General features: G+C 41.4%; 1 protein-coding gene and 1 pseudogene across 1 annotated transcript; both read right to left on the reverse strand.

Moving 5' to 3' along the window:
* Nucleotides 1-9,745: 9,745 nt before the first annotated feature.
* Nucleotides 9,746-11,091, reverse strand: LOC118593299 (annotated as a pseudogene).
* A 7,183-nt stretch (nucleotides 11,092-18,274) lies between these two features.
* Nucleotides 18,275-41,407, reverse strand: Cd48 (CD48 molecule). Its single transcript, XM_036202561.1, has 4 exons — nucleotides 41,267-41,407; nucleotides 25,818-26,120; nucleotides 22,726-22,989; nucleotides 18,275-18,638 (listed from the first exon to the last, which is right to left on the reverse strand). The coding sequence occupies exons 1-4, from the start codon at nucleotides 41,340-41,342 to the stop codon at nucleotides 18,559-18,561; spliced, it is 723 nt and encodes a 240-aa protein (XP_036058454.1). The 5' UTR covers nucleotides 41,343-41,407; the 3' UTR covers nucleotides 18,275-18,558.
* Between the last annotated feature and the right edge of the window lie 30,682 nt (nucleotides 41,408-72,089).

The following is a 72,089-nucleotide window of genomic DNA, read 5'->3' on the forward strand; positions in this document are numbered from 1 at the left end:
TCCACCATGATGAAATGAATCCCCAGGGGAGTCCTTTGTACTCTTGACAGAAGGTTCTCCATGCCAGGACTCTTCATTTTGATTCCTTTCTGATGAAGAGTGTCAGAGAGTGGGTATTTGCAGGTTAAAAGCTCTTAATAGATACTCAGGCTAAAGAATATGTGTGTGTCATGTCACTGATGACCTCCTTGATGGATCAGAGCAGACTGAGTTTATGGGCTAAAACAGGAAAGCTTTAGAAAGGTCAAAAGTGGTTTATTCATAAAGAATGACCTTTGTTTTCTCATCAAAGGGATATCTCTGATTAGAAAAGTTAGCTAGAAAGACTTTATCCAAACCGACTTCCTGACATTTTAGTTGGTAATTAAAAGAATAAATTTATTTATTCATGTGTGCACTAGCCCTGGTGTACATGGTAGTCAGAGAACAACTTGTGGGAGTCCATTCTTGCCTTTTGCCATGCGTGTCCCAGCAATCAAACACAAGTCATTGGACTTGATGTCAAGCCTCTTTACACTCTGGTCTATCTTACAAGGCCCTCAGTTAACAACATTTTAAAACTCGTAGAGGAAATGTTCATTTGTAAGGGCGGCTCCCTCTTTATTGATTACCTCAAAATAGGGCAAGGCATTGACTTAGGTCTGCAGAGCTACTGTCGTCTTTTTGCCTTTCTGTTTTCACTGGGCTGTTCCTTAAGTCATTCTCCATGTATAGGTCTTTGGGATGTAAATTTTCTGTGTCATGCCTTCAGAAGAGCAGATTTAGGATCAAAGGTTGCTTAGCAACACTATAGAGGAAGTAATCAGAACATTAGTCTAACTTTAAAAAACTTGGGTGAATGGTGAATCTAAATGAAAGCTATAAAATCTTGGGTTTTTTTTTTTTTTTGACTACTTGGGGGTAGGATTTGACTTTGTGTATGCTGTAAATTATGTGTACCTGTGTTCATGCTCGTGTATTGTTTGCATGCTACCAAGTTGGCTTATAGATAAATGTTCATGCAAACTGAAACTGTTAAATCATCCAAAATGTTTTTTTAGTTCACATGACTTAGGTAAATCTGTGACAAATAATTTAATTTGTTGGTTGTAATGATATGGTGCTCAGGAGGCCTTGATGGTTTGGTCCAAGGTGCCCTGGTGGGTGAGAGAGATACACCATGCAGACACAGTGGCAGGCTGGGGCGTGGAGTGGTGTAAAGTCACTCACACCATGTAGACACATGTCCACATGGAGAGTTTATTTTGGGGGGAATGGAGGGAAGGAGAAAGGAGGGAGAGAGAGAGAGAGAGAGAGAGAGAGAGAGAGAGAGAGAGAGCGAGCAGAATAGAGGGAATTTGTGGGAATAGAGAGAAAGAGAGGGGGAGGAGGAGGAGTTTTCTCTTAAAGTAGGCTCTACATTAGGATGCAGGGTGGGTCCCCAAGGGCAGGCCAGAATGTCAACATTGTTGAGCCAAAGTAAAAATGTCTCCAGGACTATTAGCATGTATTTTACCCACGTCTCTATTTATGTCTGTGAGATATTTAAGATAAAAGGCCTATCATTTCCTGTATTTCAAATGCAGCTTTCTGAGCCTTCATTAAAATATAAGATTGCTAAGAACTATTTTGTCTTATCAAGAATATGGGTAATTTTATCTAAACTCAGGAATTTCACAACGGTTCTTTCAAATTATAAATTTAAAGGAAAGAAGTAAAAAGGAGCCACCAAGTAGAAGGAAGATAATGAACAGTTACATAGATGAAAACAAAGTTTTGAAGAAGAGGTCTAAATAGGAAGGGAGATACTTTGGGGGTGTGAAAGGAGTTCGCATGATAAGTATTTTTATTAAATTTTTTAAAAAAAATTTGTACATGAGTACTCTTTTGCCACATTTCCACCTCACTTCACCCCTCTCAACTCCTCCCTCATCTCCTCCACCCCCTCTCGAAGTCATCACCTATTCTTTATCGTTGTTGTTACATATGTGTGTGTGTAGCATGTATATTTGTATACACAATATGTATATACAAATACAGCCTGCTGAGTCCATTCAGTATTGCTCATAGTGGCTACACAGTGAGTTCAAAGCCAGCTTGGGGTAAATAGGGAGGCCCTGTATCAAGAATCAATTTTAAAACAAAAATGTTTTATCTGTTTTAACATGTTCTTTTCATTATCACTTAGTAATTCTGGTTAAATAAGTATCTGTTATTTGGGGTTGTTACCTTTTATAATATATACATATACATCTGCAATCAGAGATGCACACATGTGAGGGCTTAATATCCTGTGGATCTGAGCTTTGTCTAAATGCTATCTAGAAACCCATAGAATTAGAAGTGTCTTGTAATGAGTCTTCCTGGTTGAATTGTCTTTGGCTCGCCAGCTCCTGAAACTTCTTAATTAATTATGAAAGATCAGCCTTTAGCTTAGGCTTGTTCCCAACTAGCTCTTATAACTTAAATTAGTCTTTTTAAAAAAAATTTATGTTCTTCCATGTGGCTTTTACCTCTCTCCCATTCTGTACATCTGACTTGTTGCTTGGTCCCTGGTATCTCTCTCCCGTGCCTAGATTCATCGCTGGTTCTTCTCTCTGTCTGGTAGTCATGCCTAACCTCTCCTGCCTAGCCAAGGCTGGTCAGCTTTTTATTAAACCAATCATAGCAACACATCTTTACACAGTGTAAACAAATATCCCATAGCAGTGTACAGGGTTAATGCATGCAAAACAAACAGTGTTGTCTTTTATACAGTGCATATTGTATCTGTACCTTAAATACATAAAGTGATTCTTAAACATCCTTTCACATTTCTGTTACTATAATTGGTACAATTAAGTTTTTTTTGTTTGTTTTTTTAAAGAATCCCACCATTTTGTCAGTCCTGCATATAAAACTTGGTCTGAAAGGGTCTGGGTTCATTTCCCTGGCAGCTCACAACTGTCTATAACTGTAAGATCTGACACACTCACATAAACATGCATGCAGGTGAAACACTAATGCACCTAAAGTTAAAGAAATAAAATAAAATGAAGATAGCCAGACAGTGTTGTTGCATTCCTTTAATCCCAACACTGGAGAGGCAGAGGCAGGTGGATCTCTTTGAGTCTGAGGCCAGCCTGGTCTACAGAGTGAGTTCCAGGACAGCCAGGAAAGTTTCATAGAGAAACCTGTCTTGAAAAACCAAATAAATAAGTAAATGAATGAATGAATGAAAGAAAGAGAGAAAGAAAGAAAGAAAGGAAGAAAGGAAGAAAGAAAGGAAGAAAGAAAGAAAGAAAGAAAGAAAGAAAGGAAGGAAGGAAGGAAGGAAGAATTAAAACCTGGTCTGCGTCTGTTTGCATTAGCTGAATAAGAACTTCCGATTTGTATAAGAAAGCAAGCTTAGCATGAGCCTCAGAGTTAGCCAGCAAGCAGCAAATGCTGGGAATGCCAGATTCCATCACCTGAGTTCAAAGCCAGGAATGCCTACCCAGTTTTTAGGTGGTGCTGTGGACTGAATGCCAGGCTTTGTGCATGCTGGGCAAGTGCTTGTTGTGTGACAATTTCCTCTGGGATTAAAACATTCCATCCGCCAGGGAGACTCCTTAAACAGGAAGGTAAACAACTCAGAATAGCTTCAGGAAGTCCCTGAAACTGAGCAGATTCACTAGGCCCCTCCTTACCAGAGTAAGCAGTAACAGCTGAGAGTCTCTCTCAGAGGAATGGAGCTGAGCAGAAAAAAAAAAAAAAAGAGGACTCAGACAAGCTGACCTAGTTAAGGCTTCACCATGACCAAAAAGCAAGTTGGGGAGGAAAGGGTTTATTTAGCTTACACTTCCAGGTCATAGTCTGTCATTGGAGGAAATCAGAACAGGAACTCAAGCAGGGCTACACCTGGAGGCAGGAGCTGATGCAGAGGCCATAGAGGGAAGTTGCTTACTGGCTTGCTGCCTATGGTTTGCTCAGCCAGCTTTCTTATAGGACCCAGGACCACCAGCCCAGGGATGGCATCACCCACAGTGGCCTTGGCCCTTCCCCATTAATCACTAATTGAGAAAATGCCTTAGAGCTGGATCTCACTGAGGCCTTTCCTCAGCTGAGGCTCCTTCCTCCCTAATGACTCCAGCTCGTATTAAGCTGGCGCACAAAACCAGCCAGTTCACAGGCCAAGCTGCAAAGAAGACTCTTGAGATCAAATCACCTGACTGAAAGAAACAACCTAAATGAGCCGCCTGCAAGAGGTTTAGACCAACTGAGTCACTTGGAAAGGACACTCTCCCACCTGTTGAGCTGCCTGTAGACTGTACAGTGTGCTCCAGGTTCCCAGCTTTGGTGAGCCAGCCCACACGCTGGGGTGGACTTTGGTGATGCGGCTGTCTTTGAGTCATTTCTGCTCCTGTAAAGAACCCCTCCTCCATATTCCCATACGTAGCACCAAGTTGGACTTCGATGGTGTCTGTACTTCAGTCTGGTGTGGGCTCCCTCTCTGGGGTGAGTAGACATGCGTACTGCATCTCTTCAGGGCAAGACAGCACACCATCAGCAGAGCTACACTCCCAGCCTTTCTCCGTCCTGATTGGGAACACGGTGTGACTAGCTGCCTCACTCTGACCATTCCAACGAGGGATGATGCTCTTGCTGCTGTCTTTACCTCACCGTGAAACTCAGAGCCAGAACACACCTTTCCTCGGTCGAATTGCTTGTGCAGGTGTTCTGGCACAGCCACGGGAAGAGCATCTAGCAGGGAGGGCGCCCCTTGCATCATCTTCCTTTTCCTTGAAGACTCCTCCTCACACAGTCCTCTGACCTGCCCATCACCTTTCAGTTTTCAGTCTCTAGTTTCAAAGGAAGGCGCTCTCTGACTTTAAAGTCAGATTCAATCCTTGTTTCCCTGTTCTGAGTCCTCAGTAGCTTGTCTGTGTAGAAGCTGTCAAAGTTGACACGGGCAGCTTTTGCCATGATGGAAATTAAATTAGTAATGTTCCTCATGGGAATCTTCCCCAGCTAGAGCGAAATCTGCCTGAAGACAAGAACTCTCTCTGTGTTACATGTAGACAGAAGTTCAACTTATAGCAGATGCTCAGTAACTACATCCAACCAGGTTTTTGAACAACTAAATTATTGAACTTGGTTGGTTGGGAGTTAATAACAGAGAGCTTTTTGTTTTCCATGCACAGGAGGACCCTGTCACATCTGCGTTCATTGCTTAAGGATGTTTGGGGCAAATCCCTCAGTTTCATGTTTATCATTTCCAGTAATCTAACAGTTCAATGTAAAACTCCCCTGTGCCTCTTCCTGTCACTTCTGTTTAAGCTTGCCTCATGGCCTAATATCTGTAATAGGGAAGAGGGTGTGATTTGGTCTCCCCGCAACCCCTCTCTGTTACCTCATCTTCCTGAAGCTTCTCACATGATGTAGGGCAAGAGGTGAGGACCAGACCATTTTTAGTTATCTGGCTGTAGATGGTAGTCTCAATCTCTCCACATAGTGCTGTTCCACTGTGGCTGCTCCCCATGACAGACATTTACCCTTTGCTCATTCAGAGTGTCTGTGATGAAGGAGCTCCTGTCTGTGATCCTCAACACCCAAGAAGTCCCCTTAATCTTGATTCAGGCCAAACTGGGACTTGTGGCTTCAATGCATAAAAGAATTTCAGAACTAGCCAGTATGAAGCAGAACTGGATGTTTCTCTTTCTTTCTTTCTTTCTTTCTTTCTTTCTTTCTTTCTTTCTTTCTTCCTTTTTTTCTTTTTCTCAAATGCAGTTATGGGTTCCTCAAAGGGACAATCATAGTTAATTGTCTTAGCCTTGGCCACATAGATCACCATGGTGGCTCTCAAGTTATATCACTGAAGGTTGCTAAGAAGTCTTTTCCTCCCTCATTCTCTCTCTCACCTTTTTTATTATTGTTTTTTGAGAAAGAGTTTCTCTGTGTAGCAGCCTTAGCCATCCTGGAACTCACTTTGTAGATCAGGCTGGCCTTGATCTCACAGAGATCCTCCTGCCCCCACCCCCTGAATCCTAGATTAAAGCCATGCACCACCATAACTGGCTCTCCCTCTTTTTAGTAAGTGAGATTATAGGATGGTCTAGATGGGTCTTGGATGGGATTGTAACTGGATAAAGTAAAACCTGGAGGCACTAGAGTTGCATGGCAGGTGGTTGGGGGGATGTCAGGACATGCCCTTTTCTTATAAATGTGGCTTCTTTTGAGATTCCTGGAATGTAGGGTTTTAAAATTCTGGACATGGAGAATGTCCTCAAGTAGTTGTTAATAGGTATGGCCGGGACTCTTGTTTCTCTGCCAGCAAGAGGCTTCAACCTAATTCCTAGGTGAGGTGTTCCTCTCTCTCAGGTCATGATTCTCCCAGGCTTTTTATCCAGCCTCATTGAGCACAGATAAGAGCAATTCAGGGGCTTCTGAAAGAGTAGTGGAATAAAAAGTTTTCTATTGGAAAATAGAAGCTCTTCTCTGGTGTGGAGCTCACTCTGTATGCTGTGAATGCGCTGTTCTGATTAGTTAATAAATCAGAAGTATGAAGTGCTGATTGGCCTGTAGCCAGGCAGGAAGTATAGGCGGGATAAATAGAGAAGAAAATTCTGGGAAGAGGAAGGCTGAGTCAGGAGTTGCCAGCCAGACACACAAAAAAGCAAGATGTAATGATACGGTAAGCCACGAGCCACATGGCAAGGTATAGATTTATAGAAATGGGTTAATTTAAGATGTAAGATCTAGCTAACAAGAAACCTGAGCCAATAGGCCATACAGTTTTAATTACTATAAGCTGTGTGTTTACTTGGGTCTGAGCAGCTATGGGACTGGCAGGTGAGATTTGTCCTGACCACTGGTAGGCTGGGACACAGAAAAATCTTTTAGCCACACTTCTCTACCTTAGTCTCTTCTGGGCTCCTTTTTTCAGCCCCCACTGATGTTATAGTATCTCCTGCTGCTGGTATCTGTCTACCTCATGGCAAAACTGGCAAGACAACCAAAGCCTGGCTATCAGGAAGCAAGGCTAAGTTAGTCTCCCTCTCATGGGTATACCTGGAAGTTCTTAGATGTGCCTTTCATTTGGTATTGTATGAGGAAGATTTTGCCCTGGGGAGGGCGGGGTGAAGTCATGCAGCTCTCTGATTCCAACAAATAATTTCAACCCCAAGAATTCTCTTCTTCTCTCTAGTCCTCTATTTATATTGAGCAGAAATGAGGAGTGATGTCATAGTAGAACCAGTTCAACCACCCCTTTGTAGGTCCTAGAGCTGACTCTGACCCCATTACTTAGTCACTCTCCTTAGAGTTACTTGGTCCTTGGTCCTGGTCCCAGAGAAACAGCATTAAGAACAAACACCAGCTAAGAGAACCAACCAGTGTGTTTTATGTGTTGTCTTTGCCTTAGGGAGCCTCAGCCCAAGCTGGGCTCCAGGTCTCAAAGATCATCAGTCTGGGAGGCACTTGTTGAAAAGACCTCATGTTCTGTTTCACTCAGGGAGGAAAGAAACCAACCATGGCAGCACTAGCATGGGCTGTGTGCAGGCCCTCAAGAGCATCTCCTGAGACTGTGTTATGAACGCTAAATCCCAGAGCCTGTCTCAGAACTACTGATCCATGTTGGGAGAACAGAGATCCTTGTATTTATAGACAAGCACTAGGGAAACCAGGAATATTAAACACACAGGGTTGTCTCTTCAAAGGAAGAGGTGTTTAACCTGTTTTCTGCCCAGAAGGCTGGGAATGGAGGTGGTTAATAGCCTAGCCGACCTCTACACTATCTGTAGGCCCAAGCTACATTTGGCCCCACCAGGTTCCCATAAGCAGGACCAGAGTTAGTTAATAGTCTAGGTGACCTCTGTGTTATCTATATGGCCAGGAGTATGGGAACCCACAGAGGCTATCTAGTGAGAACTTACTCAGGGTCAGAGAATCTGAGCTTGCTTTAGCCAGCAGGGCTGCATAATGAGATGATTTGACCACAGGCATGGCTACCAGGTGTTTGGAAGGCTCTACACTTGGCTGTGCGGTGTGCTTTGATCTTGCAAGCGGGAGGTCTTCTGCCTCTCCCCTTGGCATATTGTAATAAGCCCTTTTGAATAAATGAAGAGGCTGTTGGATATTGACCTAGGCTCTCCTGAAGGAAGCTATCCTGTGTTTCTGTCTTTCTTCTTGTTGGCTAGCCCTCTCTTTCTATCTTTCATTTCTTAATTTCTTTCTCCTCCACCTAAGAACCCTTCAAAAGATGGGAGAAGGTTGGAGCTGGTCTCCCACAGACTCCACACAGGGGCTTCTCCAGGCTCTTGCTAACAGGACCAGAAGTGTCCCCTACTCTATCTGCATGGCTAAGAATACACAAAATTCTCCCCCAAACCCCTAAGATAATACGTGATAATACAGATTATATATAGAACCCATCTCCATGGAAGTAGGGACATGTACTTTATAAAGAGTTTTGATATAATTATGCCTCAATGTGCACATGGGATTGAGTTACACCAGGAAACTTTTTTCCAAGTTGTACTGTATTTAAATATGCCTATACTAAACTGCCTGGTGTCAGACTCTACAAGTTTGAACCAACACAGGCTACGGAGTCAAGTTGAACTGGACTTCTTTCATATCCCATGCAGAATGTTAATCTGCCAGCCATGGCATTTGCTGAGACTCCTACAAATCCAGAGTCTGCATTGTCTGCAAGATCAGCAAGTGATCTCTCAGTGAGTGACAGTTTGAGAAGCATGGGTCTAACCCGAAGGATTTATATTATTTATATAAGCTTGCCACAAGGGAGCCAGCAGAGGGCAGTATTAAAGAGCCTGTTGGAACCTGGTGCGGGGTTTCAGTTCAGTGAGGCTTTTTGGTAAAGATTTGGGGCAAATATTGACCTATCCTCTTTGCATACAGGCCAACTGCTTGAGTTTGCTGAGGGCAAACCTGCTGAATGGCTTGAGTTTTGCTTTGCAGTACTAAGAATGGCATCCAGGACTTCACATCTGCTATGTAAGTGCTCCACCACTAGGCTATCCCTCCAGCCTAATCTACTAAGTGTTTTCTTTTGTTTTTCCAATTACCTTATTTAAACTAATAAAAGGGTCATAATTTTTTCATGCCATATGTACTTGGTTCTTTAGATAATAGTTGTGACAAACAATAGAAAGAATTAAGAACACTGTATTTGGGGTCTGGAGAGATGGCTCAGTAATCAAGAGCACTTGCTGCTCTTGCAGAGGACCCACACTTCATTTTGTAGAATTCACATGGTGGTTCACAACTATCTGTAACTTATAACTCCAGTCCTAGGGGATCTGACAACCTCTTCTGCCCTCTGAGGACACCAGGCATGCATGTGTTGCACATACACATATACCTGTAGGCAAAACATTCATACACATAAAAATTTTTAATTGTTTAAATGCTATACTTCAATGCAGCATTTTTAAATGATCCATACAAAACATCAATATTTTGGGTTGTACATAATTAAAGAAGTACCTCATTTTTTGAAATACTGTTATAGCCAATACATAGAGGCATGCTTACTGTGGCCCCAGGAATGCAATTTAGAAAAGAAAAAGAGTCACACTGGAATGACTCAATTTCTTGAAAATCACTGAGCAAGAAAAGCAACATTGGACTTCCATATCTATTCTATACAGCTTCTATGAACTACCTTGACTTAAATCCAAGAGCAAAGTTAAGAAATCCCACCTCTATTTTTGGTAAACAATTGTGTGGTAAACTCAGATGACTCTTCTCCTGGGTTTTACCTGGAACTGGCCTTTTAGATATTTTATTTAAAAGAGGGCAGGTTCTGCACTTTCATATGGTATCATCAATGTCAGTATTTCTTACCATCATCATCTTTAAAGCAATACAGCATAGGCTAGAGTCCCTGCTAAGGCAACCTCAGATTGCTCCAGTTTATTTTGTGCATCAGTTTTATGGCAGTCTTGTTTATGTTGGTCTCCAGTACCATTCCCCCATTACTATTTCTGCAAGAATACCGTGAACCTTGTGTACATGGAATGCTCAATCCAGTCCACATACATTTTCAAACATTTATGTAATGTCTCTATTAAAGCTTGAATTAGATCTAAAATGCCAAGTATGCTTGCTGAGGAATTCACACAGAAGACAAATACAGTGTTGCATAAAGTCTATAAATCTGTTTGTTGTCAGATCTTCTAATGAATAATCCTCCTTGTAGGAAATTATGAACGTGTCCATTTCCCTTAGACACCAATGGAAAGCCTCCCTGATGGTTGGCTGATAGGTCTCCACAGTAGAATTGGAGAGCTTCGGCTTCCTGTAGTTGTTGAAGATGAGGATGGCTTTGATTTTGGCTGGGCCAGGCTGTCCTTGTAGGCACTTGTGCCTCTAGGGTAGGCACAGAATGCAGGGTGGGAGCCGGTCCCCCTTGAGCCTCACTTGCTGCTTTCCCAGCCATCCCCTCCCAATAGTTTTTGATCATAGAGACACACAAGAGGCAGGGAACACATGAGATTGAGGCTTGGTCTTTGCCCCGAAACTTCTAAAGAAGTTCTTTAACTTCTTAAGAAGTCTTAACACAGGTTGTTGTAGGATAATCTTTTTGTACACTGTTAAGATGTGTTTTTGCCAAGACACCATCTGATTGGTTTAATAAAGAGCTGAATGGTCAATGCTACTCAGGAAAGGATAGGTGAGATTTCCAGGCACCAAGACTCCAGGAATTCACCAACCAAGTTGAACATACAGAATGGAGGAGAGGTTAAAAAAAAAAGCCATTTGTGGCAGAACATAGATGAATAGAAGAAGCAGGTTAATTTAAGTTATAAGAACGAGTTGGGGACAAGCCTAAGTTAAAGGCCAAGCTTTTATAATTAATAAGAAATCTCCATATCATTATTTGTGAGCTGGTGGTCCCAAAAGAAAGTCAAACAATAACAGGTAGTAGATTTCTACTCTAGTTTCATCTCTGTTGCTGTGATAAAACATTCTGACCCAAAGCAACTTAGGGGAGGAAAGGGTTTATTTCATCTTAAAGATTACAGTCCATTGTTGAGAGCAGGGTAGAAACTCAAGGCAAGAAACTAGAGACAGAAACCATGGAGGAGCACCACTTACTGGCTGGCTCACTGTCTCACTCCAGCTCATGCTCAGATAGCTCCTTATATGACCTAGAACTCCTGCCCTAGGAATGATACTGTCACAGTGGGCTGGGCCCTCCTACATCAATTATCAATAAAGACAGCCTCTCACAAACAAGTTCACAGGCCAGCCTGATAAAGACAGTTACTCAGCTGCGATTCTTTTTCAGGTGATTCTTGGCTGTGTCAAGTTGTCAGTTGCTAACAAGGACAATATCCATGTGTCCACAAGGTACATCTTGCATTGGTATGCAAAAGGGGCCTATAAGTATGTCACATGGGGCCTAATGTTCAGAGTAATACTATGCTTGAGTTAATGTTCTGCTGTCACCATCTAAATCCTCAACCATTCCATCTTTCAACTCGTGTTTTTTAAGCCAAACCATTAGAGCAGTGGAGCATGTATATGAGAGGAGGACATATACGGAAGATGTTGCCCTATTCACTGCCCCGGCCAGTGGTTTAGCATCCTTGAAGCCAGCAGAGCTACCAGCTTGAGAACAGGCTGCCATATACCTCTAGATTCTTAAAAATTGGATTTTGGGTTAATGAGTAAGAATGATGTCAAAACTTGAGGGAAAATGATTGGAAATGATAACTCTATTCTGTCACAGTTTATTAATGATGACTAAAAGACAAGCCAAAGGAAGTGAAACACATGTCCAAAACCAAAAATGATATGCTATGTTTTGGAACATCATGAATGTATCTTTGCTTACTAAATTCTGTATAAACCAAGAGGCATTCTGGCTGCTAGTCAGGCTGCAAGAGTCTTCTGACCACCATGGCCTGGCTCACTTCCTTCCCTCACCAACTCCTTACATCCTCTGCTGGAACCTGTCCTGCCCTGGGATGGCTTCCATTAGAGCAGGACAAGCCAAACTGAGATGCGCTTCCTCTCTGTCCTTCTCTCCTAAAACAAAACTGAGAAGTGTCCTGTGGGTGATCCCGCCCCTCACTGCTCTTGCTCCCGCCCATCTTTAGATCCTGCCCTCATCCGGAGCTGGACTCCAACAGTTATTGCAAAACACAGATACATATATGAGCGACAAAATATGAACTGGGTAATTTCAATGATTTCACATATAAATGAAATGTTCTTCTATTTGCATTTAAAACTGACTTTATGATATGCACAGTAAAATTTATGATAGTGATTTAAAATTTAGTGTTTTATTGATAGCAATAAGTGAATGTAAAAATGTCTCAGATGGAAAGAGAAACTGCAGATTAAAAAAACATTTTGTAATTCAGACTTTAAATGATATCTTTTTCCTGCATTTTAAACAAGGAGCTCACATTTTTATGCTTGTGTTATAGCAGAAATTCTGTATCTGGTGCTTATGACCTGGACCATCTAAGATGAGATTTGCCTCATATTTCCAAGTTATCAGAATGGATAGTAGTAATGTGGTTCCTGGAGAGGCATTACCTGCCTCGGCATCCAAGGAGCATGCTCATTTGTGACATAAAGAGACATTTCTTTTCTCATTACTGTTTCCCCAAAGTATACCTTTTCATTCCATTCCTCCTCTCCCATCAGGAAAACTGGGGACGAGAAAAGGGTGCTACTTCCAGAAGGGAGGCTGAGATAGCCCAATTGGAGGAGGCAGTCTGCTGCCTTAAGGAAGCTAGGATAGCCCAATTGGAGGAGGCGGTCTGCTAAGGTCTGAGGTTGGAATGGGACCATAGGCTGAGCTGAGGGAGAAAGAGCAGCTGTCTTAGGGAGCACAGCCAACTTCTGCTACCGGGCAAAGTCCAAACTCTCTTGCATGCATTTATAATGCAGACAAAGTAGCTGCTCTCCAACCATCAGTAGTTCAAACCCAAGACCCTTGCATTATGTCATTCTGCTTCCCAGACTGCCACATCAGTTCCATGTTTTCTGTTGACTAGAAGCAATCACGTGACTATAGCTGATACGAAGGAAAAAGACCAATTTTCTGATGATCAAAGGAGAAAAGCGAACAGTTTGGTGAACAAGTAATATAGACTCTGTCAACAGGATGTGTGGAGAAGGGAAGGGCTTTACTTATTTATTTGTTGGTTCGTTTATTGTTTTGTAGCCAGTAAAAGGAGAGGTGGAGAAGACTGATCTAGGTAAGCAGAAGGTGGTCTATGGTGGGAAGTGTCCTGCAGGAAGACAGCATCCTTTAGTGACCTCTAAGTTCCAGGCCCATGAGGAGATGTAGAGGAGGGGACATAAAAGAATAAATCCTAGGCGTTACTAAAGGGTGAGTCTGGCAACTTCTGTCTGCTTGTAACAGAAGACCGTGCTGAGGATACCAGGTCGGGTTGATGGTTTTACTGTGTCTAATGACACAGCTAGTGTTTGAGTTGCTGCTTCTACAGAGACAAGTGAGGAAAGGAGACCTGAGCACTCACTCAGGTCCCCATGAAAGGCTTGGGGCGGGGGTCGGGTGGGGGCAAAGCCTTGTGACAAAGCTCATGCTCAGTTCTCAGGAAACAAGACTTACTTCTATTCACAGGAGACCTAAAGGGGCTCTGTTCAAAAGGAGGGAGCTTGGAAGAATGGGAACCCCTGGCGTGGCATGGATGTTAGAGGTAACACAGCTGGCCTTTTAGATGCACTTACTCATAGGCATCAAGATCTCTGTATTGTGTGTTTCCTACTTTGTCCAAATGGATGGAACCAGTACTTATGAAACATTTTGGAACAACTGCAAAATTCTGCTTTGAAGATATCAAATATTTATTTACACAGATAAGAAAACATTTGTGGGAACAGGCATATAGTCCCAGCAGTAGAGTACCTGCCTAGCATATACTAAGATCTCACACAGATTAAAATAAATTATCTTTAAAAAAAAAAAACCAAAAGAGCAGAATCCCATCCCCAGCTCTGTCGCAGAACACCTGCTGTGGTCTCCTTTTTCTCTCCAACTCCATCTCTAATGGATCACAAAGAACTTCTCCAAACTTCCCTCCCCCAATTCATCCCATTATTCCAGGCTCTAATACCGGCAGGCATTCCTTGCTAACACATCAGCTGAGCACAGAAAGGGATAAGTTAACTCAAGACCTTCACCACTCCCTTCTCTCCTCCAAATCCAGTCCCCCAGTCTCATCCCCAGCTCTGTAACAGAACACCTGCTGCAGGCTTCTCTCTATGCAACCCCCTCCATATTCTGTGGCTCCTGTGGCCCTTCCCCTTCCTCCCCCCACTTATTGCTTAATTGCAGGCCCCAATTCTATCAGGCAGGCCCTGGGAACACTGAAGGCCACTCCTGCCAGAGAAGCAGGTAGGCTGCTGCAGATCTTCCCCTCTCCTTCTGTTCCTCCAGATCCAGTCCCCCAGTTTCATCCCAGTGCTATAGCAGACCTTCTGGGTGACCTCTCTTCAGTGCCCACCCCCATTCCACAGGACACTAAATAAGAAGATCCTGGTTGAACAGTTTGTTCTCCTCCCTTTTGTGACCCCCCCCCCCAGATCCTTAGTTTATCCCCTTTCCTAAGTGTCAGCTCTCAATAAGCAGGAACACATTTTACCTGGAACCCCAAGAGGTCACACCTTTCAGGTCCACAGAAAATTTCCTACCAGACAACACACAGCTATTACACTTTCCTAAAATCCAGAGAGGAAACAGAAACCAAGGAACAAAGCACCACCCAACAAAGAAAAAAACTGAAATCAGCACTGAGATCTATAACCATTCCAATCCTGGGTGCCTAGACACCAGCATCAAAACACAGTCAATAGCAGCCAGGGTAATATGTCTCCACTAGAGCCCAGTAACCCTACCACAGCAGACCCTGAGTATTCCAACATAGATAGGTACAAGAAAAAAGACCTTAAAACAGCCTGTATGAAGATGATAGAGGTTCATACAGAGGAAATGAATAAATCCCTTAAGGAAATTACAAATAGTGAAAGGAAATGATTACAATTGTTCAAGAACTGAAAATGGAAATAGAGTCAATAAAGGAAACCCAAACTAAGGGAATTCTGGAAATGAAAAATTTAGAAATTTGAACAGAAACTACAGAGGCAAACTTCACCAACAAAATACAAGAGATGGAGGAGAGAATCTCAGGTATTGGAGGTGTGATAGAAGAAATGGATGCATTGGTCAAAGAAAATGTTAAATCTAAAAAACTACTGACATAAAATATTCAAGAAATCTGTGAATCTGTGAAAAGACCAAGACTAAGAATAATAGGAATAGATGAAAAAGAAGCCCAGCTCAAAAGCCCAGCAAATATTTTCAACAAAATCATTGGAGAAAATTTCCCTAAAAGAAGGAGATACCTATCAAAGTACAAGGATCATACAAAATACCAAATGGATTAGATCAGAAAAGGAAGTCCCCTCAACACCTAATAATCAAAAGACTAAATGTAGAGAACAAATAAATAATATTAAAATCTGCAAAGAAAAAAGACTAAGTAACATATAGAGGAAGACTTATTGTAATTACTCCTGACTTCTCAGTGGAGACTCTAAAAGCCAGAAGGGGCTGGAAGATGTGTTTCAGACTCTAAGAGAGCACAGATGCCATTCTAGACTACTACACTCTGCAAAACTTTCAGTCACCATAGATGGGGAAAATAAGATAATCCATGATAAAGCCAAATTTAAATAATATTTTCCACAAATCCAGACCTACAGAAGATGCTAGAAGGAAAACTCCAACCTGAGGAGGTTAACTACAACCATAAAAACACAGAGAATAAATAATCTCAGACCAGCAAAACAAAAAAAGGAAAACACACACACACACACATACACACACACACACACACACACACACACACACACACATCACTGCTGCCACCACCCACCACCACCACCACCACCACCACCACCAACACCACCACCACCACCAACAACAACAAAATAATAGGAATCAACAAACACTTTTCAATGATATCTCTTAACACCAATGGTCTCAATTCCCCAATAAAAAAAGACATGGACTAACAGAATTGGTGCAAAAACAGGATCCATCCTTCTGCTGCATCCAAGAAATATACCTTAACATCAGGGTAAAGGGTTGGAAAAAGATATTCCAAGCAAATTGACCTAAGAAGCAAGCTTGTGTAGTCATTTTTATATCTAACAAAATAGACTTCAAACCAAAACTAATCAGAAGAGATAGGGAAGGACACTATGTATTCATCAAAGAAAAAATCCACTGAGGAGAACATTGCAATTCTTAACATCTATGCCTCAAACACGAAGGCACCCAAGTTCATAAAATAAACAGTACTACAGTATAAATCACAGATTGACTCTCATATACTGATAGTGGGAGAATTCAACACCCCATTCTCACCAATGGACAGGTCATCCAGACAAAAACTAAACAGAGAAATGCTGGAGCTAATTGATCTATAAACCAAATGGACCTAAGAGATATTTACAGAACATTTCAACCAAGCACAAAAGAATATACCTCCTTCTCTGCACTTCATGGAACTTTCTTCAAAATTGACCACATACTCAGACACAAAGCAAGCCTCAAAAGATAGAAGAAAATTGAAATAACTCCTTGTATCCTCTCTGACTACCATGGATCAAAGCTGCATATCATCTCAACAACAGAAAGATTATAAACTCATGGAAACTTGAACAACTCAAAATTGAATGAAAAATAGACCAAGAAAGAAATTAAGAAAGAAATTAAAGACTTTCTATAATTGGGGGAGAAAGAACACACATCCAAACTTATTGATACAATTGAAGGTGGTTCTAAGAGGCAAGTTCCTAGTACTAAATGACTACATGAAGAAATTGGAGAGATCTCACACTGAAAGCTCTAGAAGGAAAAGAAGAAATCACACTGAAAAGGAGTAGATGGCAATAAATAATCAAACAGGGGAGAAATCAATAAAATATAAACAAGAGAACAATACAAAAAAATCAATGAAACAAAGAATTGGTTCTTTGAGAAAACCAGTAAAATAGACAAATCCTTATCCAAACTAACTAAAAGGCAAGAGAGAATATCTAAATTAACCAAATCAGAAATGAAAAAAGAAACATAACAGACACTGAGGAAATCATAAGGACATTTTTTAAAAGCCCACATTCCACCAAATTGGAAAACCTAAAAGAAAGGGATAATTTTCCTTTCTTTTAAAATTTTTTTCCTTTTGTTGAAAATAGACTCTTCTCATACAATATATCCTCACTAAAGTTTTCCCTCCCTCTACTCCTTCCAGTTTCTCCCTACTTCCCTTCCTCTCCAGATCCACTCCCTTTCTGTCCCATTAGAAAAGAAGAGGCTCCTAAGAGATAACAATCAAACATGACAAAATATAAGATAAAATAAAAACCATCACATCAAGGCTGGACAAGGCAACCCAACCAAAAGAAAAGAGCCCCAAGAGCAGGCACAGGAATAGGAGACCCACTCATTCATCCACTTAGGAGTTCCTTGAAAATACTAAGCTATAATGTGTATGCAAAGAAGCCTACCTGTGTAGGCTCTTTGCTTGCTGCTTCAGTCTCTGTGAGTTCATACTAGCCTTGCTTGGTTGATTCAGAGAGCCTTGTTCCTCTGGTGTCCTCCATCTCCTCTGGCTCTTATATACTTTCCACCTCCTCTTCCATGGGGTTCCCTGAACTCAGAGGGTAGGTATTTGATGGTGACATCCCATTTAATCTTTCTCTGTGTGTAGTAGCTGGCTGTAGGTCTCTTCATCTGTTCCTGTCTGCTGCCAGAGGAAACCTATCTAATGATGGCTGGGTAAGGAACCTATTTATGAGTATAGTGGACTATTATTAGGAGTCATTTATTGCGACTTAAAATAAAAGTAGTATTTTGTTTTACCCCGGGTATCTGGGCCATTAAGTCTCTGGCCCCTGGTCACTTAAGCAGTGTCAAGTGTGTGCTTCATGTCATGGGGTGGGCCTTACAACCACGTGCTGGGATTAAAGGCGTGTACCACCACCACCCGGCAAGGGTCTCTGATTCTTGTGTGTGAGCTTGGGGCTCTTTTCCTTTTTGGGGGTTGCCTTGTCCAACTTTAATGTGACATTTTTTGTTTTAGCTTATATTTTATTTTGTTATGTTTTGTTGTTACTTCTTAGAAGTATGGAGAAGTAGAGGGAGGGGAAACTGTAATTAAGATATATTGTACAAAAAAAGAATCGACTAAAAAAAGAAAGAAAAAAACAACAACATTAACATAATGTAGTCACATATTTTGGTAAAAAATCCATTTCTCTTTAATGAATGTTGGAAAACAAATAGGGTATATAAAATTAGATATTAACCACAATTTTTAAAAGGTTATTATAAAATCTTTGTAAAGGGGTGGACACACGGGTCAGAGGCACGACACTTTTGTAGCATGCACAAAGCCCTGGACTTAACACTAGGATGGTAAGAAAATGCAAATCTTCACAAATGTTCAACAACACAATTTCTTCTGTCCCAGAGCTGCTTTCCTGGTTAGGAGTACTGCTCGTGATGAAGGCAGGGTCTTGTGGCCTCGTAGTCTCATCTCAGGTCAGCAGGATGACATAAATGATGGGTACCATGACAACCAGCCAAGTTGCAATCCAGAGTACTCCAGAGGATTTGGCTGAAAGAAGAAAACCCCAGACACTTAGACCTTGATCACTGTGTTGAGAAGGGAGAGGAAGACTTCTCATAGGGGTTCTTCCCTGAACCTAATCCCAGCTGCCTAGGGAAATCTTCCTCCTTGCAAAAACTCAACCTCTTCAGATGTAAAGATGTTGGAAATTCCTTAAATGTCATTGGCTTGGCTGAATCCTGTGGAGGAAGTTTACCTTGACTTATCTGTAGGAGGAGGAAAGAGCCAATCCTATACACTGGAGGCCAATGAGATAAGGCCATGCCAGGTGTAGATAGATGGCCTTGAAAATGTGCATTGCTGAGTGTAGGGACAGAGGGACCTTGTCTCCTTGTTTCTCTACCTCAATAATCATTTGTACTAACTAGGAGGAAGATGGGAGAAGGGGACAGGAAAAAAAGGAAGACAGATCACAACGAAGGGAAAGAGAAGGAGAAGTGTGATCCCAGGAAAGGGAAAGAATGATAAGAATGAGACAGGAAATTGGAACACTTTCTAGGAAATTTCAACTGGTAAAAGAAAGTCAAGATTGGTTTAGACTTCCTCAAAAGGGGGAGGTGGCTTTATTTTCTCTGCGGTCACTCCCACTTTTAAAGGGACAGGATTATACCTCTTTCTTTTTCCAGGTCTCAGAATGTTGTATTGATAGGAAAATGGCCAGCCTAATTGTGATCTCATAACCCCATGTCTATTACGTTGGATCTGTAATGAGAGAGCACGTTAGGAGAGGATGAAAAGCCACGACCAGTCAGCTGAGATGAGAACAAGAACATCTAGGCCTATGTGCAGAAGCAGAGGCAAAGGAGCTAGCCCAGAAGACCAAGCCCTGAAAAACCCAGAATAGCAATGTCTTCAGGACCCAGGATCTCTGGTGAGAGGAAATTATGGAAGTTGCTATGGCCAGAATCTGGGCCTTGGTAACCCTAAGAACCTAGGCTCAGCCACTCATTGTTAATAATCCAATTAAAGAGACAAAGCAATAGTGAAAGCATAGTGGGGGTATATTAAAACTACATTGAGAAGAGGGAGAAATAGGTCCAGTAACATTGCCCACTACAATGTCTGCATTCAGGTTTTAATATTCATGAAGTTCAGGTTTGAATAGAAGGCAAGAGGTGTGCATAAGTTTGCTGTCTTAGTCAAAGTTGGTCTGATATGCCATTGTCCTGGTTTTAATCTCTCCTGCAAGGTGTTCTGACAAGTTGTCATAACTGTGTGAAATCTCTTCCCTGGAGCCATATCCTTCCTCTGGCTGGTGCCTGGCTTTATAGTCCCCACTTGTTTTATTATCAGAGCCTGTAGAAATTCTAATTTTCTGGGGTTGGGGGAGAGTCTGTTTTAGTCAGTGTTCTATTTCAGTGAAGAGACACAATGTCCATGACAACTCTTATGAAGGAAAGCATTTTAACTGGGACTTGCTTACAGTTTCAGAGGTTTGGTCCATTATCAGCACAGCAGGAAGCCTGGTGGCATGAAGGCAGACATGGTGCTGGAGAAGGAGCTAAGAGGCCTATATCTGGCTCAGAAAGAGATCTTGGGCCTGGCTTGAGCATTTGAAACCCCAAAGCCCACTCCCAGTGACATGTTTCCTCCAATAAGTCCACACCTCCTACAACAAGGCCACACCTCCTACAACAAGGCCACACCTCCTAATCCCTGTCAAGGAGTCCCACTCCCTAATGAGCAAGCATTCAAACATATGAGCCTGTGGGCACCATTCCTATCCAAACCACCACAGTGTCCATTGCTTTAATGGTCTAATCCAAATGGAAGGTAACATTATCTCTATTAGAATACCTTTATTCCTGTTACGATGGTTACATTTCTACCTTTCCCTACTCTTTGTTTTTATACCTCAGTCTTTTTTTTAGTTGAAAAAAATTTTTTTCATACAATATATTCTCTTTCCTCTCCTCCAGATCTTCCTTACCTCCTCACTCATCCAACCCCACACTTTCATTCTCTGTCTCTTTAGCAAACAAACAAACAAACCAGAATAAAACAAACAGGAAAAAAAGACAAAGAAAAAAATGAGAAACACATACACATGCAGACACATAACACCAGAAACCATAATATATAAAGGTAAAAAAACCATTATGAGATGAGTAAAAAATATTGCCCCAAATAAGACTGAATTCATTTTGTGTTGGCCATCTACTGCTGGGCATGGGCTGGCTGTCTAGTCTGGTTTGTATATTCAGTGAGGGATGGGGGCTCATGTCCATTTCTCCCTCTCAGTGCTGGGACCTTATCTGGCTTGGACCTGTGCAGGCCCTGTGCATGCTGCCATGGTCTCTATAGATTCACATGTGCATCTGTCCTGTTCTGTCTGGAAGGCACAGTTTCATTGGTGTCTTCCATCCCCACTGGATCTTATAATCTTTCTGCCTCCTCTTCTGCATAGCTCCCTGAGACCTGGTACACCTCAGTCTTGAGGTAAAATACACTTACATCTGAAATAAATATCACAAATAGAATCCAAGTAGGGGCTGCAGTCAGAAGACAGTGAGTGCCCCCTAATTGTGCATAAGAATAATTTCTCTATAACCCCTTGGCTTTAGTTGCTTTGGGAGAGATTGGTACATTGACTCCATTTTTATTGTTGGCATTGAGACAGGGTCTCACCATGAAGACTACACTGGCACCAAACAAATTTTATCCTTCTGCTTCAGTCTCTCAAGTGCTGGGATTAGATGAGCCAACATGCTCTACTTTCAACAGCTAATATTAAAATGACCTGTTCCCAAATGGATAGCACACATTTCTCTCTAGAATATCTTTACTCCTGCCAGGAAAGTGTCATGAACATGACATGGGTCACAGAAAAGCATCGTAACCATAGGTATGAGATGGTCTGAAGAAAAACGTGTATTATCAGGGCTGAAGGATGGCACTTTTAAATATGGAGGATGGGATGGCTAGCGTTCTGGAGATTATAAACAAATTCGTTAAGGGGTTCCCCCAGGTCCAGTTGTCTCCAGAGTTAGAGGAACCAAACCTAACTTAGATGTCATTAATTTACCATTAATGAACTACTGTTTACCGTTTGTGACTATTTTGCCAGGATTGTTAGGTAGGTTACATGTATCATTTATTTAGTCCTTGTAGCGTTGTAACTGGTTTGTCTTACATTTAAGAGAAACATAGCTGGGAGAAACTAAGCCACCTAGTTAGTCACTAAGTGACTATGATAGCTAAACTCAGCTGTCGACTTGGTGAGTTGTGGACTCACCAGGAGATGCACATCTGCGAGTGTCTGTTAAGGATGTTTCTAGGATAGTTAACTGAGGATTAGATCTGCACTGAATTGGGGCAGCAGCATCCCATAAGCTGGGAGATGGAAGATGAGAAAGGAGGAAGCCCACTGAGTACCACCACTCATCTCTCTGCTTCCCGACTGCGGACACGACACGACCAGCTATCTTACATTTCTGTTGCCATGCCTTCCCTGTCACAACGGGCTGAATTCTTACCCTTCTTCCCTTAAGTTGTTTTTGTATGGTATTTTATTATATCAACAATAAAAATAACTAATACAGAGACTATCTCAGGAGCGGCCTGAGGTGTGACTAACTCTAAAACCTAGGACTTCAGCGGCACCTGGTAGGTCTGAATTAAAGGGGCGTGATACTATGTGAACGGATGTTTCCAGGCAACCCAGAGAAATCTGAAATATGAAGCCTAGAGTTTGCCTTCCTACCGTTACCAAGGAGCGTAATACTGGTGCAGTCTCTTCCTTGCTTCTACTCACTAGCCTCTCTCTCACTCATCCACTTTTCCTTATTTCTTTGCCTGGACCACTCTCCCACTTCCCTACTTTCCCTAATTGTTCTGATATCTCAGGTGGTCCTCCAATCACTCAGGACTCAGCTTTTAGGAAAGATAAGATGAGCTGGGTGGTACGTGGCTGTAGAGCCGGGTAAAAGCCAGGTCTCTGAAACTCCAATGTCACCTTTGAGACTCTCCACCACATTCTCTGTCAGAAGGCAGAGTAGGAACCCCATATCTTTCTTCATTCAAAGGAAACCAATCACCATGTGCCCACTTCAGCTCCCTGGAAGATAATTCTTACCTGTACAAGGTGATGTGAAGTACATTGTGCTGTTTTTGCTGCTTACAGGGTTGCTGGCTTGGCAGGTGTAAGATGTAGACCAGTTATGGGCAGTGATAATGAGGTCAAGCACATTTCCTTGACCCTCTTTGGGGAGAGGTCTCATGTTGTCATACCAAGTGTAGTTAACATTCTGTCCCTCTACCTTACATGACAGCTTCAGATGACAAGACTCAGCCGAATCTTCAGTCTTCTCAAAATTTATGGAAGGCTTGGACACGGGATCTGAAAAAAGTTTGTTATGAGACAGTGAGCTTATGCATTTTGGGGACATTCACGATGCAAGGATTTGGCCAACAAATTACAAAGGCAAACAGGGAGGGGCTGTGGTTGCCATTCGAGGTGGTTATGGACAAGAGACTCCTACAGATGGAGCCAGGGAGCAACTTCGTCTTCACGAGGCTACCTTTTGGTGGTAATGTTAAGATAGATCCAGGAGGGGGAGCCAGAGTTCATTACATGCCATTAGGAACAAAGTGTGTGATGGTCATCTGTGAGCCAAGTGCTAATGGGGAGATCAGCTGGCTTCTGACTGTGTTTCCTAACTATCTGAGATACTCAGGGCCTGTTATCTAATAAAAGCCCACAGCCAGCAACCAGTGGGGGCCACTCTGAACCTGGAGTTCAGATTCAGGGAGAATTCTGAAGGGCCTCAACCTGCACATGGCAAAGCCCTTCACACTGTAATGAACAGGAGGCTTAGATCTATATATAAACCTGCCATCTTCGTCTCTGTTGTGAATCAGAAGCTCATAAAGAAAAATGGATTTGTTGATATAATGTCATTTTCTATATGACTTTCTAAGTACTTAGTAAACTCATTAAGTTTGCTTCATTCCTGCTCACCATGAATTCTTTCCTGTGGGGTAGTCAAGGATCCAGCTTTACCTGAGCAGAAATCCCCAAAGGGAAGGTGAACTCTTTAGGCCACTGGTGGCTGTTTAGTTATCTCTCACCCCAAACACACATTATGCCTGTGGCCATCTTAGAAATTGTAAAAAGCTAGGAGACAAAGGCTAGAACACATACATTTAACTGCAAAATAGACTAATTGGCCTTTTCCAGAGGAAAATGGAACCTGGACTTTGGGTTGTTTCTGAAACCCATTCTGTGCCAAGGAAAATGTTTTAAGCCCACCCATCTTGAAAGAGAAAAGATGTAGGGTTTCTACTCATTCTTGGCCTCATAGATTTCTTTGTTCCTAGCTCTGCCAGTGCAGCAGGGAGACACACCATAATACAGCCCTCTAAGGGAACCTTCATTTGGGTAAAGCTGGATCCTTGGTGACCTACAGAAAAGAATTCCATAATGAACCACAATGAAGCAAAGTTAATGAGTTTATTAAATATTTAGACGGAAGGTCACATAGCAAAAGACATTAAACAATCTAGGCAAACCAACCAACCATAAATAAATTTTTCTTTATGAGTTTCTGATTAGGCACTAAGCCAAGCACTGGTAGTTAAGTCATATTAATGGCCAGATTTGTAGATTCCTGAAGCTTGGGACTGAACTGGCCCTGTTCTCAGTCTTCCACCTCTCAGGCCTTCTTAGCTCTCTGGCACTCCTTTGAATTGCTGCTCTACAGAGTTCCTTAGAACAACTTCTCCTTTTTTGGTAAATGTACAAAAAGCTGGCTTCTGTCACTTCCCTCCATTAGGTAAGAACCTTACCTAATATGGACAGAGAGATATTAGTATCTTACACCATGGTGCCACAGCTGCTGAGTAACTGACCAGGGTTTTTAAAAGTGTTAATGGACACATAATAACTGTATGTATTTGTGGGATACTATGTGATAATTAAATATACACATGTAATAATTACTTTCGAGAAAATTAAGATTTGCCTCCTCAAATATTTATCATTTCTTTGTGTGGGGAATATTTGAGCTGTTCTTTCCCAGCTATTTTGAAGTACTGTGCTGTGGAACCCCAGAGAAAACTCCTCCTATTTAACTTTATGTTGGTTTTCATTATCCAACTTCTCCCCAGTGACTATGAAATCAACCTTCTTGGCTTCCACAAATGAGTGAGAATGTGGAGTGTTTGTCTTTCTGTACATAGTTATTTCACTGAACTGGAGCTTTGAACCCAGGTATGTCTGGCTCCAAAGATAATGCCCTAGTCTTATTTCCATATGAACTGGTTAGGCTGAAGCTGTAAGTAGAGATTTTTGACATACTCAATCTCATAGAACTCTTCTAGAGAACTGTCTCAACTTATATTTTTACTATCTTTTTTTTTTTCTATAAGTCTGATGCAGTCCGAGTTCAGAAAGAATTAAGGTACCTTCAAAACTAATTTAGGTTGCTTACAGGATGGAATGAAGGAACTAGAGAAGAAATAGTCTTTTTTGTTTTCAGTCTGGTAAGGTTTGTTTCTCCCTGTCTGTGATTCCTCAAAAGGGACTTACATTGAAGATTTGGTCACTAGTAGGCAGCACTTGTGGAAAGTGATTGGTTCAAAAAGTTATGATCTCATCAATTGACTGATTTACTGATGGATTAATAATTGAATGGGCTATGATAGAAAGTGGAAAGAGGGACCTAATTGAGAAATGAATCACTAGTAACATGTCTTTGAAAGATACATCATGTCCTTGGCCTTCATCCTAGTACCTCCTTCCCAGTGGCACTAGGTGAGCAGCTCTGCTCCATTCCCCCTTTCCCCCCCTCTGCCATGATGCTGTACCTCCCAGAGTTCCATAGTGATGGAGCCAATAAACCATGGATCATACAATCTCTGAAGCTGTGAGCCCAAATCAACCTTGGCTTGACTGAACCCTTTATCTGAGGATTTTGTCTTAGGAATGAAAAACTAACACAATTTCTCTTTAAATTTTAGACTCACTTACTTCAGAAGGACTTTAAATGGGTGACAATCAGCTTTGCTATCTGCTAGGTCTGACTCACTCGCAATTAGATATGTCTCTGGGAGAAATGAACTAAATGTGTCCTGATAGTCTCTTCTCCCTGTCCAACTCCCTCCCCAACTCCCAGTAGACCAGCAAGGTCCCTGAATAGGCACTTGTTCCTTGACTCCCAAACTCACCAAATACATCCAGGGTTATTATGTACTCTTCTTCAGTTTCACGTAACACTCTCATGTAGTATAAACCTTTGTCTTCTTTCCGAACATTAGAGATATGAAGTGCACCACTTGCATGGTCAAGTTCGACCCTGCCCTTAAATTCAGAATCGTAGATAGTATTTGTACCATCATATTCATATTCTAAAATCTTCTGTTTGGCAGTGTGAAGCCAGGTGAGACGTTTGTAGGATCCCAGATCTTTCTTGAGGACTTTCAGGGTTATGTTGCTGCCAGTTGGAGCATTTACCTCTAGTGGTGAACGATCTGCCAATGAAAGTCAGAGTGAGACTCACCCCGGAGAAGGCAGTGCTGTCCAATGGCCTAGCTTTTGCTTGAGCTGGTAGAAGAGGAAGAAGTTAGAAACTGAGAAACAGGGATGGGGCAGGCTGGAGCAGAACATATGGATTATAAACCCAATGTTTTGCTGTCATACAAAAAGACAAAGGACACTAAGATGATCCTGTTACTTTCTTGTTCATAGCCCCATCCCCCAGAGTCTTAAATACATTGGTTCCAAGTCATCTCCCTCTGTGGGCCTGTTTCCTATTTATTCAGTTTTATTCAATAAGCACATTAGTCATAGACATAGACATCATTATTATATAATAACACTCTAACAGAATTAATACACAAGTGTAAACTGAACATAAACACAAATCAGTCGGGGTTGAAGGTGTAGCTTAGTTGGTAGAGTGCTTTTCCAGTAGTCTTCAGGGCATATAGGTAAGAGGATCACAAGGTCAAGGTCCTCCTTGTCTACATAGTAAACTTGAGGCCAGCTTGGGATACATAAGACTCTGTCTTTAAAAAGTTAACATATGGGGCTGGAGAGATAGCTCAGAGGTTAAGAGCACTGGTTGCTCTTCCAGAGGTCCTGAGTTCAATTCCCAGCAATCACATGGTGACTCACAACTGTCTGTAATGAGATCTGGTGCCTTCTTCTGGCTTGCAGACATACATGCAGACAGAACACTGTATACATAATAAATAATTTTTTTAAAAAGTTAACATATAATGTCTTGTTACTACAGTAAAGACAAGGACAAGCTGGTGTGGGAATAAGCCACGGTATGGAGTATAGAATAGGGGATGGGGGAAAGCTGGGAAAATCTTTTTGAAGCAATGGCCACTAATGTGAGTTAGAAGATATTTAAAAGAGAATACTTGTTGAGAATCAAAAATTTCCTACAAGGCAACAGCCACCACACTATCCTAAAATCCAGAGAGGAAAAGAAACCAAGGAACAAAACACCCACTAACAAAGACAAGGCCGGATACCAACACCTAGAGCTACAATATTCCAAATCTCAGATGCCTAGATACCATTGTAAAAACATAACCAATGATAACCAGGACAATATGGCTCCAATAGAGCCCAGCAACCCTCTGACAGTGGACACTGAGGCACAATGAAAAGAACTTACCAGCCTTTATGAATGTGGTAAAATTCCTTAAAGAGGAAATGAACAAGTCCCTTGAAGAAATCTACATAAACACAAATGAAGAGTGGAAGGAAATGAATCAAACCGTTTAAGACCTGAAAGTAGAAATAGAATCAAGCCAAACTGTAGGAAATCAGGAAATGGAACATTTAGGAACTCGAATAGGAACCACAGAGGCAAGCTTCACCAGTGGACGATAAGAGACAGAGAGAATCTCAGACATCAAAGACATAAGTGGATACACCATTCAAAGAAAATATTAAATCTAAAATCTCCTGTACAAAACAACCAAGAAACCTGGAACACTACGAAAAGACCATTTCTAGGAATAATAGGAGTAGAGGTGGGAGAAGAAACATAGGTCAAAGGCCTATGAAATATTTTCATATTTCAGAAAAAGATTTTCAATGAAATCCTAGAGGAAAATTTCCCTAACCTAAAGAAAGAAATGCCTATCAAAGTATAAGAAGTCTACTGAATCCCAAATAGACTGGACCAGAAAAGGAAGCCCCACCCCTGCACATGATAATCAAAATGCTAAATATACAGAACAAAAAAGAATATTAAAATCTGCAAGGGGTAAAAGGCCAAGTAACCTATAAAGGTAGACATATTAGAATTACACCTGACTACTCTATGGAGACTTTAAAAGATAGAAGAGTTTGGACAGATGTGCTGCAGACTCTAAGAGACCACATACGCCATTCCTGACTAGTATACCTAGCAAAACTTTCAATATATATATTTATACTATAAGATACCCCATGATAGAACCAAATTTAATCAATATCTGTCTAAAAAATCCAGCCCTACGAAGGTGCTAGACAGAAAACTACAAACCAAAGAGGTTAATTATATTTAAAAAAAACCACAGGGAGTGAATAATCCCAGACAAGCAAAGTCAAAAGAAGGGAACCCTCACACACCCACACACACCACCACCACCAGCAGCAACAGCAGCAGCAACAGCAGCAATAACAATGAAATAATGGGAATCAACAAACATTGCTCATTGAAATCTCTCAATATCAATACATGGTCTCAATTCTCCAATTTAAAAAAAACCCACAAATTAATAGAAAGGGTACAAAAAAACAGGATCCATCCTTCTGCTGCATTCAACAAGCACACTTTAATATCAAGGCTAGGCATCAAATCAGGGTAAAGAGTTGGAGAAAGATATTCCAAGCAAATAGACTAAAGGAGCAAACTGGTATTGCCATTTTGATATCTAATAAAATAGATTCAACCCAAAACTTATCAGAAGAGATAGGGAAGGACACTACATACACATCAAAGGAAACATCCACCAAAAGGACATTGCAATTTTTAAAATCTATTCCCCAAACACAAGGGTACCCACATTTGTAAAAGAAACATTACTACAGTTTAAATCACACACTGACTCTTACACACTGATAGTGAGAGACTTCAACACCCCACTCTCACCAATAGACAGGTCATCAGGCAAAAACTAAACAGAAAAATGTTGGAACTAATTGATGTATAAACCAAATGGACCTAAGAGATATTTACAGAACATTTCAACCAAGCACAAAAGAATATACCTTCTTCTCTGTACCTCATGGAGTTTTCTCCAAAACTGACCACTACTCAGACACAAAGCGAGCCTCAAAAGATAGAAAAAATTGAAATAACTCCTTGTATCCTCTCTGACTACCATGGATTAAAGCTGGATATCAACAAAATCAGAAACAGCAGAAAGCTTACAAACTCATGGAACTGAACAACTCACAACTGAATGAAAAATAGACCAAGACAGAAATTAAGAAAGAAATTAAAGACTTTCTAGAATTGAATGAAAATGAATACACCCAAACTTATGGAATACAATTAAAGTGGTTCTAAGAGGCAAGTCTGTAGCACTAAGGGTCTACATGAAAAACTTGGAGCAATCTCATACTAGTATCATAACAGAACACCTGAAAACTTTAGAGCAAAAATAAGTAACCACACCTATTGGTAAAATTATTAAGGCCACTCCACGTAGTTAAAAGGGAGGTTTATTTAGTGGCGTAACTTACAAATGGAGGAATAGGTAGGTTGCAGGATCTGGGAAAGGTATGGCGCAGTCTAGCCGTGTTCTCTGGAGAACTCTGCTAGGTCCACCTCCAGCGTCCAGGGTCCTGGAACCAACAGAGCCCTGGCATCTGGAACTCAGGTCTTCAGCGTCCTCTCTCAGCCCTGTCTTGTAGGCGTGACCATTACCAAAGCCTCAATGTGGGTTGGAACTTCCAGGTCAAAGCTGGAATTGCTACCCACTACATCTCCCCCTTTTGTCTAAATAAGAAGGTTCTAACCTAAAACAAGATTATATACAAAGGGATGGTTATCAAATATTGTCCAGGAGTAATGAGGGATAATGATCTAGATAAGATGGAACTACAATCAATGTGAACAATATCAAGCAAGAAACACATACTAAAATCCAGAGAAGTCTAGAGTATGGGAAATGGCATGTCACAGAGATTATTCCAAAAGGTGCCCTATTCTAAAGAACCTGAATCTAATACTTAATATGTTCTATCTAAGATATTATATATATATATATATATATATATATATATATATATATATATATATATATATATATACTAAGTTGTAACTATAACTGTTAGTCTTCAATATCATCAAAGACCTGAGAAGGAATATAATGGTAATGGTACCTGAGAAATGAAAGATGGATGCAAGCAACTTTTGGGAATCTTGCAAGAGTAGACAGAGACAGCTGGCAGCCTGGACAGTCACCTAATGTTTCTCAGCATTGTTGGTGCATTCAAATTGGCTACAGGCCTAGAGTATCTGACAGACCATTTTCAGAAGCAGGAATTCTGAAAGACCATCTTACCCTGTCTTGGCAGAGTATAGTGGTCACTTTCCTTGTGTCCCACTTGTCCAGAAGGACAGCACTCGTATTGTCAGCAGTTGAGGCAAGGGCAGTTCTTTGTCCAGTAGGCCATTTTGTGCCAAGAAGACAAACTTCCAAATGGAAATGTCTTAGAAGCCCAACATTCTCTCAGGATCAAATTGGTGTTGTCAGGAGCAATTGTGTCTCACCTCAACAGAATTCTAAGTTATTTAAAAGACTTGTATGATAAAACCTCAAGTCATTGAGGAAAGAATATCAGAAGATGGAAAGATCTCCCATTCTAATGGATCTATAGGATTATCAGAGTAAAAATGGCCACCATGCCAGAAGCCATCTAGAGATTCATTGCAATCCTTATCAAAATTCCAACACAATTCTTTACAGATCATGAAAAGACAACTCTCACCTTTATATGTAAACCACACACACACACACACACACACACACACACACACACACACACATACACACACACTCTCCAACAGGATAGCTAAAACAATCCTGAATCAATAAAAGCTCTGTGGGAGGTATCACTAATCCCAATTTCACATTGTATTACAAGGCTAAAAACAGCATGGTATCAGCACAAAAACAGATATGTAGATCAATGGAATTGAACTGAAGACCCAGACATAAGTCCATATATTTATGGATACCTGATTTTTTTTTTAATAAAGAAGACAGACACAGACACACACACACACAGGGGGAAAAGACAACTTTTTCTACAAATGGTGCTGGCAAACTTGATATAGACATATAGAAGAACTCAAGGAGATCCATACTAATCACTCTGTGCAAAACTCAAGTCCAAATGGATGAAAGACCTCAACATAAAATCAGATACACTGAACCTAATAGAAGAGAAAGTGGGGAATAGCTTTGAACTCATTGGCACAATGAAAGGTGTTCTGTACTGAACACTGTTAGCACATGCACTAAGATCCACAATAAATAAATAAATAAATAAATAAATAAATAAATAAATAAATAAATATTAATAAATAATAAATAAAAATTGGGGTTGGGGATTTAGCTCAGTGGTAGAGCGCTTGCCTAGCAAGCACAAGGCCCTGGGTTTGATCCTCAGCTAAAAAAACAAAAAAACAAAAAACAAAAAAACAAGACAAAAAAACAAAACAAAAAAAACCCACCAAAAATAAATAAATAAATAAATAAATAAATAGGACCTCCCAAAACTGAGAAGCTCCTGCACAGCAAAGGACACTGTAACTTGGACAAAGTAGCAGCCCACACAGAATGGGAAATGAGTTTCACCAAATCCACATTCAACAGAGGACTAATATTCAAAATATATATAAAGAACTCAAGAAACTAGATTTAACCAACCCAATACTAAAATTAAAAAAAAAAAACAATAACAAAAAAACAGGGGACCAATCTAAATTGAGAATTCTCAATATAGAAAACTCAAATGACTGAAAAACACTTAAAGAAATGTTCAGCATCCTTAATCATTAGAAAATGCAAATCAAAACTACCTTGAGATTTTATTTTTACATCTGTTGGAATGGCTAAGATCAATAACACAAGTGATAGCTCATGCTGTCAGGAATGTGGAGTAAAGGGAACACTCATCCATTGCTGATGGGAGTGCAAACTTGCACAGCCACTATGGAAATAAATATGGTGGTTCCTTAGGAAGATGGGAATAAATCTACCTTAAGATCTGCTATAGCACTTATGGTAGTTTAAATGTAATTGGCTCCCATAATCTCATAGGCAGTGGTACTATTAGGAGGTGTGCCTTTGTTGGAGTGGGTATGGTCTTGTTAGAGAAAGTGTGTCACTGTGGGGACAGGCTTTGAGGTCTCCTATGCTCAGGATACTGCTCAGCATCTCAGCCAACTTCCTTTTGCCTGCAAGATGTAGGACTCTCAGCTACTTTTCTAGTACTATGTTTGCCTACAGGCCACCATGCTCCCCGCCATGATGATAATGGACTAAACCTCTGAAACTATAAGCAAGCCACCCCAATTAAATGTTTTCATTTATACAAGTTGCCATGGTCATGGTGTCTCTTTACAGCAATAAAAACCCTAAGACACCACTCTTGGGCGTATATCTAAAGGAGGCTTCATCCTACTACAGAGACACTGGCTCAGTCATGTTCATTGCTTCTCTATTCATAATAACCAGATATTAGAGACCCCCTAGATATCCTTCAACACAAGAATGGATTTTTTAAAAATGTAGTACATTCACACAATGAAGTATTATTCATCTGCTTAAAAAATGACATAATGAGGCTGGGCAGAGGTGGTGCATGCCTTTAATCCCAGCACTCGGGAGGCAGAGCTAGGCAGATCTCTGTGAGTTCGAGGCCAGCCCGGGCTACCAAGTGAGTTCCAGGAAAGGCACAAAGCTACATAGGGAAACCCTGTCTCGAAAAACCAAAAAAGTAAAAAATAAAAAATAAAAAATGACATAATGAATTTTGCAGGTAAATGGGTGGAACTAGAAAAAAATAATAATCCTGAGGGAAGTAACTCAGACCTAGAAAGACAAATATGTATGTAATTCATTTATATTAGCTATTATATCAATGATAACCAAGCTACAAGTCATAGAACCACAGAGGTCAGGTATCAAGTAAGGAACTAGGGAATACAGATAGATTTCCTTAGGAAATGGAAATAGAATAGATAGTTATGGATGGATGGTACAGCTGGCACAGGAGGACCAAGTAAGGAGGGAGAGGGAAAGAGGTCATAAGGGATGGAATATGGGGAAAGACACCTAAAATTAAGGACAATTTGAGGGGTATTATGGAAACCTAATAATGAGGGAGACAGGGTCCCAAATGGCCATCTCTTGTCACCAATGAAGCTTCCAGTGCCAGGATTAAGTTACATCAAATTGAGTTGTTGGTCAAAGTAGTCCAACTCATGGGAATTCCAAAACAACTTAGACTGTGGTCAAGACTATAAATTGCTTTCCACAAACTGACAGCAAGTTTCCATTGCTGAAAACAACACATACATAACTCATTGAACATGGAGAAGTCGAACTAGTACCTAAATAGAGCCTTCACCCCTGTCTGCTAGCATCTTTAGTACAGGAAGGTACTCTGCAGGCTACCAAAGGAGAAAAGTGAACACCAACCCAGCTACAAACCCTTGATCTACAATGGTGTCCTGCCTGCAAGATGTGCTAGGGCGATAGTAGCACAAAGCTTGTAGGAGTAACCAACCGATATCTGATTTAAGGTCCACTCCATGAGATGGAACCCATACCTGACTCTCCTTGGGTGACCAAGAACAAGAGACTATACAGCCCAGGAACTTTGAGTAAAACCAAATACTATTGTTCTAACAAAACAAAACAAAACAAAACAAAACAAAACAAAACAAAACACCTTTTCAATAAAATGACTTCTAAGGATGTTCTGCTATACTCATAGACCAGTGCCTTATTTAGCCATTATCAAAGAAGCTTCCTCCTGCAGGAGATGGGAACAAATACAGAGACCCACAACCACACATTATACAGAGTGAGAACTTTGGAATACTTAGTCCTAAATGGGGATATCTTTATCAAATCCTCCTGCTCAGTCCTCAAGGAACTCCATGCAAGAGGAGTTAGAAAGAATGTAAGAGCCAGAGAGGATGGAGGACACCAAGAAAACAAGGTTCTTAAAATCAACATGATCAAAGCTCATATGATTTCAGAGAGATGAGGCGGCACGCACAGGGCCTGTGTGGGTGTGCAAGTCCTCTGTGTATGAATTACATTTTCCAGTTTAGTGTTTTTATGAGATTCCTGAGTATGTGAACAAATGTATCTTTGATTCTTGTATGTTCTCGTGAGCTCTTTTCCTTTGATGTTTTTTGTCTTGTCCAATTTAATGTGCTAGCTTTTAATCTTATTATATTTTATTTTGTTGTATTTTATTATTATCTCTTAGAAGCCTGTTTGTTTCCTAACAAGAGACAGAAAGGGAGTGGATCCAGTTAGAATGGGTGATGGAGAGGAACTAGAAAGAGTAGAGGGATGGGAAACCCTATTTTCAACAAAAGGAAAAATAATTAAATGTAATAACTGAATATGTTATACAGCATATTAGGTAGTGATGATTGCTATGAAAAAAGAGAAAGCAGGGTTTTGAATACAGGTGGAGAGTTAGATCAAGGGGATATCATGCATAAGGGGATGAGTTTGTTGCATCTGAGCAAAAGCTTCAAGGAGAGAAAACTTAACAGACATTTCCTGTGACAGTGATTTAGGTACTGCAAAGGCCTGTGGTGTGGAGTGAAGAAGGAGAATGGGTAAAGAAAGGGGGTAGTGGAAGGGTGGAAGATAATCAGTAAAAGCATTTTTCCTTTAGTTATAATGTTCTAATTTTGCTATAAAAAATCCAACCAGGTACAGTAACCTGTACTAGGGAGGTTGAGGCAGGAAGATCAGGAGTTTGGAACCAGCCCGGCTATATAGTGGATTTCAGGCTATCCTGGGCTACATAGCAAGAGCCTCTCAAAAGAAAAACAGAAAATTAATTATATTAATAGTGATAAAATAAAACAAAAATTTTTAATTATCTTTAAAAATTCCCTGTAAAATGGCTTATCTTAGCATAGGTATTTACATTGTTCATAAAAGCAAATCATTAGAAAGTAAGAAAGTGCAGATAATTTTCATAAAGTATTATCTGAGAAAGTTTGGTTTCAAGGCAGAATTACTATAAAGTGATGTCATCGAAGGAGTTCCCAAGTTAGTCATTTCTGTGTTGCTGTGATAAAGTGCCATAACCAAAAGTAACTTGGGAGGCAGAGTAAAGCCTGTGACTCTGAAGTCACAGTCCATCACTAAGGGAAGTCAGAACAGGAACTGAAGGCAGGAAGCTGGAGGCAGGAACTGAAGCAGAAACCATGGAGGATTGCTACTTACTGACTTGCTCAGCCTGCTTTCTTATCCAATTCAGTGCTTCCTGTCAGCATCGGCTCGGCCCACCCACAATAATCATTAATCAAGAAATGGCCTATGGATGCAGGCATTTTCCTCAATTGAGGTTTGTCTTCCTGGATAACTCTAGCTTATATCACCTGACAAAAACCTGACCAAGACTATCCCTTATGTCCTTGTAGGTGCCCTAACCGTGTCTCTATGTACCAACAGGGTTATTAAATAGCAAAATCAACACATGCAATGGGACCATTTGTTTCCAGTCCAACAGCATAGCCTCCTCATCACTTTCATGCTGGGTGACTTCAGATTGGTGGGTATTTTGGAATCCGCCTAAGAGGAACTAGAATTGGGGAATATTTAGCTTCAGCTCAAAAGAGCATGTTTACATGGTTCATAGACTTTTCTATGAGAGGTATTGCCATCCACATAGACAAACAAATGATGCCCTGGAATATCCCCTCTGCCCACTGTAACATCTCACCTGCCATGTCCCTGCTACATAGCAAGAGGATTGTATCTACCATCATCAAGAGCCTCCTCTTCAACTACCAAAAGATAAAAGCATCTATAGCCTCAGAGCTTTCAAAATTCATTCAACCTTTCATTTCAGCCCACCTATCCATTCAACAAACATTTGTTGAGAACTTACCTGTTAAGTCACAAAGCAGGCTCCAAAATGGCAGTCCTACTGATAATGTCCTAAGATGATGACTAGGGCCCAACCCAGGTGATCAGAAGAACTCTTACCAGGTAAACTGAAACCTAAACTCAGCACGCCCCAGACACCTTGTGATTTGGGTCTCTGAAAGGAAAGAGTTATTTCCTTTCTCTGTCCCTAATAGTAAACTACTGTAAGCAAAGTGTACCTAGTTCCCAGGTAACTCAAACAGCCAGTGTCCCCTAGAGACTCCCACCCTGCTGCCTGTCATATAAATTCTGTTTGTTTTCCTGCCCAATCATTGCTCTCTACTCTCTGAGACATTTGTCTCACATTAAGCTTTCTCTACACTTGGAGTGGTCTAATTTGGTGGTTTCACTCCACTTGCTTAAACTGATGCCCTGTCTTTTTACCTATGCAGATGCACCTAGACACTTGTTTCCAAGTTGCTTCTGATTGGTCTAGTCCATATTTTACTCTATCTCTCACAGAATCATTTCAGTCAGATAGTGTAAACTGCATGCCCTGATACCTCTGGGCTTTGATAGCAATGCATGCAGGTGCCTGGCCTATTAGAACACATAGCATAAGAGAATATTCCCACCAGGCTTTTTGTCTTAGCTGTTTTTAGATAAAGTGTCATGTAACCTAGGTTGACCTCAAACTCACTATGTAGTCAAAGATGACCTTTAATGACAGATTCTCTTGCCTTAGCTTCCCAAATGCTGGGATAACAGCAATGTGCCACCATGTCCAGAATTTTAAGTCTTTGGCTATACATTCCACATTTGCTCTCATTCTTATTTCCACATGATTTTAATATGTGGCTTCAATCAGTGATTTACTATTGATATTTTGATATTTGGGGCCAATGATACACATTTTTAGTAAAGGAGGAGTCTGTTCTGTGATTCTAAGAATCTAGGGTTCTGAGTAACCCTGGTCTCTGCCCATCAGACACTAGTAGCATTTCCTCATTAGGGACAACCAAAAGTGCCTCAGGCATTGGGACAAAAGTTCCCCACCCTCATCCATGAAGAACTAACTTAAGTCATCTATGATAGCCTCTCAGACAAGTCAGATGTACACTCACGAGATGGAAAAGCTCGTGATATGATGACAGAGGAAAATGAGCCCTTTGCCTTTCCCATGTGGGAGAGTGGTGAGAAGTCATGAACAGGATGTTGCATCTTCCTCCTCAACCATCTGCCTGTAACAATTCTAAAAGGGCTGACCTAGGCACTGGGTGTGGCTGCTCGAAAAAACAAGGAAGTGGTCTGTGGGTGGCTAAAGTCTTGCTGTACTTTCTTAATGGCTACGGTTATTTATTTATTTTTTTTAGAAGAGACAAGAGTAAAGGGAATGACGGCCGTTGGTTTTAATGTAATACAACAAAGTAGTTGGTGGTGTGTCTTAAGACAAAGTAGCAGAATTTTCTTGAAGCTTATAATAGAGATAGAATTCACCCTGCCTCTGTCCATCCATGTCACTGTCTGTTAGAAAAGCATAATTATATCTGTTGTGATAGCATATGACTGTATCCCAGCACTTGAAAGTTTGACTCAATAAAAACATGAGTTCAAGGCTATACTGTGCTACATGGTGAGCCCTTTAAATCACACACACACACACACACACACACACACACACACACACACACACAGGGGAGAGGTCATAATCTCATACGAAGGCATTACTCAGAAAAAAAAGAAAATGTTCTAAAGAAGAAATTTTGATTACTAAAACCACAAATCTTGTATTTTTAGCAAAATTCTTGAAGAAGAAATGGAGATGAGTCTTGAAGGCACTTGGAGCTCTCTGATGAGACCAAACATTTAACAAGCCTATATAAACCCATTTAGGAACTAATTTGGCAGTAGATATTAAGAGTCTAGATTTAGGTCTTGGTGACAATACCCAGGGTGATCTTTTCTGAGACAGGGAGTATAATGAGTTTAGTAAGATGACTTGACATGGATTCTGAATGTAGAAAGGAGAAACAGAAACCAGCCATCCTTTCAAGGTATTACAGTGTGATTGGGAATGAGGCCAGAGCATGTGAAAAGACAACGAAGGTGAAGAGAGGTTTCCATTTTGTTTGCTTGATTTAGGGACTGAAATGGCTTAAATTTGTTGTTCAATTCAAGGTTCTCTAGAATCACAGAACTGATAGAATGATTTATTAGATAGGGGATTTATTATAGTGGCTCACAGGCTGTAGACCAGCTAGTCCAACAATGGCTGTCTCCTGACAGAGAGCCCAAGAACCCAGTAGTTACTCAGTTCATGAGGGTGAATCCTCAACTGGTCTTTAGCATACAACAAGAATCCTGAGGGTTGGGGATTTAGCTCAGTGGTAGAGCACTTGCCTAGCAAGTGCAAGGCCCTGGGTTTGATCCTCAGCTCTTAAAAAAAAATCCTGAAGAAGTAGGCTCTGATATCAGTGAAGGAATGGACTTGCCAGCAAAAGTGAGGGCTAGCAGGCAAAGAGGCAAAGCTTCCTCCTTCCTTGTCCTCTATACAGGCTGCTATGAGAAGGTGGGGCCGCATTTAGGGTGGCTCTTCCTAACTCTGATGATCCAATGAACTAATAATAGCATCCAGCATTCAAAGATGATGGGGGCAAGATTCATTTAAAATGAGATGAACACAGGCTAGGTGAGGGCAGGCAGGCGGTGACTGCAAAAGGATGTATGGACTTCATGCTCAAAATCTGAGCTCGCTCTCATTTGCCATAGCAGCTATTGAGGCATTTCACACTAAAAAAAAAAAAAAAAAAGTGAAACAAACATAACTACTTTTGAAAATTTACACAAATAGCAGTATTCAAAATCAGTTAGGTACAGAGAACGGACCAAAAAGAGCAGTTAGGGCTGGTCAACACCAGAAAGTGGTTGTTTGGTCCACTTAGAAAGACAATGGTAGATGGACTAGCATGTATCTGGTTGTGAAAAGCAAAGGAAAGAAAAGGACTGGGAATAACTGCTAGAATTCTAGCTTGAGAAACTGAACAAATGGACGTGCTATTAATCAAGACAGATACCAATGAAAGAATAGAAAAGTTGGGAAGGAGAGAAACTATGGAAGGGCTTTTGTTTTTAGTTGAGTTTTTTTTGTTCCTGCTTGTTTAAGACAGGACCTTTCTATTATGTAGCCCTGGCCATCCTGGAACTTGTTTTATGTACCATGCCGGCCTGGAACTCACAGAGATCCACCTGAGTGCTGAGATTAACAGCATGTACCACCACACTTGGGTATGGGAATTTTTATTTTAAGTTGGAGTGGAGGACATAGCTCAGTGATAGAACATTTGACTGTCAGAAGCCATATTCCCCAAATTTTCATTTTCAATACCCCTCCCATCAGTAAATGTGTTTCTGGTCCTTTCCCCTTGAGGTATGGTGGTCCAAATCTGTAATCCCAGCAGTTGGGAAGTGGAGGCAGTAAGATTGGGAATTCAAGGTTGTTCTCAGCTACACAGCAAACATGAGGCCAGCCTGGGTTACAAGAGACCCTGTCTCAAAAGAACAATAACAATTGTGTGCCCTCTTCTTGAAGCTGGATAGGTCTTCATGACTGCCTTAGTGAACAGAATACCGAGGTGTGACTTGCAAAGCTAGGTGAGTAATAACAGGCACTATTGGCTGGTTTGCTTTTACTGACCGTAGGAGGCACTACAGTTAGACACTGACCATATGAATGAAAATCCCTTTCAAGTGACCCTAGGCTCCACCATGGCCCTGCTACAAGTAAGAGAGCCTCCTTAAATAAAAAGTACCTAGTAGAACCCACCTCCAACTCATGAGTAAAATTAGTTGTAGCTATTATTTTTGGCACTAGTGCTTTGGGGGCTTGTTAAACAGCTATATAAAAAAAAGTCAGAACAAAAATGGTGAGTCAAATTTTGAACACAGATCTTGAAAGTCTAGAGTAGACAGTTGTTTTTTTTTTTGTTTTTTTTTTTTTTTTTTTTTTTTTTAAGAAGAACAGAAATTCATATCCGAGGCACCGGCAAGAGTTTGGGGCCTGAGAGTTCATTTATGTGTATCCCCCGACTCCCATCTGCTTCAGGCTGCAAGTGTGACCTCGGTGCATCTTCACATTTTAAAACCGAGTCTGGGGCTGGAGAGATGGCTCAGTGGTTAAGAGCACTGACTGCTCTTCCAGAGGTTCTGAGTTCAATTCCCAGCACCCACATGGTGGCTCACAACCATCTGTAATTCGACCTGGCAACCTCTTCTGTACACACAATAGATAAATACATCTTAAAAACAAAACAAAACAAAAACCGAGTCTGACTGGAAGTTCCTCAGAGACACAGAAAGTATGATATCATGTCCATTTTAGAGGAGAGGAAAAATTTTAAAAGCCCTACAAGATGGAGTCCAGGCAGAAAAGAGCTCTTCTAGTTCCCAATATAATGCCATTTCCAGTGCACCCTTCTACCTGTAGGGAGGGAGCAAAATGCCACTCAGGAGCGGAGGACACTCTGAGTCAGCTCCTTGAAATGGATAACCTAGGGAACCCCGAGGACAGATGAAGGAAGAGTTGTAAAGAGTGCTTCTCAAACTGTGCCCTGAAGACAAACATTACAAGAGAAGAAGCTAGTCAAACACTCATCAAGTTAAGGACATTTGGACCCAGAGGAAGCTGTTGAAGTCATTCCTTCATTTATTTCACAGTTATTTACTGAGTACATGCCGTGCTCCCAGCACTGTGTCTGAGCAGCAGGATAGATAGAAACAAGTAAGTCATAAGCTACAATCTAAACCCCAGGATTCCCAGGAGGAAAATGCATGAAAATGGAAGCCCATGGTGAGGCAGGATGAGCTCAGGGTGTACAGAATTCCAGACAGAAAGGCCTAGAGTTAAGAAGGATGCTTCTTTCTAGGCAAATAACAAAGTTAAGTTCAGTCACTTGGCATCAGTCAACTTTCCTCCACACAGGGCTAGCTCATCTACCTAAGACTTGCACACCATCACAGTCTATAATGCTCCATACTCTTGTTCATTTTATTCCTTTTTACCCATGGAGCTGAGGTTTGGATCTGTCTCTGACACAGTCATTTACCTCTTATTTTAGCTCAGGGCAGGACCCCTTACATAAACAAAGTTCCCAACACCCAACAGGACACATTGCTTCTGAACATAAAACACGGCAACTAAACAATGCAGCACCCCTCAGCCGAGAGCTTCTCTTACTTAAAAATATGTTCTGTAATTTCACAGACCAACAGCCACGAGTTACAGCACCGAGGGCCTACTTCCCCATCTCCCTGCGTCCTGTTTCTCATGACCCCTGGTGAAAAGAAAATGGGGCCTGATTTTCCAGAGGTAAAGAATGCTCCCCGGCCTTCCCAGAGCCCTGCTGCCAGCATGGAAGCACCCTGCCCAAGAGCCCACCCATTTCCAGAGTTGAGCTATGTCCCATCTCCCCTTTCCTGGCTGGCCATGCCTTCATTGCACAACCACAGGCAGATTTGTTGGAAACTACCTTGGAGTCCCGTTATCAGAGGCAGGAGCAGCAGCGGCAGGACTGGGCACCATTCCTGTTTTCTGAGGTAGCACATGCTACTTTGCAAAGCTTCCCAGGAACGCTGGAGACAAATGTGAGAGAAGGCAAGGCACCTTTCCCCAGAAGCAGGAAGTTGTATGAGGTGGTTTCTTTTTTTCTTCAGACACCATAGCAACAGCTGTGTGGGAGGATCTATTCCCTTCAGCAGCCCCTGGCTGTTCTGAAACTTGTTTGTAACCAAGCTGACCTAGAACTCACAGAAATATGCTTGCCTCTGCTTCCTGAGTGCTGGGAATGAAAGGTGTGCACCACCTGGCTGGAGAATCAGGAGTACCTTGAATCCATCCTGACGGGCTACCCACTCAGAAAGCCCAACAGAAGCTGTGAACTTTCTCCTCACACAAAAAGCACCGTTTTTTAATATGGTATATATTACTATACCTTTGATTCTTAAAACTCAATCATTAGATTCAGTCAGGAGCTAAGACATAGAGGTGCCCATCCAAGCATGGGTGGCCAGAAAGTCTATGAGACCAGACGCATTGTTGGTTTTAACTCAGCACTGTGTTATTCATTAAGTGACACTGTTACCATGCGAGAAAGGCCGCAAGGCATGACAAAACCCACTATAAGAGTTTTATTAGGAGGAGAGAGGGACAGGACAGAGTGTGTGGTCAGGCATGCTGAAAAGACATGTGCAGAGATGGGGGTGGGGAGAGAAGAGAGGGGAGGAGTCTGTGATCTGCTTCTTATGGATTCCCCTGCACATGCGCATATGGACTTACAGAGCTACACGTGCACACAGATTGCGTGATCACGCTGCACACAAATTACACGATCACTCTGCGCATGGATTATATAGAATGTAAGGCCTCTTATTTGGCTACTGAACTGCACATGTGCAGTCATGTAGCTGGGGGAATGGCCAGGAATTCCAACATCCATACCATAGTCCTGTTTTTTTCCTGCCTACTTGTCTTCTTCTCTCAGGGTTAATTCATGGTGTTAAATTTCAAATTCTCCCCCACTGGACATCATCAGGAGTGATTCCTTGGCTTGAAAGAATGAATTTCTTCTCTCCTTTGTGGTCTCAGATGTTTTGAGCCCATTTCTCATTCTAATTTATTGAGTCTAAATAAACCATTTTCTCACCTAAGACAGTATGGGAGACTTAAGAGGTGAGTCATAGTCCCTGAGATAACATATCTGAAATCATTTCAGAAGTGAAGATATTTCTGATTATCAGAATGGAAGTGATCAATAAGATGGCTTCTCTTCATCCTGTGAACTCTGCAGCCATCATCCCAAGAAGTCAGCAGGAGGAGATACCAGACCAACTCATTACCTGGCATTGGACATGATGTCCCGCTATCTTGATCACACTGGAGACCTGTGAGGTGGTCATGGCAGGCATCAATACTTGCACCTTATTGAAACCTTATCATGTTTCATGTATAGTGAACTCCCCATGTAGTCTCCACATGCAGAGAGATGTCAACATTATGAGTCTGGCCCACACCTTCCAGAGATCAGTCCAGGTCAGCCTCCAGCCTTCTTTCTTATGTTTCTTTGCACTGTGCCTGCTGTTTTCTCTGCCCGTCCAACAGCGTGGGAGACAACAAAGCTTTGAACTAGAACAGAAGGTATGGCAGAACAAATGACAAAGTTTTAAAGTGGATTTAGGCAGGGAAGGGATCAAACCTCAAGAAGGAACTGAAGAAGAGGAGGTAGGGTGAAATGAGAGCGTGAGCAGGGTACAAGAAAGAAGCTGGGTGTGCTTGGTCCCGCCCTTGGGTTTCTCAAAACCATCTCCCACCAATCTCAGGAGTGTCTTCCCAGAAAGACGGAAGAAAAAGGGCAGAGCTACAAAAACAGAAGAGCCTGTGTGGGGAACCATCAGCAGTACTTGTCAGTACAAAACACCATTCTCGGGCTGCAGAGATGGCCCAGTAGTTAAGAACATTTGTTGTTCTTGCAAATCACCCAAGTTCGATTCCCAGCACCCACATGGTAGATCAGAACCACATGTAACTCCAGGTCCAGAGGATTCGACACCTTTTTATTACCTGCACGGGCACTAGGCATACACATGATGCACATGCATACATGCATACAAAACATTCATACACATAAGAATAAATAAACCTAGGGCTGGAGAGATGGCTCAGTGGTTCAGAGCACTGACTACTGTCTTCCAGAGGACCCAGGTTCAATTCCCAGCACCCACATGGCAGCTCACAACTGCCTGTAACTCCAGTGCCAGGGGACCCTCACATAGACATACATGCAAGCAAAACACAAATGCACATAAAATAAAAATAAATACATTATTTTTTAAAAAAGAGTCTGTCTAAAAAAAAGAATTAATAAACCTAAATTTAAAAAAATTGTTCTTCACCTCAAAGGGAATACAAAATAATTTATTCTTGAGTCAAATATGAGAGACCATAGCTCAGGAACACATGTTAACATAATCCTCAATAGCATGTGCACTGTAGAAATTATAGAAGCTTTACAGTTACATGTAAAAGAAAGCCACAAATCAAGGGGCTTTGTGGAATATATTGATGGAAATAGGGTAATCCCTGCAATGCTCTCTGGTGACATTCTTAGCTTTTGTGTTGGTGAAAGCTCTTTATCTGAGTTTAATATATTCCAGGGGTATACTACATGGTAGTCACAAGTATATTTGTCCACAAAGATAATAAATGGGTATTAAAGGGACTAAAATTAGGCCAAAATAATTTGGCTTTGGAATTGCAATATTCTAATACTCTACAGTCACAAAGTTCCATTCAGTCAGCCAGCCTTGAAGAGTGTTTACCATAGGTATGACTGTTCTTCTGGGAGTTGCAGTTCACATAGTCTAGAAGTAGTCACCTGAAGAGAAGCCTTGCTTTGAAGGAGAGTGTGCTGGAGGGTTGAGTAGGTCTGTGTTTAAGGCATTTCTCTACCCATCTTTTTCTTCTCTCCTGCCCACTCACTCCAAGCTTCCTTGTGCCCAGAACTACCCACTTCAACATTTCCCATGCCCTATAGATGATTCTCAAGTTCTCTGAGCAGCTCCTTTAGGATTTGACTAGTCTAAGAATCTAAGCAAGAATGGAAAGACATAGCAAATGAAGATTTGATATTGTCACCTTTTTTCTAAAAGGTGTATGTTTTGAAATATGTATGGTTTGAAAGAGATCCCAATGAAGTCAGACAATAAAGTAGGATGCTAATGAGCTTATTGGGATGTTGCTTGGCACACACATTCCATCAACACATACCTGGTCCATCATGCACACATATTCTATTGTCCATGAGGAACCCAAGATTAGTAATCCAGACTGAGATCTAACTGGCTTCTGCCTAGGCTTTGGTCATTTTTTTTCTCTCTTTCCTCCTTGCTAATAGCCCCCCCCCCCATAAGTTTCTCCACTGACACAGTAAGCTAGGTCAAGCCAAATTGAAAAAAGTATAACAACAGGCTTATTGAGAGCAACTCCTGGACAGGTTCTCTGATAAGATATTCTGCCAAATAATTTAAAACACTCAGTCAAGTTCCTATGTAGCCCAAATTCCTCTGGAAATCCCCCAACCCTTGGAAACCTCTTCCTTAGTCTTGCAGTTTTGGGAGCTGTATAAACCTTCTGCTCTGTTTGATGCTATTTTCTCAAACTCTGCTTTAGGGAGATAGCCATGTCTGACAGAAAATAAAACCTGCATAATTTGACCAAAGAATTTGGGCAATGGTCTTTTCTCCTGTTTGGTGGGATTAACAGCTTCCTCCTTTTGCAAGGCATCCCTGGCACAGGCACATTTGGAATGTCCATTCTGAAATGGGATGTGCCTCTTTAAGTCTAAAAACTATAAAACCAAGGCTGAGAGAAGATGCACAGAAAGGATCAGCAGCCTGCACAGAAATGCATCAACTAATTGTGCCTTAGAGCTGTAGTTGTCAAACTCCCTGAGGTCAAGCTATGCCTACAGGGAGGGCCGCAGACACTTGATGCAAGCAGACTGATCTCACCATGTGAATTTAAATAGAAGCTGGAGTCTCTTGGCAGGCCCTCTCCATTACTGCCTGTCTTTAAAGGGGTGATGATAATGATAGAGTTTTGGGGTATTTGTATTAGTCAGGGGTTCTCTAGGGTAACAGAACTTATATAATGAATACTCTCTCTATATAATGAATTCTCTCTCTCTTCCCCCTCTTTCTATCTCTCTCTGTCTCTCTCTCTCTGTGTGTCTCTCTCTCTGTGTCTCTCTCTGATTTATTAGAATGACTTACAGGATGTGGTCCAGCTAATCCAACAATGGCTGACTGTTCACAGAAAATCCAAGATTCCAGAAGTTGCTCAGTCCACAAGGCTGGATGTCGCAGCTGGTCTTCAGCAGATGCTAGGATCCTGAAGAAGTAGGCTCTAATGCCGGTGAAGGAATGGATTTGCTAGTGAGGGCAAGAAAAACCAGGCAAAAAGCAAAAGCTCCTGTGGTAGTTTGAAAGAAAAGGGCCCCCAAAGGGAGTGGTACTATTAGGAAGTGTGGCCTTGCTGAAGTGGGTGTGGCTTTGTTGGAGAAAGTGTGTCACCCTGGGGAAGGGGACCTTTGAGATCTCTTTTGCTTAAGCTTCACTCAGTGTGACAGTCAGACCATTTCCTGTTGCCTGCAAGATGTAGGACTCTCAGCTACTTCTCCAGTACCACATCTGCCTAACATGCCACCATGTCCCATCATGATGATAATGGACTGAATCTCTAAAACTGTAAGCAAGCTGCTTCAATTAAGTGTTTTCCTTTATAATAGTTGCCATGGTCATGGTGTCTCTTCACAGCAATAGAAACCCTAACTAAGACAGCTTCCTTCTTTCATGTCCATATATAAAGGCTTACCACAGAAGGTTTGACCCAGATTAAAGGTGCATCTTCCCACCTTAAGATTCAGATCAAAGGCAGGGTCTTCCCACATCAAAGATCTAGTTTAGAAGTAGATCTGTCTACTTCAAATTAAGCAAACACTCCCTCACAATGTGCCCTCTATTTTTGGATTTTAGTTAATTCCAGATGTAGTCAAGTGGGACAACCAAGAATAGCCATCACAAGTACCTACTAAGGCAGATACTTGACTGAACTTTTACATACACGAGCTTGTTCAAACTAGGCCATCCCAGTGAGGATACCCATAAGCCCTGCTCTTATTTTATGGAAGAGAAAACTTAGGTCCAGGGTTGTAGATGTAACTCAGTGGGTTACATCTGGCTCCCTGGGTTTCAGCTTGCTGAATGCTATACTGTTCTCAGTCAAAGTTTTATCCCCACAGTCTAGCTGTGTTCTGCAAATAGTCCCATAACACTGGCCCCAAGTTTCCTAAGAGTGTGCTCTACAGACATCCCAAGCTGTCAAGTAACCAGTGCAGCAGAAACCTTTTTAAAATGGTGCCTGCTCCATTAAGTGCCAAGTGCTGAATGCTGAAGTACTGAACACCAAATACTTAGAAAGGAAGGGGCTTTTCAGTATCTTCATTTGTAGGTGCTGTGACTGCACCGGGTCCAGCTCCCCTTTCTTATCTTTAAAATGTCTGTTCCTGGAAGCACTGTACAGATCTGTTGAGCCTCTCTGGCTCCAGTGGTCTGCTGGTGGTGTCATTCTCACTGTAGGTGTGAAGCTTCCTAAACAAACCCCATCCCACCAGGATGGGCTCTGAGCCACTCTAATAGGTGGGTTTTTTTTTTTTTTTTTTTTTTTTTTTTTTTTTTATTTCTCTGAACTTTGGGGGTTTCTTGCTTGTTTTTGAGACAGGATCTTGGGTAGCCCAGACTGGCTATATAGTTGTGTGGTCAGGAATTGTAGTGGATAGCTGTTCCAACTTTGACCTGGAAGTACCACCTCTAGTGAGGCTTCTGGTAACTGCCATGCCTACCTATGATCTGCCCCTGGGGCAGGGCTGAGACAGGAGCCCTTAAGACCTGAGATCTGGATATGCCAACTCTTTTGGTTCCTTGTGATCTGGATGCTGAATGGTAGACCAAGCGGAGTTCTTCAGAGAACCCTGCTGGACTGCATCTCACCTCTCCCAGATCCTGTAACCAACCCCTTTACTGGCTGTAAGTGACCCCAAAATAAACCTTTTTAATTACATGGAGTTGCCTTAATAAATTCCCCACAATAAGGGATGACCTTGAACTTCTGAATCCTCCTACTTCCACTATGCAAGAATATACCACTGATTTATGCAGTTGTGGAGGCTGAACTCATGGTTTTTGCATGCACTGAAGGGTTACATCTGGATAGAGATAAGGAAAGGAATAGAGATTTGAGAGAGGCGATACACCCTAAAGGGGTGTGTGTGTGTGTGTGTGCGTGTGTGTGTGTGTGTGTGTGTGTGTGTGTGTGTTTCCCTTTTTTGCTAGCCACAGAGAATTAAGTTCTACTCCCTCAGATAGAGAAGTCAAATTGAGTGATTAGTTTGCCAACTCCGTGGCTCCCCCTCAATTCATGAGTTGCTGAAGGCTGGTCCTCCCAGAAGCATATGTTAAAACACTGGAAGTAAAATTTTCAATAAGTCCAATAAAAAAATGCCAGGGAAAGGGCAAGCTTCAGTGGAACATTTCACTATTAGGATAAGAATTTGTACTATATCAAGCTGATAATAGAAAAATAAAATAAAATAAAATAATTAAAATGAAAGAAACAAAAGGAAAAAAGCTCAGGACCTTTTCTCCACCCCACACGGGCTAGGGGCTAGACCAGCGCTCCACCACTGAGCTACACTACCACGCCTTAAGCCAGCTCTTCAGCTGCTTTCTAAAATAAGAACTCCAGACTGAGGAACACTGAGGTCCCTTCTGTACAGCCTCACTCCTTTTCAGGAGGAAGAGGAGGAGCTTGTGGTTGAGGCAAGAACTGACAACAGAGAGTCAGGATGAGTTTAGAGACCGCACTATAGCATCATTCACTCAGTGACAGCCATTATCCACCCTGGCACTCACAGTTACAATCTGCACTCACCAGTTGTAAAAGGAGCTTGCTGTGTTCTGGAGATAGCCTAGTATGGCCGTCAGGAAGTCCTGGTTCCTGTCTGGGCCCCAGCTTTCTGAGCTTCCTTCCTTCCTTAGGCACCTCTCCACATGTGGCCAGACTCCACTATGTGTACTCTTGGGGGACAGACAGCCTTATTCGTGTCTCTAGCTCATCTCCTGTGTAATGTCATGCAGGTAGATACCAGTGGATCCAGATGTAGAACTCTCAACTTCTTCAGAACTGTGTAGGTCTGTCTGCTGCAATGCTGCCCAACATGATGTTAATGTACTAAACCTCTGAAACTGTAAGCAGGCCCCAATTAAATGCTTTCTTTTCTAACAAGAACAAAAAAGACTTGCTAATAGAACTAATAGCAAGAAGAACACAATATCATGGCTTGAAGACAAAGTAGAGAAATTTGAACATTTTGCTTCTGATAATGACCAACCAATGAAAATATACAAATGGGCCATGTGAGATTCATTGGGGCACTATGAAAAAAAAACAAACAAGATCTAAGCTTAGAAGAAAGAAGACTTTCATGACAAAGGCACAGAAAAAAATTTCAATATACTCATAGCAGAAAATGTCCCAGATTGAGGGGTAAGATACCTACTTACATAAAAGAAACATTTAGAAGACCAAATAGGTAAGATCAGAAAATAAACTCCCCACATCATATTACAGTTAAAACACTAAAGATACAGGACTAGAACATATCCTTGAAAGTTATAAGAAACAAATGCCAAGCCATGTGTACAAGCAAGTAACTAGAGGAATGAAAATATTCTAGAGAGACGCTGTATCCCTCACTTTGGCAATCATTCTATTGACACAAGGTAAACCAATGAATTAGATTTTCAACCCAGAAATCACATGCTGGTAGAAGGAAGAGGATGAAGTCTGGTGCCTTCCAGAGGGGGAAACTTTTCTCTCAGAAAGCTAAGGGCTTGTCATCTTGCAAGAGAGATTGGAGATGAGATAATGAGACCACAATCAACCACATGACTAGAGCTGCTTGGCTGTGCATAATAACTATGGCACGCTGCCTAAACATAAACCTCCTGTCAAGGTCTCAGAGATGAACTGTGGAGGTAGTGAGGGGAGAGTATGCCATCAAATCTCTGTCTCTGTTCTCAAGGTTGCCACATTGAATCAAATATTCAATTTTTAAAATTATTTTGCTTTTCACTTAAAATTGGCTCATTTTTAATTTTTAGTCTTATACCTTTTAATTAAAATGTAATTGCATCATTTCCCCCTCTTCTTTTATCCCTCCAATCCCTCCTACCTACATTCCCTCCCTCCAACTCCTTCCTAGTCTCCCAATTCTCTTCCTTGATTACTATTATTACATGTATGTGTATATGTGTATTTATGTATATATGCACAGATATATAAATATAATGTGCTAAGCCTGTTTTTGTTGTTTGTGTACGTTAGGGACCAAGATTTCAGGAACTAAACATGAACCATGGAAAGTACTAGCTAGGCCAGAGAACAAGTCATAAGCCCACTGCCCTTCCCCAGAGCAGTAACACCTGTTTACTAACCAGAGGCTCCCAAAGATAAGACATTCCACAGTCAGGTGCCATGGCAACCGAATGTAAAGAGCATTCCATGGTCAGGTAGCCTAGCAACAGAACAAATGGCCCCTGACCAGTGACCTTAGCCGACTTCTTGCAGTTGCACAACCTGCACGTCTCCCATGTTCTGTACGCCTTCCATGTCCCTTCCCCTTCCCTCCTTCCTGCCCCTCCCCCTCTTATGCTATATGAGCCATGCGGAGAAAAATAAAGATTGGCAGCTTGATCAGAATACTGTCTTGCTGTCGTCTCTTGTGTCCCCTGTCTCTCATTCGCTCCCACAGGTGGGTCGCCCCTGTTGAAACCCCGCTGGCCAGGGGCATGTGTATATATGGTTTCAGGATTGGTCATTTAGTATTGGATCAATTGGGGCTCATCCCTGGGAAAGATTAACTTGCCCTCTCCACAGTTACCAGCTGCCTATAGATCCTTGTGCAGGGGTATAATCTCATGAGACTCATATCTTTAGCATTAGTGTGGCTGTTGATATTTCTACTGTTAAAATCTTGTTTATGTAACCATTTCTAAGAAAAACTGTTGTCCCTGGCTCTTACAATATTGTCAGCCCCTATTCTGGGTTGTTCCCTGAGCTGTCAATACAGGAGCTGTGGTATAGATGCATCCACTGGGGCTGGGCTCCCTACAATCTGTTAACCTCTGCATTTTTGTCTATTTGTGCTTTTCTGTGGTGGCTTCCATTTGCTGTAAACAGAAGCTTCTTTGATGAGGGATGATAGTTATACTTATCTGTGTGTATAAGGAAAAAATATTTAGAATGGAGTTAGGAATTATGCTGGTCTAGCAAAGTGATGGTAGTAGATTCTCTTCTAAGGTATGTGACCTCATTGGTCCTGGGAAGCTCAGGTTCCAGTACCATACATGGTTTCACTCCTGTTGAGTTCAGGTCTTAGGACCTGTGTAGTAAGCTAAGTATGCTCCATGTATATGTTTTTAAGCCAGCACTGAGGAAGGCAGAGACAGGAGGGAGGATTTTTGCAGCTTGTTGGTTTCCAGCCTAGTTTAAAAAACAGAAGCTCCATGTTCAGGATCTAGCCTCAAAGAAATAAGGCAGAGACTAATATGGAAGGACATCTGACACTCTCCTCTGTCCTGCACACACATACATGCATGTGCACACGCACACACACACACACACACACACACACAAATAAAATAAGTAAATGTAAAAACCTCTAAGGTTCAACTAAGGGACATTTACACCATCAAATAAGTGTTTGGTATTGACTTGAAGACATAAGAAGACAGATGCCATAATAATTGGAGAAAATCTATGAAGCCTGTGGTTGACACAACATGGTGGGTGGGAGAAAGCCAACTCACCCCAGTGAAATTTCCCCAAAGTGGTGAAAGCAAATAGAGGAGCAGAGTCTATCTCCCTGCAAATAGATAAGGAGAACAGGTTAGTAAGGTTGCAGAAGAAACCCTTGTCCCCTCTAGGATTCAGATCCTAAGGAATAAGAGTAATAAAGTAGAAGTTGAGGATAGCAAAAAGGGAAAAGCAATATTCCTTTTTGAGGTTTTCAGAAAGACTGCTGCCCGGTGACAGGTTGAAGTACTTGAGGCTTCAGTTAGCAGAACTGAAACACTTTATTTTCAGCTCCAAGTCAGGAATCCTGCTGGCATTTCACTACCTCAGTAGGGGGCAGTATATCACAACATTTTCCGAGACACAGGCATATAGGGCATTCCCACTGAAAGAGAGAAAATTACATGGGCCAGGAACAGTATTTTGGGATAGGCCTAATTTTTAAACTGAGATCAGAACAAAAGGATCTTGAAAAAGAAAAATAGAATCAGTTAGATATACATAAAGGATGCTAAGAAAAACTGACATCTCAAAAAAACCCAGGCATCTCAACACTAAGGAGGTAGAGGCAGGAGAATAAGAAGGTCAAGGTCATCCTCACCTACATAGAGAGTTCTAGGCCAGCTTGGAACATGTGAATCCTTGTCTCAAAAAACAAAACAAAACAAAACAAACAAACAAAACAAAAAACAAAAAAAAAGAGTCACAACTATATGCAGATTAACAAACACTGTCATTGCATTTAGCAAGTGTATACTTATGAATGACTCTAACCAGACAAGAACCATTTTAGTAAGAGCAAAAACAAGGCTCTCCTTCATTCCTTCTCTTCTTGCTCTTCTCTCCCTCTCTCACCCTACTGAAAACTTCTTAACGACATCTGGGGATGAAGACGAATGAGTATGTGCAGCTTTGCTGAAGAACACAGGGAAGTGTGTTACAGGGTGAGGGTTAATCTTAATTATCAACTTGGCTGGATTTATAATTACCCAGGAGACATACTACTGGGGGTGTCTGTGATGACATGTCTAGAGAATATTAGCTGAGAAAGGGACATCTGCCAGCACCATCCCATGGGCCCTAGATTGAAAAGGGAGGAGGAAAAGCTAGATTGGCACCCCTTTCCCTACACCTGGTCAGCTATAATGTGAACAAGTTATCTCACACTTCCCTCTCTACAGAGCCAACCACCTCCATGCTTTCCTCACTATGATGGAGTTGTCTTAGTGTTATATTGCTGTGAAGAGATGCTATGACCATGATAACTCTTTCTTGTGGGCTGCAAGAATATATCATAGAGATTCAGCTGTGTATTAAAGCTGAACTTTGACTGGCTAAGGGTCTGTCAAAAGGCAAAGCCATATTTATTATGAATATTTGGTGTTACCCAGCCTTTAATATTCCAGCTGTCTTCTGTTATGAAATCCATGCGTACCCACACCAATTGGTAAACAGTTCAACTCCCCAGATCTGCTGAACCTACTAAGTTACTAACTGCCCTGCTGAGCTTAGGAGACAAGCTGGCTGGAGATGCCTAGCTTTGCTTCCTGTGCTAATGAAGCTCAGACCATTCCCTTGCCTTGAGGAGGCCTAGTGGTTCTTCAGAGAATTTTGACTGAAACCAAAAGAGTTTTTTACATATCAAGATGAGAGATAAAATAACATTCCTGAGGAGGCAGGGAACCACATGCCCAGGGAAAGAAAGGACAGGTATTTTCTGTAGACAAGGACAGAACAGCATGGCAAGAGAGAAGAGAGGACCATTCCCTGGTGACTAAGCACTAAATTTATGACCCTATGGGGGTCATTCTTATTCAAACCACCACATTCCAATCTCTGGCCCCCATAGGCTTGTAGCCATATCACAATGCAAAGTGCATTCAGTCCAACTTAAAAGTCCCAATAGACTATCACAGTCACAACACTGTTTAAAAGTCTAAAGTCTTCTCAGAGACTCACAACAATCTCTTAACTGTAGCCACCTATAAAATCAAAATGAAAAAGCAGATCATATGCTTCCAACATACAATGGCACAGAATATATAGCACAATTCCCAAAGGGAGGAAAGGGAGCATCGTGAGGAAATACTGGACCAAAGCAAGACCAAAAACCAGCTGGGCAAGTTTCAAGTTCTGCAACTCCATGTGTAATGTCAAAGTGCTCTTCAGATTTCCAATTCCTTTCAGCATTGTTGACTGCAACACACTTCTCTCTCTTGGGCTGGTTCCACACTGGTTTGCAGCTTTCCTCAGCCGGCATCCCACAATGCTGGTATTTCCAGCATCTTGGGGTTCCCAGCACAATCCATGCTTCACCTTCACAGCATCACCCAATGGCCTCTCGGGGCCTGCATGCTGAGACATCCTGATACATGCCTGGCCTCGGCACCTTTTCTTAGCCATGGGGGCAGATTCCACAACCCCTTTCTTGTATCCTTGGCTCTAATGCCAGAACCACATGACCAAAGCTGGCAAGTTCTGCTACTTGTGGGGAATGGAACACCCTCCCTCATTCAATTACATCTGTGTCAGATTTCAATTGTTGATCCTTTCAGTGTTTAAGCTTTTTTTAATTCCTTGTCACCAGCTGGAAGCTTAGCTTGGTGAAGTCTTACCTTGTGGTCACCACTCCCTTCATTCCATTTAGCATCAGGCTTTTCTTTAAACTTTTAGTCACTTCAAACATTGGAGTTAGATCTATTTACACTTTCTGGTGTTCCTTTTCTCTTTAAAGTGTACATTTTTTATTTCTTTTTCTCCAGCTTGCTCCTTTTCACTATAGATCTGCATAAGAGAGACCACTAATAACCACATGGCAGAGTCAATATGAGACTCTCTTGAAATCTCCTCTGCCAATGGCATTAAGCCCTTCAGTTTAGCTTCAGGCAGATTTTTTTTTTTTTGACAGAATGCAGAAAGCAGCCATATTTTTCTTAAGAATATCAAGAGTGACCAATTTCTAGGCCACTTACTAATATTCTTCCTCTCTGAAACCTCTTGAGCCAGGCCATCATTATCTATATTGCTCTCAGGACCACTGTCTTCTACATACCTACTACTACAGTCCATTAAGCCCCACTTAAAGCATTCAACTGTTTTTCTAGTCCAAGTCACAAAATCTACATTCCACTAAACAGACAGCAAGGTCAGGCTTGTCACAATACCCTGGTCCCTGGTACCAACTTCTGTCTTAGTGTTCTATTGCTGTGAAGAGACACCACGACCACGTCAACTCTTACAAAGGGAAAGCATTTAATTATGGCTTGCTTACAGTTTCAGAGGTTTAGTTCATTATCCTCATGGCAGGGAGCATGGTGGCACACAGGCAGATGTGTTTATTGAGAGTTCTACATCTGGATCCGCGGGCAGCAGAAAGAGAAACCCACTGGGCCTGGCTGGGGGCTTCTGAAAGCTTCAAAGCCCACCTCCAGCAACACACTTCCTCCAACAAGGCCATACATACCTACTTATCCTTTCAAATAGTGCCACTTCCTGGTGACCACACATTAAGTCTATGAGCTTATGGGGGCCATTCCCATTCAAACCACCACAGGTTGCATCACTTCACACCAAAAGCTCACCTTCTTTCTGGTGCTTCTTGTCAGGTAGTTAGTCACAGTAAGAAGAGTTAAAATCTAAGAAGTCAAGTCTTTTCAACAGCTGGAAATACAGAAGTGTTTTAGAGTGGCTAAACTAAACACGAGCTTAGGAAAGAAGGCATGTGTGGCTAAGTAGACAAAGACCAGAGAAATTCAGACATACTAAACTCTAGTTAGGAAAGGAATGGCCAGCAGGCCCTGACATAGAGCACCAGACAAAACAGTAGGAAAGGAGGGAATCCTTCCAAACGGTTCTACAAGTAGTGAGTGCCTCCAGGTGTCCCATGACATACCACATAACACTGCGAGAAAATAAAGCATAAGATGGGAGACCTGTAGCCCACACAGCAAGCAGACACTAAAGAGAGCCCCCTCCACATTCTAAGTTGCTCACTAGTGCCATGGAGGAACACTCTCATGAGAATGGTTTTATAGTTAAAACGTTGTCCAGGGAAAAGAGAAGGACATGCATTGTGAGTCTCCAAACCCCATCGGCCTCCCCTTCTGAACTGGCTGAGTGACTATCTCGAGGATCAGTATATATCTGGGGACTGGTTATGATTGGGACTCAGATCTAGTGACGCTACTAGTTGTGCTGCATGAGGAAGCCAAGGACAAAGATGTGATTGGAGCTGGAGCCCAAACTCTGCTAAGAAGACAGAGAGCAGCTGAGCATGGTAGTACATGCCTTTAACCCTAGCATTTGGAGGCTAGCCTGGTCTACACAGAAAGTTTCACTTTGTGTATAGGTAGATGGATAGATGATAGATAGATAGATGGATAGATGATAGATGGATGGATGGATAGATAGATAGATAGATAGATAGATAGATAGATAGATAGATGAGACCAATTGTACATGAAGAACTGAGATGTTTATGCTGCCAAATGCAAAGATGAGATGTGATGAAGTTATGGAGCTGTGTGCACTGAAACATGTTTAACCAGTCAATTTATAGAGTAGTATAATGAGACTAGTGCCCTACATCCTAGCCAGAGTAACTCCACTTTGTAGCAAGCCATCATTTAGATTGTCTATGGGCCAGACTTCAGCCAAACAAGCCATCCTTCTCAGAGCTGGACAATATTTCCTGAAATCAACAAGATCCCTGACAAGGGAAGGGTGGAGAACATTTATGAGTACAGCTGACCCAGAGCCTGTTTTCATTTGTGCAATATGTTACCTGATCTTGGTTTCACCTCTGCTGCTGTAAAACTAGGTAGCACTATGAGCAGAGGTTTGTGTCAATTCTGCCTTAACTTAGTATTATATAAAATGAGAGTTTGGTAGCTAGAGGAATTGGAAACTTTAGGGAAATGCAGCTGTCCAGTAGTCCACTGTTCTTTAACTCACCTCAGATAACTCTTTCCACTGGTTGATAATCTTATATGAGTCATTCTTGGGACGGGTGCTGTCCCTTTAGAAGCAGATGTTAATTTCACATGCCTCAGGGAAGTCACACAAGTCAGAATAAGAAAATAGACAGGAAGCATAGGAAAAGCACTATGTGAGAAATTTGAGAAATGCAAATTAAATAATATTGTTCTCTTTAAGTTGTAAAAATAATTGAATTAATAGATTCCAATGATGGTAAAAGTAGTAGGGACTACACACACACACACACACACACACACACACACACACACACACAACTGATAGAATTACAAATTGATGCTGTCATTTTGGAGAGAAATTTAGTGTTATCTGAAATTTCAACTATACATTACCTTTGGTAATGCATTCTACTTGTAATAAGCCACAGAAAAATATAATAATAGACCTGGAAACATCGCTCAGATGGTTAAGTGCCTGCCATATAAGTGTGAAGATTCGAGTTTGGACCCTCAGAACCCACATAAACATTGCAATGTCAATGAAGGTCTAAAACTCTAGCCTTTGTGAGACCAGCCAAGATGGGTGGGTCCCTGTAATTCATTGGGATGAGCTAGCTAACTAACTCACTAGTCCAGGTAAATTGCTAAGCTTCAGTTTCAGGAAGACCCCATCTCAAAAACTAAAAGGAGAGTGATCAAAGATGACACTCAACATCAATATCTAGCTTCCATATCCACATGCACATACATACAACACATAGGCACACAGAAAAATATGCACAACTGCACAAGTATAAACTCACACACAACATGTGTGTGTGTGTATGTGTGTGTGTGTGTGTGTGTGTGTGTGTGAGAGAGAGAGAGAGAGAGAGAGAGAGAGAGAGAGAGAGAGAGAGACAGTGTTCATATATTTATATAGCCTGGAACTCATTATGAAGACTAGACTGGCCTTGAACTGACAGAGATCCACCTGACTCTTTAGGTGTAGTTTATAATGAAGTTGAAAATGACCTACACATACCAATCATAAAGAGGTTAGATGTAGGTGGACTTTTCTTTCCTGCCTGCTAGTTCCCAATAACTGACACAGTAATAGTAACTACTTAATAGTAATTATAAATACTCAGCCAATAGCTCAGTCCTGGTACTAGCTAATTCTTACACCTTAAATTAACCCATTTCCATTCCTTTACTTGCTGCCACATGGGTCGTGGCTTGTTACCTCATTTTGTACACATCCTGCTTCCTTTGCATCTGGCTGGTGACTCTTGACTCCACCCTTCTTCTTCCCAGTGTCCTTAGCCTCGTTTTCCTGCCTAACCTTATTCTGTCCATCTATTTTCCAGTCAGCTTCTTTATTAAGCCAATCAAAGCATAACTGACACAATGTACAGAAGGATTACTCCACAGTAGTTAGATAAACAAATTCTTGTGTAAACAAGGACTTTTAGAGATATTCCAGGAGAATATCTCCAATAGATTATTGGGGGAAGGTTTTAGACAAATCCATATGATACTCTTATTTTTGTGAAAATCTATGTGTATAGGGAAATTGTGTTTAGTTGAAACAGTACTGATGGATTTGCATAAAATTGGACACTAGTTTCTAGCTCAGTATTGTGCTAGAAAGCCTGAATAAAGTTTTAGCTTTTATTGTGACATTTTTTCCACAACAAGCATGTTTTCTTTAAAAAGGATTTACTTTATATATATGGACATTTTCCATATATGTATGTATGTATGTATGTATGTATGCATGTGTGTGTACTATGTGCTTGCCTGGTGCAATTGGAAGTCAGGAAAGGATACAATGTCTCCTGTAACTGGCGTTATGGATGATTCTGGGGCATCATGGGGGTGCTGGGAATTGAAATCTGGTCCTCTGTAAGAACAGTAAGTGCTCTTAACCACTGAGCAATCTCTCTAACACCTAAGTATATGCTCTTAATCTCATCTGTTACTACACATTCAAAAGAAGTTAAGTTCCCATTGGATTTGATAAATCATCAATTTCAAATAAATCATGAAAGAAAACATTATTATGTACTGAGTTAAGGAATAAATAGGTAGAGTATAAGTCTGAATTTGTGTCTGTTTTTTGTTTGTTTTGATAGTCCGTAGTATGAAGAAGAAGAAAGAACAACTTTTGGATTCATCCCCTCATCCTGCATTTCTATCTTGCCACACCCCTGGCCTCCATCAAAGGCCTAAGGTTCATGGATAACCCAAGGACATAAAACCAGGGTAGATCTGCTAAAGCTTCTCTCTTACAATTCCAGAAATCAAGACTCAAGAGCATCTATGAATAAAAGAAAGAAACTATTCCCCCCAAAAAAAGAGAAGAAAGGGGAAATGATGAGAAAAAATAGTTTAAAGAGAGATACCAAACAGTGACTAGGAACAGAAGACTGAAGGAGCTAGAGATGTCATGTGACATGTGTGCACTTTGGGTTCCTGGCTACTTCTATAATTGTGCTAGATGGGATTTTGTTTTTTCACCAACATGTTAGTCATCCATTGCTTCTACTAGCCATTACGTGCCACTGACACACTCTGGTCCCAGCTGTCTCCAGAAATCATCAGATATCCCTTGTAAGGCAAAAATCCCTCTCAATAGAGGACGGTTGCATACACTTTTGAGTTAGAACAAAGGCATTGCTGGGATTTCAGCTGTGATGGCAGAGACCTGTAATCTTAGCACTGGAAACAGTGGGGCGGGAGATCAGAAGTTTAAGGCCAGTCTGGCCTTGAAACCACAACTTTTTTTAATCACCAGGGGGTTTTGTTTGGAGAACTATTTTTGCTGTTGCATAGAGAAAACTGTTTTTCAGTCTTGCTATTGGTGATCTGCTTCTGTCTTGCTTAAGATATAATGCTGGCTTAAACAACATGTATTTAGTACAATTGGATATGGGTTGTTTTATTTATTTATTTATTTTTAGCTGAGGATTGAACCCAGGGCCTTGCACTTGATAGGCAAGCACTCTACCACTGAGCTAAATCCCCAACCTGGATATGCTTTAAAATACTGCCGAAAGCTATAGGTAATAGCAGAGTTGACAGCATAGCACTGAAATAAGGAAGGAATGGGATCCTTGGAAGAGCATATTTCTAAACTCAGGTCTTCTCACTTCCAAGGCTGGCATTCTACCTGCTGAGCCATCTCTTTAGCCCTGTTCTGACTTTTTGGAGGCAGCAAATAAAAGTCCAAGGTGATCCCTTACTGGTGGTACTCCCCTGGTTCTATGAGTGAATCTGGAGGCTACCTTTACACCCCTTTACTCCACCTACTCTACACTGCTGTGTGTATAACAAGCTGTGCTGTCTAGATTTATGTCAACTTGACATAAGTTAGAGTCATCTGAGGAGGGAACCTCAATTGAGAACATGTCTCATTAAGGTCTGGCTGTAGGTCATTTTCTAAATTAGTGATTGATGGGGGAGAGGCCAGCCCATTGCAAATGGTGCCATCCCAGAGATGATGGTCCTGGGTTCTATAAGAAAGAAGGCTGAGTAAAGTATGAGGATCAAGTCAATAAGCAGCACTCCTTTATGGCCTCTGCATCAGTTCCTGCCTCTAAGTTACTACCCTATTTGAGGTCCTGTCCTGACTTCCTTCAGTGATGGATTAATGATGTGGAAAAATAAGCCAAATAAATCTTTTCCTCCCCAAGTTGCTTTTGTCATGGGTTTTCATCATAGCAATATAAACCCTAAATGAAACACAAGCAATGTGACCCCAAAATGGATTCTTTTAAGGTCACCAGGCCTTGGCCAGGGTTTTATCATTTCCTTTTGGTCTCTTCCATAGCAATAGAGAAGGATGGTTAGGGACAGGATTCACATTACCAGTCAACCAGTGTCAGAACATCCTATGCTTGCATCCTAAATCAATACACTCTGTTCTGAATGTTTGCACCCCCTCCATTCATCTGAAGAAATATTAACCCCATAGCTAATTGTATGAGAAAATATAACCTGTAAGAATAGATTAAATCATGACAGTGAAGTCCTCATGAATAAGATTAATTCCCTTATAAAAGAGGCCTAGAAGATCTCTGACCTTGTCTACCATTTAAGACTCAGTGAGAAGACTTCATCTATGAACACAGAGGCTGGCCTCATCAGACACTGAATCTACCATCATCTTGATGTTGTACTTCCCATCCCCCCAAACTGTGAGAAATAAATTTATATTGTAGATAAGCTATTTCATTCACCACATTTTGCTTTAGAAGGCCAAATAACTAAGATGATTCTATTTCTGACCTTTCCTTCAACATGCTTAACTTTTGAGGAAAGGATATTAACCAATGCTTTTAAAGAATCTGTGAAGTAAAGAATATTACTGAGGCTGGAAAGATTGCTCAGCAGTTAAGAACAATTCTCAGCACCCACATGGCAGCTCACAATTGTCTGTAATTCAAAGATCAGACACAGACATACATGCAAGCAAAACACCAATGCACATAAAATAAAAACAAATAAATTATTAGGGGTTTGAGAGATGGCTCGGTGGTTAAGAGCACTGAATGCTCTTCTAGAGTGCTGTGGATATCGCTCTATATAAATAAAATGCTGTTTGGCCAGTGGCCAGGCAGGAAGTATAGGCGGGATAAGAGAGAAGAGAATTCTCGGAGGTGGAAGGCTGGGGCAGAGAGACGCTGCCAACCGCCACCATGACAAGAAAGATGTAAGGTACTGGTAAGCCACAAGCCACGTGGCAAAGTATAGACTAATAGAAATGGATTAATTTGAGCAGAAGAAGTAGATAACAAGAAGCCTGCCACGGCCATACAGTTTATAAGTAATATAAGTGTCTGAGTGATTATTTTATACATGGGTTGTGGGACCGCGGGGGCTTGGTGGCACCTGGAGAGAAGCTCTCCAACTACACTAGAGGACTGACTGCTCTTCTAGAAGACCTGGGTTCAAATCCCAGCACCCACATGGCAGCTCACAACTGTGTGAAACATCAAGATCAACATCCTCACACAGACATACATGCAGGCAAAACACCAGTGCAAATAAAATACAAAGAAATAAATTATTTTTAAAAGAACTTTTATTGCTCTTTACAAAAAAAGAAAAGAACGTTACCTTGGGGCTGGGAATATAGTCTCAATGGTAGAGTCAGAGAGGGGAGGGGGAAGAGATGCAAAGGGGGGGGCAAATAGGACAAGGAAGAGGAGGAGAAGTAGTAAAAGAAGGAGGGGAGAGAGAGAAAAGAAAGGTAACCCTATAACTTCACCCAACAAGAGGACTAACATTTGTCCTGGGACTATGAAAAATGATCCAAGAGTCCTTGAAAGATCATGCCTGATGGAGCTGTGTATGTTTGGAAGAGATTTGCATGAGCTACCAAGGAAAATGATTTGGTTTGAGGGCTTTGGATCACATACAATATCAGCTCAAATTCCTGAAGAGCTGAAAATTGAGACCAGCCATAAGCATCTAACCATGCCCACATGACAGCATCCCAACACTAACTCTCGACTTGATATGCTTCCCGATGGGCAATACTCAGTGTGTACTGTCACATGTCAATAAGAAAAGTTAAAGCTCTTGGTGAGTCCATGGGCAGAGGGAAAGTAGAATATATGTCTCTGCAACCTTCCTGGACTCAGGTCCAATGTCTCTTTCCTTCAGTAGCTTTTTTACTGAAGGGAAGAGACACTGTTATACATACTACTGTGTGTATATAACAATACAGCAATGTGTAGATCAGGTGGAGTAAAGGCGTGTAAAGGTAGCCTCCAGATTCACTCATACAACCAGGGAAATACCACCAGCAAGGGATCACCTTGGACTTTTATTTGCTGCCTCCAAAAAGTCAGAATAGGGCTGAGGAGATGGCTCAGCAGGTAGAATGCCAGCTTCAGAAGTGAGAAGACTTGAGTTTAGAAATGTGCTCTACCAAGGATTTCCTTCCTTCCTCTTATTTCCCCTTTATTTAGTCTTTAGTTTATAATCGTTCTCTGGTTATAAACCAACCCTATTAACTCTAACCACAGTATCAGTTTTCTATAACTCATGTAAATCCTTCTACTGAATTATGTAACTTATCTATGGTTTGGGGAAGTCCCTCAACATACACTGTCAGAAATAAGGGAATTTGGAGGACTGTCCCATAATTTTGCAGTTGACTAGCTTTCATAAGTCATTTTTGGAGGATAGTAAAGTATAGAAAGTGATTTCAGCTCTTACAGAATGAAGATCAACACAGTTATCAGAGGTGGGGATGCATAACAATGAGGCTAGAGAGTAACTTTCTGTTTTCTGTGTTGGTGGTAATTTATTATATATGAAATTAACAAAATTGCTTTTGAGACAACAGGGTAAATCCATTCCTCCCTGGGCACTTGATAGGTATTAAGCACCAATAAAGTATTATTGAAGTCTGTTGAAACCATTGCCACTTAATGATAAGTTCTTCAAGTTTATATTGCAAACACTCTTTCTGAGATATGTTTTGTCAGTTTGTGGGAGACCATTGTCAGGTTTCTGTGTGGCTTTGCCCAGCAGGTCTGTGTAGAGAGGAGATTGGACCATGGCCTGAATGCAAGTGTCTGAGATGGTCTGTACTTGGCTGTGTGGGGGAGGTCTTTGGCTCTACCCCTTGGCATTCCTATGAACACCCTAGGGCAGAGATAGTCAGACTGGTAGATAAAGATCCAGGCCCACCTGAGTCTATCCTGTGTTTTCTCTCTGTTTCTCTCCTCTCTATTTCTAAGTCTCTTAACTCTCATTCATCAAGAGTATCTGGGATAAAATAATGGTGGGGGCTAGTACCTCACATAAGTTGGCAAAGACTTTAAGGATAGAGCAGTTAGACTCCCTAATCAATAGCTACTCAGCTCTCTCTTATTGTCCAAGAGATAGTTGAAGCAATGCTGAACAATGAAAGAACTGCTGGAAATCTCACTGTTCCTGATTTCAAGTTGTACTGTAGCAATACTATAGTACTATAGTAAGCTATAGTAAGAAAAACAGCATGATGTTGGTGTAAAAACAGACACATTAACCATTGGAATCAAACTGAAGACCCAGACATCAATTCATACACCTATGGATATCTGGGGTTTTGTTGTTGTTCTTTTTGTTTGTTTGTTTGTTTCTTTTATTTAAAAGCTAGAAATACACACTGGAAAAAAGGCAGCATCTTCAACAAATGGTTCTGGTCAAACTGGATGTCTGCATGTAGAAGAATGTAAGAAGACTCACACTTAGCACCCTGCACAAAACTCAAGTCCACATGGATCAAAGACCTCAACATAAAATCAGACACATTAAACCTGTGTGGTAGTTTGAATGTTCTTGGCCCGCATAAGCTCATAGGGAGTGGCACTATGAGGAGGTGTGGCTTTGTTGGAGGAAGTGTGGTCTATTGGAGGAGGCTGGATGACACACTCCTTTAATCCAGACCTTGAGGCTGGAGGGCACACTTTTAATCTGGGCCACACTTTCTGTTGGAAGTGTGCCACTGTGGGGGATGGCTTTTAGGTCTTTTTCTCAAGTGTGACATTCAGTCAACTTCCTGTTGCCTGCAAGATGTAGGACACTCAGCTTTCTCCAGCACCATGCTTCCCCCCATGATGGACTGAACCTCTGAACTGTAAGCAAACCACCACAATTAAGTTTCCTTTATAAGAGTTGCCATGGTCATGGTGTCTCTTCGTAGCAATAGTAACCCTAACTGAAACAATCTAACAGAAGAGAAAGTAAGGAATTGAACTTGAACTCATTGGCACAGGAGAAGACTTTCTGAACAGAATACCAATAGTGTAGGCACCAAGATCAACAATTAATAAATGGGACCTCAGGAAATTGAAAAGCTTCTTTGAGGCAAAGGACACCATCATTTGGACAAATCTGTAGCCTACAGAAAGGGAACAGATTTTTAGCAACTAATACCTTAAATATATATTTAAAAAAAAAACTCAAGAAACTAGATATCAAAAACCAAATAATCCACTTTAAAATGAGGTACGGATCTAAATAGAGGACACTCAAATGGCTGAGAAACACTTAAAGAAAAGTTTAATATCCTTAGCCATTATGGAAATGCAAATAAAATGTAATCTACTTTGAGATTCCATCTTACACCTGTCAAAATGGCTAAGATCAATAATATAAATAACAGTTCATGATGGTGAGGATGTGAAATAAGAGGAACATTCATTCATTACTGGTGGGAGTGCAAATTTGTACAATCACTATGGAAATCAGTATGGCACTTCTTCAGAAAGTTGAAACTCAATCTACCTCAAAATCCAGCTATTCTCCCCTTGGGCACATACCCAAAGGATACTCCACCCTGCCACAAGTACACCTGTTCAATCATGTTCATTGCTGCTCTATTCATAATAGCCAAGAGCTAGCAACAAACTAGAATAGATAAAGAAAACACGCTATGCTTACACAATGAAGTATTGCCCAGCTGTTGTGGAATATTACTTTAACTAGGCAAAGATGTGTTACATTTGTTTATGCTGCATTTGTTTACCCATGTAAAGATGTTACATTTATTTATGCTGCCATTGTTTAATGATGTAAAGATATGTTGCTTTGCCTGCCTACGGCATCTGATTGGTCTAATAAAAATCTGAATGGTCAATAGCTAGGCAGTAGAGGGGTAGGCAGGTCTGGCAGGCAGAGAGAATAAGTAGGAGGATGAATCTAGGCTTGAGAGAGGAGAGAGAATAGAGGAGACAATGAGGGAGAAAGGCAGGAAAACACCTGGGCCAGTCAGCCAGGCAGCCACCAGCTACCCAGACATAGAGAATGAAAGAAAGGTAAAAAGCCACAAGGAAAAACACAGATGAAGAAAAACAGGTTAAATTAAGTTATAAGAGCTAGTAAGAAATGAGCCTAAGCTAAGGCTGAGAATTCATAACTAATAATAAGCCTCCATGTCATAATTTGGGGGCTGGCTATCTGAGAAAGCCTGCTACATTCAGCTGTTTAAAAAATGACATCATGAAATCTGAAGGCAAATGGGTGGAACTAGAAAAATAACCATCCTGAGAGAAATAACCCAGACCCAGATAAATATGGTGTGCATTTTCTTATATGTGGATATTACCCATTAAATAAATGATAACCAACCTACAATCTATATACCTAGAGAGATTAGGTATAGAGAAAGGGGCTAGAGGGACACATGGACCTCCATGGGAGGTGTGAATAGAATGGATTTTATGGGTGGACTTGAGGCAATGGGGCAAGAATGGGAGGATCAGATGGGAAGGTGAAGAGAGACAGGGTTGAGGGGGGGCATTCAGGGAGAGACAGTTGGAATTGAGGAGCATTTGAGGGGCGATAAAAACCTAGTGCTGTGAAAACTTCCTAAAATATTTGAAGGAGATCCTAATGAAGTCTCCAAATAATGAGGGAGACAGAGTTCCAACTGGCCATCTCTTGTTACCGAATGAAGTTTCCAGTACCAGGACTGGCTTATATCTGACTCAGCAGTTGGTCAAAGAGGGCCCATGGAAATCCCCAAACACCCCAGGGTGGTGCCAGGACAATAAGCTGCTCTCTGCAAACTGACATCAGGGCATCACTGCTGAGGACAACACCCATGCATCTCATTGAATATGGAGAGGGCGAGCTGGTGCCTACATAGAACCTTCACCAGCATGTTCAGGAGTCTTTGGTATGGGAAGGCACTCTGCAGGCTACTAAAAGAGAAGCATAAACACCAATGTAGCCATGAAACCTTTGATCTACAATCTGTCCTGTCTGAAAAATATGCCAGGGCAATGATGCCACAAAGCTTGTCGGGGTAACCAGCCAATGTCTGATTGGATTTAAGGCCCACTCCATGAAATGGAATCCATAACTGACACTGCTTGGGTGGCTGATCAAGAACCAGAGACTACATTGCATAGAGACCTGCTGGTCTAAAAAGAAAAAAAAAAAAAAAAAGCAACAATAAAGCGACTCGTAATGATATTCTGCTATACTAATAAATTGGTATGTTATTCGGTCATCATCAGGGAGGCTTCCTCCTCCAGCAGATGAGAACAAATACAGAGACCCACAGTCAGACATTATGCAAAGAGAAAGACCTTGGAACACACAGCTCTAATTGGAATGTTTCCACCAAATTCCTCTCCTGAGAGCTCAGGGGACCCACAGGAGAGGAGGCAGGGGTGTGGGAGCCAGAGGGGATGGTAGATGCCAGGAAAATAAGTCTCTCTAAATCAACTAAGAAAATCTCATATGAAGTCATAGAGACTGAAGCAGCAAATGCAAAGTCTACACAGGTCTGTACCAGGTCTCCTGCATATATACCATAGCTTTCAGCTTAGTATTTTTTATTGGGCTCCTAAGTATATGAATGAATGGGTCTCTGATTCATGTGCCTTGTTTTGTTCTTTTCCTTCTGTTGGTTTGCCTTGTCCAACTTCAATGTAGTAGTTTTTGTTTTATCTTATTATATTTTCTTTTGTTATGTTTTGTTGTTATCTCTTAGAAACCTGTTCTTTTCTAATGAGAGTCAGAAAGAGAGTGGATCTGGATGGGAGAGGAGGTGGGGAGGAACTTGGAGGAGTAGAGGGAGGGGAAACTGTAATTGGGATATATTGTATAAGAAATGAATTTGTTTTTAATACGGGTTGGGGGTGGTGAACAGCTGAATACTTCAAAGCTGCTGAGGTAGAAACAAGAAAGAAGTAGAGACACAAGGAGAGAGAGTGCAGAATACTGATAAAAGGCTGTTGGGAGCCAGAATAGGACCTGTAAACCTTCCTTACCAAGTACAGAGTACAGACAGCTGTCAGTCTCTCCTGCCAAGAGTCCTGCAACTAAGACAGAGAACTCCATCCAACAGCCAGAGCTGTCAAGAGGCAAAGCTCTGATACCAGAGGACTGCACTGAATTGAACACTAGGCGGCGCTGCTTGCTATTGTTTCTGCCGACAAACACAGGGAAGCAAAAGCTGCTAGAGAACGTCTTTACACATCGTCTTCCTGTGAATCTGTGATTCCATCCAGGAAGAGCAAAGGAACTCCAGCCTGCTGAGTGCCACACATTCATTTGCTACACTATCCCCTTGGTCATTCTCCACTGCTTCCATTATTTGAATACTCCACTTTACAAGTTTGATTGTTCTGTTGTGTTCTTAGGTTAGCATATATGTATATTGTGCTAACCTTAACATAATGCCTTATGTCTTAGCAGCAACTTCAAGCTACAGCTTGAAGTTATATGACTTTCTAAGCACAAGCTGGTGTATCACAGACATTATCACATCAGTCCACAAACAGAATAAAAATGCTTGTATGGAGTTAGATGTCATACCTCTAAGGAGTATGTGGCACCCTAGGGACATAGAACACTGATTGAGAACATTTTCTGCATCTGAGGCACAGAGCCTGCATCAGTGGCATGGGGCTTCCTTCATCTACAGTCTGCACTGTCAAGTTTGGGGATGGGGAATGCAGGTTGTGGGGGCAAACACAGCACTTTACAGATGGTCAGAAAGGTAGCTGAGTGTGTCTGGTGAGTGAACATGCCTGGAGAGGGGGAAATGGAGAGTTTCATTTGAGCAAGAGGAAGACTTGCAAAGAAGAAAATGTTCTAACACATGATGAAGTGGAGTAGTGGACCTGTATAAAATCAGGTTAACTGGTACAGAGTCACTTATACTCAGCAATGTGCAAGCAGCCACAAGGTCCCTGGATCTGTGGAGGAATCCATATAGTGATCACTCGGAGGGGATGCTGTGGATTAGATTTGCATCTGTTGTAGGACAGGATTTATATGTTATGCTCTATAACCTTTGGTACTTTCACATTCTGAGACTTTCCTCTAATTGTAAGTCTGCATATATTTACCTACATTAGCCACAAAGTGACTTTCTATTGACCTATCAGAATCATGTATATGTGGAGGGGATGGGGGTTTCTAATACACTTGGCATTCATAGCATCAATCTGATGATATTCCCAGCTTCATGTGGTAACGTGGCCTTTTGTAGCAAAACCACCCCCAGTTTCCACAACACAGTGCCTTGAAATGCTCTATAAATCTGCTTGTACCAGTTGGCACAGCTACTAGACATCTGGAAAAATAGGTTAAGATTCTCTGCTAAGCTTCACTCTCTTCCCCTTGCCTCGCTCAGATAACCTTGTGAGAATGGGAGTAGTTATAACAGAGTTCTCTGCATCTGTCCACACACATACCTGCAAGTGTTCCACAGACCTCCCTGAACCACCCCATCCAAACCTGGCCTGGGTGTGCACATAGGATTCACACACACACACACACACACACACACACACACACACACACAGTGTCTCTCTCACACACAGAGAGACAGAGACAGAGAGTTAATGCATGAGTTATGAGTTACTGGGGCTGGCATTAGGGGGCTGATGATTTTATTTTATATTTTATTTGATTTTGGCCATGGGCAGAAGCTAGAACAGCACTGAGGACAACCGGGCACGGGGAGAACTGATGTAGGTGTGTGGTTCACCAGCATAGCATTCCTTCTTGAACGCAATGATTGAGCCTTGCTTGACCCATTGATACACAGTACCTAGACTGAGATCAGATCAGAAGTTAGCAAAAGCCATTAAAATGAATAAGTAATAGCTAGTTTTGTTGCTACATAAACAGTTCAGCTGTTAAGAGCACTTGCTGCATGTGAAGCGGACTCGAGTTTGATTCCAAGCATCACATGGTGGTTCACAACCATCAACAATTCTAGTTTCAGGGCTTCTGATACTTGCTTCTGACCACTGTGGTGCTCCATGCCTGTGACATACATATATCGATGCAAGCAAAACACTCATATACATAAAATAAAATAAAATAGATCTAAAATAGGTTAAGTTAATGTTCTGCTAAGAACCTCAGACTACCCTTTTCCCACTGAAACTCTAAGTCACCTTTAAACATCATTTTCTCAGGACACCATCCCATGTTATTGAAGCTTTACCAGGAGGTAGTCCATTTTGCTCTTTTTAATATGTATGATTCTATTTATTATTTCCAACTTTAATGAATAGGAACTACAGCCATGCTTATTTCCCAGATGAAGAAACTAAGACATGGAATATTAAAGTCAACTTGCCCAATGCCAAATTAAAAAAAAAAACCAAGAGACTCTAAAGGATAATATTTCAAGTTGATGAGATCTACAATCACTTAGAATGCATGCACACTTACAAGGATAACTGATAAAAGAAAGTTCATCTTACCTGGAGTCAGGACCATTTCCTGGATTGGGATCCTGGACGCTTGTATACTTTTTAGTCATGACAGTAGTGCTCTTCAGAGTTACCTTGTGTTGCCACTTCCATCCTACACATTTGCTGTAGGTGAGAGAAGGCAGCTGTGTTCTAACTACAGCTGTAGATGAAGAGACAGAAAGTTGGAGAAGCAAGGTGGCAGGTTGTGGCAGGCAACTTTATATACATCATAGTACTTATATAATACTTCTATGCATTGTAACTTTTCTGTGTCCAGGATAGGGTTGTTTTTTGCTTTGTAATTATGTTGCACATTCTCTCTCTCTCTCTCTCTCTCTCTCTCTCTCTCTCTCTCTCTCTCTCTCTCTCTCTCCTTCTTCCTCTCCTCTCTTTCACTTGTCAACACAGGACAATGCAGTAAGATATTCTCTCCCCTATATGCAGGCACTTCAACTCTGGACACTCTAGCCTCCAGAACAGTAGGAAATATGTCATTATTCTTTATAAATTACTCCTTCTTTAATACCCCATATGTGTTCTGAAAAACAAGTGACTATTGAAATGCTATTTTACAAACTTGGTTACACCATGGCTTCAAACAGGGAGCATGGTTTCTTGTTATGACATATTATAAGCCCCACCCCAAACATACAATCATTCTATCCTTTCTTCAAACATTTTTCTCCAGAATCCTGAAATTTCTAAATTTTCCCCCACATTCTCTCCTTCACCATACTAGTCTCACAAAAGATGGACTCCAGGGCCCTGGAAAGCCTGCCCTTTCCTGCTCCCAACTTTCTTCTACAAGTAGAAGGCGGTGATGGATCATTCATGCCTGCCCAGCTTTCATCGTTCAGGACTCACTCATCTAGCACTTGTACACTCTGCACAGTAGCTGTGGGAATGTGGAAACAGGCAAAGAAAACAGTGTCTCTCCTTTGATGCTTTTTCTACCTTAGTATGGTAGATCCTGTGGTGAAAATAATTAGGCAAGGGAGGGGAGATAAAGATTTTTTAGAAATTAGAGAAATTTCCCCTGATTAGAAATTAGAAATTTCCCCTTAGTAGATCTTGAAGAAGAAATAGCCACATGGGTATCTGAGGAGCAGAAGGGAGGCCTTACTTATACTGCTGAAGATGGAGGTGAGGGTGTGCTTAAGAATTCTTGAACACTAATGGTAAGTGTGAAACAGACCACAGGGAGAGGACTTTATAATGGGAGCCCAGCCCATCATGTAGGGTCTTGGAAGCTCTAGAAATGACCTTGCATTTTATTCTAAGATATGTGGGAGACAAGCAATAAGAGGAGGAATAACACAGGCTGTGATGTTGAATATACCACTTTAGGAGCCTGCTGATGGGTGCAGGGGGCCAAGACAGAAGCAAACAGACTAGGTAGGTAGTGTTGAATGTATTGAAGGTGATGAGATGTGCTTGTATGCTAGGTATTCTTTTTAGGGCAGCTTTTGTAAGGCAACTTTGTGTCACTACAATGAAATGCCTGGGGCAATTAACAATATGACAAAAATTTATTTAGTTCATGGTTTTGGAGGCTCAAACCCAAGATTAGGTGATCCCATTGCTTTGAGCCCCTCAGAAGGGCAATAGCAGAGAGTGCATGGTGGAGCCAACTACTCACAATCATGAGCCAGGAGGAAGAGTGTATGAGACTACTGTGGCCCCCATCCTCTTTGAAGTATTTGGAAGTCCCAAAACTTAAGGACCCCCTATAAGGCCTTACCTAAGCATTCACAGCACCCCTCAATAGTATCACACTGAGGACAAAATTTTCAGCACATAGACCTTTGGGAAACACTACTCATATCCAAACCAAGGCATAGAGCCCATGGAATTTGCTGATGGTTGGATCTAGGACATGGCAGAGTGGAGTTCAGGAAAATTACAAGTGTCTGGCCTGAAAAGCTGGTGACTGTGGCAGCCATTTACTGAGAGGGAGAAGACACTTCCCGTGAAATAGGAGGCTCAGACTGAGAAAGCAAGAGTTGATTTGATACATAGGACACTGCAGATGGGGCCTAAACCTTCCCATGCAGATGCTGAGAGGTGGCTGCATGTACATGATGTGAATTCAGGAAAGAGAGATGTAAAATTGAATGTGTTAAATCAAAAGACCGGGTAAGTTGGCCTAAGACATTGAGATAAAGAAATCATGAAGCTTAAGACTTAACTTAGAAACATTTCACTCTTTGTAGATAAGAGAGATTCACAAGAAAGAACAAAAGACAACAAGACAGAATGGGGTCTCATGGACAAGAAGGAGTGCTGGCCAGTGCTGCTGGTTTGAGGTTAGCGCTCAAGGGCAATTTACCCTTTATCTTAGTTTGGTCTTCCTTTTTCAATTTCTCTTCAAGGAGTCCTTGAAGGGACACCTCAGGACTTTTCAGTGATCTCATTTGATTCCATCTGGACCTCTTTCCCTTTCATAGTTCTCTCCATATTGCACACACACACAAAATCTTGGTCTATCAGTTATAGGAACAAGGAAAGCTGTGACTCGAATTACCGAAGTCCCTTCTGGGTCGACTTATATGAATAGTCTCTCTCACATCTTCATTTTGTTTGCCAAGAATTTCAGGAATCAAAATTGCCATGTTTTATAATAACTATTATTTCTGCCACTGCCCACTTCTGCATAGTGTGCTGTGAAAGCAAGCAATACTCAATAGTTTCTATGATGGATAGGATAGGATTTGGTGTCACTGTATGTGGGTTCTTGCTTTGG

Source organism: Onychomys torridus, chromosome 11 (genome assembly GCF_903995425.1).
Source record: "Onychomys torridus chromosome 11, mOncTor1.1, whole genome shotgun sequence".
NCBI lineage: Eukaryota > Metazoa > Chordata > Mammalia > Rodentia > Cricetidae > Onychomys > Onychomys torridus.

Bases quoted from the DNA above. Each gene is read 5' to 3' on its own strand.
- Cd48 (XM_036202561.1), bottom strand. From the start codon at position 41,342: ATGTGCTACCTCAGAAAACAGGAATGGTGCCCAGTCCTGCCGCTGCTG. The intron at 22,990-25,817 runs GTGAGTTTGGGA...AACTTTTTTCAG, and splicing joins AATAACCCTGGATGTATTTG to ATCCCGTGTCCAAGCCTTCC. The intron at 18,639-22,725 runs GTAAGAATTATC...TTCTTCTTTCAG, and splicing joins CTTCACATCACCTTGTACAG to CCAAATCCTCTGGAGTACTC.